General features: G+C 50.0%; 2 protein-coding genes across 3 annotated transcripts in view; both read right to left on the reverse strand.

Moving 5' to 3' along the window:
- Positions 1 to 19,935: 19,935 nt before the first annotated feature.
- Positions 19,936 to 53,711, reverse strand: MICALL2 (MICAL like 2). Of its 2 annotated transcripts, XM_054042738.1 has the most exons (17): positions 53,122 to 53,711; positions 44,317 to 44,365; positions 39,679 to 39,820; positions 37,174 to 37,361; positions 35,926 to 36,047; positions 34,605 to 35,258; positions 34,150 to 34,376; positions 33,020 to 33,095; positions 32,550 to 32,665; positions 30,320 to 30,448; positions 25,972 to 26,036; positions 25,442 to 25,565; positions 24,704 to 24,794; positions 24,182 to 24,255; positions 23,716 to 23,830; positions 21,971 to 22,017; positions 19,936 to 21,883 (listed from the first exon to the last, which is right to left on the reverse strand). In XM_054042738.1, the coding sequence occupies exons 1-17, from the start codon at positions 53,262 to 53,264 to the stop codon at positions 21,786 to 21,788; spliced, it is 2,460 nt and encodes an 819-aa protein (XP_053898713.1). In that variant the 5' UTR covers positions 53,265 to 53,711; the 3' UTR covers positions 19,936 to 21,785. The 2 variants fall into 2 exon arrangements, with proteins under 2 accessions (XP_053898713.1, XP_053898715.1); XM_054042740.1 differs by lacking the exon at positions 30,320 to 30,448.
- A 14,734-nt stretch (positions 53,712 to 68,445) lies between these two features.
- LOC128843939 (homeobox protein unc-4 homolog) overlaps positions 68,446 to 71,133 on the reverse strand; it is a 4,938-nt gene continuing 2,250 nt past the window's right edge. Inside the window, exon 3 of the mRNA XM_054041082.1 lies at positions 68,446 to 70,215. Within this exon, the coding sequence (XP_053897057.1) occupies positions 69,892 to 70,215 (324 nt within the window). The 3' untranslated portion in view covers positions 68,446 to 69,891. The remainder of the gene's footprint in view (positions 70,216 to 71,133) is intronic.

Genomic DNA, 71,133 nt, shown 5'->3' on the forward strand with positions numbered 1-71,133 from the left:
TCACATTCGCACTAGAGATTGGCAAAGCACCCAAACTCATCACTGCAGCTGCAGACCCAGCTGTTGAGCGATTTGGTGCAAAGAGGCTCCATTCACTTCTTCTGGGTTTGTTTAGTTGTATAAATGTCTCTCTCATGCGCACGTGCGTGCACACACACACACACACACACACACACAGTTTCCCCCAGGATCTGCCCAGATCTAGAAGAGGAAGAGTCAAAATACAGCAAGAAAAACTAGCCACCCCCTTCTTTCCTGGTCTCTGCTCCTCCTTCCAACTGAAGCAGGCACCTGGTTCTCCCAGGCCCCTTCCTCTCCTCCTCCAAGTCACTTCTCAAACTACTTGTCTCTGGGGGTGCCTTTAACCCGTAAAGCTTGCTTCAAAGTAGTGTGAGCAAAAGCAGTTACGATATTTATAAAAATTCACAATATGAACTGCGGCATCTTCTAGACAAGCGTTAAAGTCCTCTGCGCGGGCTCTTGGTTTCCATTGCAACTCACCTGCCTATTTAGATTGTAAGATCTTTGGGGCAGGGAACGTGGGCCCGATTCTGATCTCAGACTGGTATAAATCAGGAGCGACTACTAAAGACAACCGAGTTACCCGGGTACAAGAGAGTTCAGTTTCAAGCCCCTCGTTTTTATGCTTGCCTAGGCCCTCTCGGGTGCTTTACTGATAATAAGGAGGATTACGCCTGGGGACATTTACAGGATCATGATTCAATTATTTAAGACACACACTAGTGAATGGCAGGTTCTCAGAGTGCCAGCACACACCAGAGCAAGAGATTCTGATCCTGGGAGCTGGCTGACTGATGCTGCCTGGGGATTGCTGGAGCACAGCACATTCCAGTCCCATCCCTCCCGCACCTTCCACTGTGTCGGAGTTGGTGGGGGGCAGGGATCGGGGTGTAGATTTAGAACCAGCTGTGCCCACTCTGTGCTAGTGGGGATTCCAGATGCTTAGTTGCCCACCTAGGACTTTACCATCTGATGGTGCAGAGGGCCCAGAAGGGGACCTAGGATCCGGCCCAGCACTTTTAATATTAATAATTCAAGTCCCTTGACCATCAGCAGCCCTTCTTGCTACTTACAACCTGGCCGCTTTGGGCACTGCCCGAGCTGTGGTTCCACACGCTGCCCTCGCTGAATGCCAGAATTGTGTCATTGGCCCTCAGTGCTGGAGCTCTGCTTGACATCTCAATTGGAAGATTAGGAGGAAGACTGGTCACTTCCCAACTCTGTTGAATTCCATTCAAATAATTTGATTAATCGTCTCATCCCCACTCTGGGCAATTGGCAGCCTCAAAAATCAAAGCTTCTGCTACAAACATTGAAAAACCAGGAAGTTGCTATAAAGGCTCAGCCAAGCATGGACCAGGCACCAAAGCAGAAGCCTGGAATCTAGAGGCTGTTTGCCGGGAAGGGTCAATAGTCTTTATAAATACCTGTAAAGCTAGCAGCCAAAACCTCCTAGACACGTAACAAATTGCACGGGGGCTGTTTTCCTTCTCTAGCTGTCAGGAGTGGATTTTTTCTTTTCCTGCATTTCTATTTATCACAACTGAAAAAAACAAAAGGTGCAAAAGTGGGTTTATGTTTTTACTTTGCACAAAGCCATTGCAACCCTCCCAACGATAGTAAGGATCATAAAGTAGTGCTTTGTACTTCTATGGCCCCTTTCATCCACGCATCTCAGAGTGCTTTGCAAACATGGGTCACCATACTTCAGACGCACACTTCGTCTGACACGAGTTGTGTTTCATTGAAATCAATGGGACTATGTGTAACTATCTGCAGGCGTGCAGCCATTGGTTGAAGGTGTTTAGCCCCAGAATAACTGAGCACCTCAGAGAGTCATCTAATGTTCCCAATGCTCGTGATTTTATCATGAATCGCACAACGGTTGATGTTTTTCTTAAAAGTCCCTGGAGTCATAGGATTTACATGGGAAGCTCGGCTTTCATTAAAAAATGTTTCTAACCTTCATGGTTGCAGAGAAATGCCTGAAGACACGAACCCTAAAGTCTCAGGAACCAAAAGGAAAATAAAAAAAAACCTATTTTTTAAATTCTTATGATTTTAAAACCAATTTCATGATTTTTGGGGCCTGACTCATGATTTTTTTAACACTTGAGGTTGGCAATATTGTCTATCAAATATGCACGTATGGATAACAATCTGAGGATAGCAACTGTTATCTCCATTTTAGAGACGTGTCAACTGAGGAACAGAAAGTGACTTGCCTCAGGTCACACTATAAATCAGTAAAAGCGCAAAGAATTAATCCCATGTGTCACAATTCTCACTCCTTTGCTCTACCTCCTAAACAACAGTGCCTAGCAAAGTGTGTGGGAAGAGTTCTTCAGAGATGACACCAGGGATCAAAGATATGTGGTTTCTTTTGAACGAGGGGTTTTTTCGTGATGCAATCACATATATTGGCAATCTCCCTGGTGCACAATTCTCCAGCAGGAGAGACAAATGGGGATCGTCATTATTATTATTTGAATTATGGTAGCTTCTAAAGGCCCCACCAAGATCAGGGCCCCACAATCTTAAGTACTGTAGAAATACGTTAGAGAGAGCTCTCACGCCCAAACCCCACAATCTAAATAGACAATACAGAGGAAGGAAGGATCATCATCCCCACTGTATAGATAGGGGCCTGAACCACAGAGAGATTAAATGATTTGCCAAGAGTCACACAGGTAGACTGTAGCAGAGGTAGACTGACTTCAGCTCTGCAAATTCCCCATCCAGTGCCTTACTCACACAGCCATAATCTCTCGGTGCTAAAAGGCACTGAGCCAAGCGCTTGAGTGGGCTTTTTTAACGGTAACATTTGAGAACTAGCCATTCTGCTTCAGAAAGCGGCTCCACCAGATTGGCATGGGAGGCGGAGCCAGGGGCAGCATGCGTAGCTATTGTTACTCAGTGACCCCAGATCCCAGGCAATCCCTTTACTGAGGAAAGGTGTGTTTCAAACTCCCAAACCAGCACATCGTCTCCAAGATCTGAGCATGCCCAGTGGTGCTTCCTTGGCTAGGTGAGAGACACTGGCATTCCCACCCTGTTCCAAAAGGCAGCCAGCACACACCGAGTAGGGTAAAAACTCGGCACCCCTTCCTGGGGGTTGGCTGGGTTAACATGAGCCCACGGACTGACCGTCCTCAAGGTTCTTCCCCCTTAGCACGGCTCAGTCTCATACCCTCATTGCCTCATACACCTCCCTTCTAGCTGTCATTAAGACCTTCCTTCAGGGTGGAGATAACGAGCCACACCTGCCACCAGGAGACAGCAGGTGCCAATTAGCCAACCCTTCCCAGCAGGATTCCAGCACCCACCAACCTGGCGGGTCAGCAGCAGTGGGCATGGAACAGCTTCTGTATGAGGGGAGATTAATAAGACTGGGACTTTTCAGCTTGGAAATGAGACGGCTAAGGGGAGAGATGATAGAGGTCTATAAAATCATGACTGGTGTAGAGAAAGTAGATAAGGAAGTCTTGTTTACTACTTCTCATAACACAAGAACTAGGGGTCACCAAATGAAATTAATGGGCAGCAGGTTTAAAACAAACGGAAGTATTTCTTCACACAACGCACAGTCAACCTGTGGAACTCCTTGCCAGAGGATGTTGTGAAGGCCAAAACCATAACAGGGATCAAAAAAGAACTAGAAAAAATCAGGGAGGATAGGTCCATCAATGGCTATTAGCCAGGGTGGGCAGGGATGGTGTCTCTAGCCTCTGTTTGCCAGAAGCTTGGAATGAGCGACAAGGGATGGATCACTTGATGATTACCTGTTCTGTTCATTCCCTCTGGGGCACCTGGCACTGGCCACTGTCAGAAAACAGGATACTGGGTTAGATGGACCTTTGGTCTGACTCAGCAGGGTCGTTCTTATGTAAGTGCCCTGCTGCCCTGTAAGGCGATGGTTAGGAGAAAGTGTTTCCCTTGAAATGAGAATAGATTTCACGGTCCCTCTCCCTTCTCTGCAAGCACAATGCTCACTGGAACATGGGGGGCAGGGGCAGTTTTGTAGACCCCCTTGTTCAAATACTGCCGTCGCTGAGACAGCTTCCTTTCCAATGGAGGCAGATCTGCCCTCTTGCACCCCCAGGGTAGGAGCACAGCACGGGGGTAGTAGTGCTGCTCTAAGGAGGCCAGGCCTGGAGGGCTGGGCTCAGGGGCCGTTATGCACTCTATTGCACGCAGAACAGCGCTGCTACTCCAGAGACCTGCTTTCTATTCCCAGCTCTGCCCTGGACCCACCAGATGACTTTCAGTACATCGTGCGACCTCTCTGTGCCTCAGTTTCCTCTTCTGTAAGCGAGGGGCCTCTGTAAAGTGCTTGGTGAGCTAAGGATGAAAGCATACTATAGAGAAACAGTACATATTAGCAGCATGATTAACACAGAAGGAACATTGGTAGAGTCTCCAGCCATCCCTCACCCTCCCCTCAGCCCCCAATCTCTCCCAGTTATACTAATATCTCACTTCATTCCTTCCAACATCTTCATCCCAGCAGAGGCTGCAAAAGCCCTGCCTCCCCTGACCCCCTCCTCCTCCAACATGCACACAGACACATAAGAGAAGGCCCCAAGCGCTGAAAGGGAAGGAGACGGAAAGGAAGAGCATTAGGTGGAATGAGAGATAGCGAGAGCACAGCCATATCAGAGGACTCCAGGCAAGATAACACGATAAATAATCAATCAATCCGTGCAAAATCCTTAAGTGCTTGATGTATCCTCCTGCAAATTGAATCACTTCTCCTACCAGGAAGTTCTCTCTTGTAAATAAATGAGAGCAGAAATGGCCCATATTGAAAAATAATGTTGTTAAAACCACTGATTAAGTTTTACACAAGCATATGAGAGCAAACTAAAAGGTTTTAGCTTTTTAATTTAAGAAATGAGGAATATGATATAATTTCAATTTGTGATGAGATAAGATGTTCTCGATATTGTGGCTTCAATTGGATTACATCCTAATGTACTTTTATAAAGTGTCAGGCTAGCTGCAGATTAAGGTATGTGTGTAATATTCTTTATTAACAATTTAATGGACTTGCTTTCACTCTATCTGTCTTAATCAGTGTTTCCACTCCACCTGGGAGATCTAGTTAGTGCAGAACCTGAAACTCCGACCTGATGAAAGAGGAACTCAATGATCCGTCAGCGTCAAAAACAAGAGAGAACCACTGATAAAAGAGTGTGGAGGCCTATCTTTCTGCTCTTGTCAGCATTGCCAGTTCAAAAACTTCTCAATAGAACTTCTCGGAGCCTCCCAAGGAGATCCAAACCCAGGCTGCCACAGTGCCACTCCATGATGTTATGAAATGCCTGAAGGCCAAGGCCTTTGTGAACTACAAGGGACTCCCCAACCAAGCCTTTTCCAGTGCTAGATAGGGGCGGCTCCAGGCACCGGTGCTCCAAACGCGTGCCTGGGGTGGCAAGCCGCAGGGGGTGCCCTGCCGGCCCCTGCGAGGGCGGCGGTCAGGCAGCCTTCAGCGGCATGCCTGCGGGAGGTCCTCCGGTCCCGCGGCTTCGGCGGCAGATACACCAAAGCCATGGGACTGGCGGACCTCCCGCAGGCATGCCACCGAAGCCGCGGGACTGGTGGACCTCCTGCAGGCATGCTGCCAAATCCGCAGGACTGGGGACCTCCCGCAGGCATGCCGCTGAATCCGTGGGACTGGGGACCTCCCGCAGGCATGCCGCCGAAGGCTTTGCTTGGGGCGGCAAAAAAGCTAGAGCCGCCCCTGGTGTTAGAATATTACAGGGCCCCATGACAGCAACAGGAATCCCATGGTCCAACTTTCTCACCAGGAATTTCTAGCATTGCAGAGACTAGTGGGTAGTAAGTGGACTTCAAATCCGGATACTCGCTAGGGTTTTTTGTCTGCAGGGACACTGCAGCTGGGCTCCCTCAAGGCTTCTAGCATTTCAGGGAAGGAGGATGATCAGAAGATATGTGTTTGATTGCTAAAAGTATAGCCAATTGCACAACTAGTCTTGTGGTTCAATATTAAAAACGTTTAAGACACCAGATAACCAAGCTTAGCCCAGTTTATTGTCTTAAGACAAAGCTGTACAATACAGAAAGGAAAGAGTTAATACCATACCAATGGGAAGTGGTTCTCTCTCTTTTGCAGTGCCAGGTCACCTTGCAGAGAAGGCGTGCTTTGAAATACACCCCCAAAACTGCCTATATTTATATCAGAGCTGTTTACAAGCAAAAAGCACTCTGTACATCACCCAAGACTAAAATTTACCAGTCTTTTACCTTGGTTTTCTGGTACCAGGGTGTACCTTTCTGGATCTCTGGTTTGGATCCTACATTACCTGTGGAAGGTATCTCCCAACTTGTACCAGGACATTAGACAAATGTCCTCCCCATCTTTTCTCTGTCTTTGCTATTTGAATTACAAACTTTTCAGATCAGGGGCTGCCTGTGTTTGTACAGTGCCTGGCACTCTGGGGCCAGCAGGTACTACAGCAATAATAATAATGGCGGGCTATCTCCAGCAGGACTTTGGTACCACTGCTGAGCCACAGTGAAAAGAACAGGGACTTCCATTCTGAGTCTAGGCCACCCGCACTAACTCTTCATCTCTTCCTCTGTGAGGTATATGGGTTAGGGTAATAAGGCCTCCCGAAGTGTTAATGATCAGCAATGGGACAGTGAGGCTGTATCACTAGCTAGCTAACCAAAGGCACCTAGCGCCTTGGTGTCTCAGTGCCATTAGTTAATCAATGGGATAGTCTCTACCAGCATGGCCCCACCTTGTTCCCATATTAACAGGGTGCAGGTCCATTACTAAACATAGGAAACAGGAATGTTCCCAGGGAGAGGGAGCCGTAGAGAACCAGGGTGTAAAGAACATGCTCAGAGAGTTAGAGCTGGCCATAAACAAGAGAAAGAGGCAGATAAAACCATAGGCTTACCGTAGCCTTTCAAAACCCCTCTAGGCCAAGATGGGCCATACCTCCTGCTGTCACATCCCTTTGTCGTGCAGCCTTCCTATTCCCAGACCTGCTGCGTGTGGTATGGATGCCCGCCTGCTTCCAAGGTCATCACTCAGCACTGGAGAGAACATCGAGCTTTTCTATAGCTGCCCCTAATGCTGCTCTCCACCAGTCACCCAGGGCAGCCCCATTTCCCCATGTCCTTCCAAGTTACTACACCCACACCTACCCTTTACCTCCTGCTCCCCAGGCAGCCAGGGAGGATGGCTGTTATCTCCACTCCCCCACGTCTTTCTGGAACCTTCCGTAGCCCTCAGCTCAGCAAAGCACATGAGGAAATGTTTAAGTGCAATTGAAACCAATAGAACTTAGAGGCACGCTTAAGTGCTTTGCTGAATAGGGACAGACAGCAGCATCGGGGCCTATTAGCTATGCTGTGTATGTGTGACCGCCATCCCTCCCTAAGTTCTGGGTAGAACCCCCCTCTCCTGCAGTCCCTTCCGCAGCCCTCTGCCCCATCCGAGGCCTTTTCATGTTGCAAGGTCAGGGGAGAGGTGGGTGACTATTTCACACTCACCTTCCCCCAGCACTGGTTCAAACCCCCCTTCCCCCCCCCCGCTTTCACAGCTTTCCCAACGACTCCTGAAGCGGTGGCATGCATGCGCACAATGTGTCGATGCAAGAAGCCACGAGCCAGCAGCCTTGTAAATAATGTGCAATCAGGGGGAAAAAATATCCTCCTTAAATCCCCCTGTGACGCGGATTCCCTGCAACGCTACATTTCTGTGAGGGAAGCATCAGTTGGTCGTTGCTGCAGGTGCTCCTGCACGGGGGAGGAGCGCAAAAATGAAGTTGTTTGCGGCTTTTGATTCCGTCCCTGGAATTATTTACAGCTGCAGGCAATATTAAACTATGTAGAGCAAGTGTCCTCATTTACATGCTAATTCATTTATACCCTCTGGATTGATTTCTCCAATTCATTTTCAGCCCACTAACTCTTCTGATATGAATTATATTATCACCTCCAGAATGGCAGTGGGGAAAGTGACTGTAGGAAGCCATCCCAGCCCTTCTGATCCCAGATGGCCCTGGCTGTTCAGATGCCACATGGCCAACCACAGCCTTGGCTACTAGCTGGTAACACCCTCCTCCTCGAAAGGAAAACCAATGGGGCTGCTCAGAGAGTAAATACACCCAAATCTAAACATACACACCATGGGAAGTCATAAAACACACAGGACTCACCAACTGGTGGACCTAGGGTTGGTCTCTTCAACAGAGACCATTTCCTGGCTCTGCATAGGAGAAGGAGCTACCTAATTTCACAGAGCGAACTTGAGGTTGACCCACAGTCACTGACAGCGAAAATCCTGGGGCGAGTGAGAAATGGAACTAATTCTAACCTTCCCAAGGATCTTTTGCCCTGGGCTGGGCTTCTAGGGCTTGCTGGACATCACCCTTAGGGTGGGAGAAGGAAAGAGAAGTTTGCTGATGAGTGCTGGCTGGTGGAAAGAAAGTGATAGAGTCAGTGAAGCGGGAGGGGGATAAGACAGAGGAGAGAAATCAGCCCTATACTAGTCTGTAGATAGGGTGACCAGACGTCCCGATAAAATTGGGACTGTCCCGATTTTGAGCTGTTTGTCCCACATCCTGACCGATCTCTGGTCGGGACGCAATTTTTGTCCCAATATTTTGCGCCGCCGGGATCACTCGGCTTTTTTTTTTTTGCCCCCCACCGGTGTCCTGATATTTTCTTCATCTCATCTGGTCACCCTATTGTAGAAGGGAGGAAATGGAAGGCCTTTTCGTGTATCACAGTCATTGATAGATGCACATTAAAAGGCTCAGGCCCCTTGAACCAATATGAAATTTGTATTCAGAGATGAGGTTCTGAGGGAGCCCAAAGACAGTTTAGGTTAAGAGACAGAGTTCCACTTTGGGACCATTTGGTTTCTTCTTTTTATAATACATTTTCTTTAGGAACAATGGTACAACAAACAATATAGTAGATAACATTTCCAGGTTGGTGTCCTTTGGTTGTGGGTGTTGCCCCTTGACTTGCGGGGAAGATTGGCTCTGAACATAATGCATCAACATTTCTCTCCGCTATTGGACCCAGCAATGATCAGCCAGGGTTTTGAGATATGGAAGTGGTGACAGGATGGTCTGTTGGGTAAAATGAAGCACAATACCCTCTTCCTGTCTCACATTCAGTAACTATTACTTTGTGATCAAGAATATGTCCAGTCATGTAGAAGGTAAAATTCCACATGGTTTTTATGTCTTGAATGAGCTGTCGAAGGGGACACTTCTGCTCATATCATTCTGGAAAGTGCTTCACTAGCTCATAACGACTGGTTAAAATGGATGCAAACCCTGACTCCAGTAGCCGACAAAGTCAGCAGTTGGCAGCTCATCACTCCCAGTTACTCCACTAGAGACCATTAACTTGGGAGGGCAGAGAGACAATTTTCCTTGGTACCCTTTGTTTACCACTATTGTCTGACTCATGCCCCTGCCTGCCTAAGAGGAGTATTTGAAAGAAAAGCTCTCACCCCACCTCTCTGATGGTTTGGGGGAGGGAGGAAATTGTCCTAACTGGAACAATAGACTGTCCCTTCTAAATGCTACTTCAAAGCTCCTTAGACATGAAAATTGATAATTCAGTCAAGTACAGTTTCTTTAAACTTCATCATTTAGCTCTTGAAACTGGGCTATTGAATTCATATAGTTCTTTGATCAAGACCAGTTAATTAAGTTATTCCCTTGATATGACTCTTATCATTTTAGCTCCAGACCTACATCACACTCACGCAATTCACATATTAGCTTTGATATGCATCCTGTAAGCTTCCCAGACCATAATCACTGAGTTTTTATAGTTTCACAACTAGGCTACCCGGTTTCACCTATCACATGTCAAGGGCTATTACTTGTAGGTACTTACATGTTAAAGGACCATTCTGAGAACCAAATGTATGCCTTCTGTGACATCACTGAAGTAAACAGAATTACATCTGGGGTGAAATTGGCCCAATGGCTTCTTTCCATCAGAGTTTATCTTTAGTAACCCGTGCGGTTAAAAAAACGTCATTTTTTAAAATATCACCTGCTATATTGAATCATTTTATAAAGAGCGTGGAAAGGAAGCTAAATATTTATATCTCCCCATCACTTTCATGCCTGAATGTCACAACTTTATTGTGCCAAGACCGACTAGTGCTTTCCTAATATTGGGAGTAAAGTATAACTTCTAGGAAAAGAGGGCAAAACTAACGCTGAACTGTAAAATGAAAGTTGAGTCAAGGACAAACGTATGTGCTGTAGGCTCCATTACCCAGTCTATGAGGACAAGAAGGAGTCCGGTGGCACCTTAAAGACTAACAGATTTATTTGGGCATAAGCTTTCGTGGGTAAAATACCCACTTCTTCAGATGCATGGAGTGAAAATTACAGATGCAGGCATTATATACTGACACATGGAGAGAAGGGAGTTACCTCACAAGTGGAGAACCAGTGTTGACAGGGTCAATTCATTCAGGGTGGATGCGGTCCACTCCCAATAGCTGATGAGGAGGTGTCAATTCCAGGAGAGGGAACGTTGCTTTTGTAGGGAGCCAGCCACTCCCAGTCCCTATTCAAGCCCAAATTAATGGTGTTAAATTTGCAAATGAATTTTATAGTTCTGCCTGTGAATTTTAGTTTAGTCTATGAGGGATATTCAGCACATTTGTTTAACTATTTTGCCCTCCCCTTGTGAAATTCTCCTGGCACTGCCTGGTTCTTTACAAATATTCCTGATGCATCATTCTGGGACAGCACGGATACCAAAAGCCCTTGTTCTGGGAGGTCGTTGGTATCTGTGTTGTCCCAGAATGATGCAGTCAGGAATATTGGCAGCAAACGGGAAGGCACCATGAGGATTTCAGCGAGTGGCTGGGAAAGAATGTTTCGAAAAGTTAGTTACAGACTCTCTGTGCTAACTGCTCCCCACCCCACATCCCAGCCTTGTGAGTTCAGGGCATTTAGAGATTCAGTCTGTGCTTAACCCTGCTTTCATTTGTCATTCACCAAACAAAAAACCAACCCCATGGACATAATGAGAATAAGCGTGAAGCAGTAACAGTGCCTTGTCTCACAGACGGATACCTTTGAGATCCAGCAGCTATAAGTATTGAAATATAAATGCTGAGGAGATGATTGTTGGGATGCTTACATCAGAATTGCTTCTTCACACAGGACATTTTAAATAACCCAGGGGGAACATCAAAGAGCTCGATAGTTAGGTTCAGCTAACCACCCCGAAATACAGCTCGTGCTCTGAACTATGCTGTCCCCCTGGGTGTAAAAACCTGGGCTGGAAATCCCACGAGAACAAGAGAAGCTTTTTTGTGATATTTTGGCACTTTGGGGCATGGGAGACCAGAGGCATCTGTAACTATCACTCCATCTCCCTTCACCTTCAGATGCACTGATTAAGCACTTTACAACAGTTCCCCACCTCCAGCCACATCCTAGATCCTCTCCAGCCTGGCTTCTGCCACTGAAACCTCTCTGACTAAGGTTCTCCAGTGGCTTCTTTTCACTAAATCTCAGAGCCTGTGCTCCAATGCCTCACCTCATCCTCCTCTGCCTCAACACTGCCTTTGGCACCATTGCTTTCTCTCTGCAGCTTGACAACTTGACTTCCCTTGGCCTTTGTAATACTGCTTGCTCCTTGTTCTCCTACTTCTCTGGCCAGCCCACCAGTGTCCCCTTTTGGCAGGTCCTCTTCCTCCCCATTTCCATGGGGATCCCACAAGCTCTGTTTCAGGCTCTACACCCTTTCTCTGGAGGATGTCATCCACGCCCATTACTTCAGCAGCCCTCTTTATGCTGGTGATGCGCAAACCTATCACCTTCCAGACAATTCCACATCCCAATCTGTCCCTCTGATGTCTCCTCCTGAGTTTCTCACCATCAAATTGAAATGGCCAAACCTGAGCTCCTAATCTTTCTCCCAAGCTCATCCCACTCCTATCATCACCCTACTGTCATCCAGGCCTTGTAACCTGGGAGGTCATCTTTGTCTCTTCCTGCCCCCTCATATCCAAACTCTTACGTTTCTTCCCACACATCACTAAGGTCTGATTTTGTGTGTCCATCTCTCACCCAGACCTTCATCTCCCCGTTGATGTCTGCAACCTCCCCCTGCTGTCCATACAAAATGCAGCTGGCCAAGGTCCTAGCCCATTGATGCAACCATGTCACCCCTTCTCCAGCCCTTCTTTCTCTACTGGACCAAGTAGAACCTTCTTGTTTTCAAGTTCAAACTTCAAGGCCTCGTATAACTCTACCCCAGACCCATGCAGCTGATCTAGTTCCTCATCACGTCAGCCACACACTGCTAGCCTTGACCCCCCATTCATCTGCTTCACCCACTACCAGCTCTGTGCCTTCTTCACCATCGGTCCCTATGTGTGGATCACCCGGCCTGGTCTGGTCCCCAGAGCCGCTCCCCTCACCTCTTTCAAATCCCTCCTCAAGGCCCTCTTCTTCCACAAACCTGATGATTATTGGTCTTCTCATTCATTCTCCATTCATCTCCCAAATGAGATCTGAGCTCCATTTCTCTCCTGCCCTGTGCTCCGTCACACTGCGCATGGGTCTCATTGATCAGCCACATCACCTTAGGGCTGGGATCCCTGTCCTCCCTCCTCTGCCCTTCCCTGCCATCTTCTGATCCATCAGGTCCAAAATTAGTGTGTCAGCTCCTGGGTCAGGGATCCAGGAAAGGCGATTTAACCAGCCACCTCTCCTCAGCTCACCCCCTGCGCCTCCTGGCCCTGGAGCTGTTTCCCAGCACACGGTGATTGGTTAAGAACATCTCCGAAGCGAGGGTTTGATCTGCACCAGGTTGCAGGTTCCATGGAGCAGGGGACCTTTCCTTTAGCGTGTTATAAAGCACGGGTGGTGTCGATACAGAGGAGGAGGAGAAGACATAGGTGCCTAACTCCTGTAGGAGCCTCATTACCTTTGAGCATCTAAGCCTTGGGGCTTAATGATGAAGAAAGAGGGAAACACACAGCCCCAGCTTTTCAGCAGGCCCCTTCCCTCAGCCCTCCTTCAGCTCCTCAGCTCACTGACTCAGCCTGTCCCGGCTCACCCCCCTCGCACCCCAGCTGTCCACATCCAACCCCAAAGGGCAGCTACAGTGAAAAATGCAAAACCGCATCCCTTTGCTCTGCATAGACCAGCGCCTCCTCCTCCTCCCCTCCCCTGCCAGCAGCGCCCAACCAAGGTGATACGAGCCAAGCTGGAGTTTAATTTGAGCCTTTAATGCATATCTGGCTATAATTTGTGAGGCGCTTATTCCGACCACCGCTCCCTTCCCCGTGATGGGTGCCAGGCCCACACCGCAGTCCTGCTCTCAGCTCCAAAGGAAAAATGGTTTAATTTGTCACAGGCCAATTATAGCTTCTCATCTGTCCCTGAATGACTCCTGGTGGCTAGCGTCTAGGACAAAGGGTCCCTCTGTGGGGAGATTACACGTGGCTATTAACAAGAGGAAAAGTGTCCACTGTCTCACCTTGCTGGGGCTGCTGTCGCCAAAGAGCCAAGAAAAGGAAACGCTTGATGACTGACAGCTGGAGGGAGGGCTCCCGAAATCCCTCCTCTCACTTGGAAGAATAGCCACGACAAACTTGGTATTCAAATAATATTCATGCCTGGCAGATAAAGTCCCGGCTAGAAGGAGCCACAACATGGCTGTTAATAACCTTCCCTCGGTCGTTTGCTACCAGGCATGCTGTGACCCTGTGCATGAGTCCAGCCTGAGGGGGGGGGGGGGCTGTGTGGGTTAGGGAAGCTTGCCACGTAGGGTGTGACATGGACAGAGAGTAGGGTGTGTGTGTGGAGGGGTTTATGGGTGTGTTTCACCAAACTGTGGGGGCACCTGGCATTAGCCCCAGAGCTACCCCTTTAATTCAGCCCTATTCTCCCGAGGCCTATGCCAGGCCCCTGAGAAAATTCCACCTTCCCATAGAAAGGATGGTTGGGGTGATTCCCCAGGCAAAGAGCCCTTGGTAGAGTCAGTCTCCCTGACACCAGAATAGTCCTGAAGAGCAATGGCCTGGCATTTAGAATGGACCCAGCTCTCAGGTCCCGATCTCCCATCACAGGAACGTCCACAATGCTGGACTCTGGGTTTAGCCTTCAGGACCAAAGTGTTCCTGGCCAGCAACACCCTCAAAAGCGAAGCTGATTTGTCCAGGGATTCGGTGTGTGCATGTGTGTGCGTGAACGCAGAGGAGTCCCTCATCCTTCACCTGGCTTTCTGGGAGAGATCGCAGCCCAGGCCCGTGTTGATCCCAGCTGAGCAACAGGCCCCTGCCACCAGGATAAGAAGAGAGGGGACCTCCCTGTTGAGGTCCTGCCGCTGCTGGGTAACAGCCAGATAAACTGGAGTGCTCGGCTTCTCCATCTCAAGCTGATTCAGGGTGCAAGACAGCAGCCAGCGGGCTCCCTCCTTCCATGTGGCTTTGATCCCAGATCTTCACTGGAAGAACAGGGGGAAGATGAAAGTCAATTTCCCTTTGTGCTCATGGTGAATAATTCAGAGAATTCCCCTTGTTTACTCTGAACCGTTAATGATCCGTCAAAAATTACCTCTGAGATTGTAATTAAAGAAACCTACGGGGAGGGGTGGGGGAGAGGAGACAGACAGAGTGAGGGCTCCATCTCTAAGTCATGATTGGCTAGAATGGGCCGTCAACCCCACAACTCCCCTCCAGAACTCCTGGCCTGAGCCTACTGGAGGCACACACCAGTGCAGGGGCCCAGGGACACAGCAAATAAGGGGTGCAGAACAGCCCGACCGGCGCTCCCCTTTACATCTAGCTATGGAAAAATGAGTTGCTGCATGCTGGTTACATGTGAACCAACATGGCAACCCACCTCAGCAGGAGCCCACAGGAAACGAGTTCCAATCAACTCCTGAAAGAGCAGCAAAATTTCAAAAAGAAATAAAAATAAAATAACCTTTCCCCTCCACCCCACCCCCCCGCCCCCGTCATGACTCTGGGAGGAAATGTATGTGTGCATGTACACACATTCTCTCTCTCTCTGGAGTATTTCACACTCCCTCTCCCTTACAAGCCAATGCCTGAGCTCAGAGCTCTGTGCTTGATGGTAGGTATCCCAGAGCAGAGTTTGCAGGAAATTTCCCCTCAGCGTTCTAATGATTCACAAGGGAGAACTAAAGGGTAACTTGCTTTGCAGCAGATGATAGGAGGGGATGTTGGGTTATATCATTATTTAGGGGGTGAGCGCTGGGGGCAGGGAGTCGCGGGAGGGTAGGAATTCCCTACCTTGCACCAGCTGGCCTGAGGCTGTATCCTGCTCACTTGGAGGCTGTATCCACTCCCACGCCCAGTTCTATTGCAGACAGTAGAACTGCTCCCATCAGACAGGCCCGCAGGGTTCACCCCTGGGATTTTCTCAGCATAAGCTTCTAACTGGAATAAAGCGGTGTCCTTTTTTTCCACCTTCGCCTGTTTGGTTTTCCTTGGGCTGGAGCTCAGCCCTGGATTAATCAGAGCAGGGGACCTGCAAAGCCCTGAACTCAGGCAAGGTAGGAAGAGGAATCAGTCTGCAACTCTCCTGTTTTTAAAATGTAAAACTGCAGGCGGGCGCGTTAGCAGGGCCTGGCCAGTCACCGCTGGGGAGGATACACCCCTGAATCGCAGGAGTCGGTTTTAATGCGGCCTGACCTAGCTGAATCACTATCACAAACACAGGCAAAGTTTCCCCACCCCCCTTTGGCGGATGTAAAGTTAGTTCTAGCGCAGCAGAAGCGTGCCCGATACTGACCAGACCCGACAGGGCCCTGGCTCCGTACTGCACACAAACTAGGGCCCTGCTCCTGTGGACACTTCTATTGTGGAGCTCCAGGAGGCGGCGGAGGGGCTTGAAGGTAAAAAGGCACAAGAGTCTGCAGGATGAGCACAAGAGCTGGTAACTGGGTCCCCCCCCCACTGTTCTTTGAAAGCACGCAGTGTAGCTCTGACAAGATGCAGATAGCTCAGGCAGTGCCCCGGGGAACCAGCCTACGCCCCCACCCCTTTGTTATTGAAACTGACAAATAGAGGCTCCAGCATCTACAGTCTGGAAAGCAAAGAACATCTGTGCCCTGTGGAAGAGCTGCTCACACTCAGTGGGGTTCTCGCTCCAGGATTTCTATGGTGGTCATAGCACTTATGTACCATTTCACCATCCCGTCCTTTAGCCAGTTGCCTGGGTCCCGCTGAGCACAATCTAGATTGCTCTATGGTGCTGGGGACAGGACTAATGTGTTCATATCCCCCCCAGCAAACCCAGCGCAGGTGCAGAATGGCAGAATTCATCACCGCAGTCTAGTACCACCATTGCAGAGGCCACATCGCTTAAATAAATTAAAATTAATGGAGATATCTTATCTCCTAGAACTGGAAGGGACCTTGAAAGGTCATTGAGTCCAGCCCCTTGCCTTCACGAGCAGGACCAAGTACTGATTTTGCCCCAGATCCCCAAGTGGCCCCCTCAAGGATTGAGCTCACCACCCTGGGTTTAGCAGGCCAATGCTCAAACCACTGGCACCACTCACTCAAGCACAAGCTGGAATGAGATCCAGGTTCTCCAGAAGTGAGCGCAGCCTGCCCTGGCACCAGATTTAGGAGCTGAAACTAAATCCCTGTGGCTGGAGATCAGTCATGTCCATCGCGTGGGATTTGTAAGGGGAAGAATGGCCTGGGATAACGTTAGCAGAGAGTTACAGCTCAGCCAGCCAAACACTCCAGCCGTTGCCCCATCACTAGCCCCAGAGTAGAATGGACACGTGCCAGCAGTCCTACAGAAACTAGCTTTGGGACCAGCTGCTCGATGAGCTGGAATTCCATACAGCCAGCCTTTTCACTTGCTTCTGTAACTGCCACTGGGTAAAGATGGAGGACTGTGTGTCCCTCCTGCCACACCATACTTTGGAGAAACAGACAGGATGGTCTATTGTCTCCTGCCCTATTCAGCCTAGCCCTAGACCATCCAGCCAGGCATGTGGTGTAGATAGAGTAGGACCATTGCTAGAGTCTGAATCCAGCACATAGCGTTTGCCGGAGCAATGGCACATCAAGTCTGGAAGCCGGCCTCTGCTCTGGTACAGTATCCAGTCCAGGCAGCTTCGGGCAGGGGAATGAAAGGGCACTGCCTGCAGAGGCCAGAGCGAGAGATACTCCATGATGCTGGAGAGAAGCCATGAGCACAGGGAGGGTGGGGGAATCCTGGACACACCAGAATACTCTGACCTAAACACAAAACTCTCCAGCGTAGTGAGGAAACTGAGGCAGGGAAACAGGTACAGGTATATTTCCCTGAAAAGGTGACCTGTAAGCGCAGGGCTATAGGGGAACCTGAGGGGTCAGCACTCGTCCCAGGGGCTAGGGAGTTGAACCACAGGGTATCAGCACTCGGGGGGGGGCAGGGTGCTAGACAAAGTATTTTCACTCCAAAGTGTGCTTAGAGAGCCCAAGCCAGGGCCCGTGCCTGGACCCTGTCGAGAGTCTGCAGACTTAAAGCACCCAAGGTGGGCCCCAAACACAAGCGCCTGGAGAGAGTCCACCCAGGGGGAGCCCTATCTGGGCTGTGTGAGACAGAACATATGACAAATCACTGTAGGATCAGCAGCTATATCCTCCCCGTACTGTTGTATGGCTGCGAAACACGCACCCTACGCTGCTCAGACTGGGCAAAGCTGGAGACTTGCCACACAAAATGCCAGTCGTATATTGGGCATAAAGTGGAATGACTTCATCTGTCATGCAGATGTTTATAGTTGCTCCGGTCTACAGGTTACTGGGGCCATTGTCCGCAGACGGCGCCTTATGCTTTTCGGACAAGTCGCGAGAATGGCACCAGATGTTCCCGCGAACGCCGTTCTCCGGAGGCTCGTAACATCCAGGATAAAATTCCACCAAGCGAGGGGTGGAGGCGGCCCAGAGGCAGCCGCGCTATTACATGGGTGCATGAAGTCTGTTCCGACGTTGGACTCTTGGGCCGTCAATCCCTTGTGGCTGCGCAGGAACAGACTATATGGCGAACCACCACTACGGCTCACTGTTCGGCTAAGCGTTGAAGCAGCAGCCGCAGCACCCTTTTGTTTAATGACCAGGGGGGAGCGGGGGTCCTACTTCAGCTGCCTCATGTCTCCATTCTCCTCCCCAGCTCAACTATTGTCCGTTTTCAACATGGCAGAAGATTAACAGCGACTCAGGTCTGTGCTGTAGCAGGCGGTGGCGAAGGCAGGGATGGTCCAAGGGGGGCTGAAGGAGACAGTTGCCCAAGTCCCTGGACAATGAACTCCTTTGAAAATCCCAGCCTGACCTATTGATGAATTTTCTGGAGAAGGGGGCGTGAGCCGTAAAATGGCGATGCTTGCAGAGGCCCCAAAATTCTGTAGGTTAGTCAAGGCCAGAAAGGAGCAGGACGGACTTTGAAGGGATTCTGCATGTGTGCCCTCTCCCCATCCCAGGAGAGAGGGAAGGGCTTGGGGTTCTTATAATAGTGCCACAGGCAAGCCCCCTTATGGGGTTAAACTTTTCCAGGGCTGTAACGGGACCAAGGATTTTTGTCTTTAATTGATGATTTGCAGAAGGCAAAAGCTGACCACGAGCGATAGCTCAGTAGGAGTTGAGTAGGTAAGCCCATGCCAGCAGCTGGGGTATTTCTATCCTCCAGTATAGCTAAGTGTGAATGAAACCAATCCAATAAAAGATATTACCTCTCCCACCATCTCTCTCCAGCTCTCCTTCCTGTGGCTTGCACAGGCCTCAACCCTACCAAGACTTAGGCAGACGCTTAATTGTATGCGCTGTGAGCCTATTGGGAACTATTAAACACTGGCACTACTCAACCCTGTAAAGTACATGCCTAGTTCTTTGCAGGGTCAGAGCCAGTGTCTGTACTGTGGATTGTAGGATCTGGATAGTGGGACAAAAGTCACAGCTGTGGGCAGGCTGTTGGGATTCTTGTGCCTTACTGTGCTCGTAGAGCAGTCTCCTACCCCAAGGACCAGCCTAGTTTTTAATGAGTATTCACACAAGCAACTTTCATTCTCCAGGAAAGAGAATTACGGCACTTTTCTAGATTAACCCTTCAAGCCCCTGTGATTAGCTGACCCAGCAGATTCATTTTATCTCCGCTTCTATGGGAGCACAGGCTACAGGGCAAGAAACATGGCTAGAAATGGATCTACACGGTTACACTTACCAGATCTGCTTCGTTTGGTGTAACCATCATTTGGTTACAACAGACATAATACATCTCTGGTCAAACAAGTTGGATCCAATTTTGCCTCATGCTCCATCAGCCAAAGCACCAGCTACATTCTGATTTCCCAGAGCTTGGGTTTGGGGATAAGGGGAGAAGCAGCACGAGAACAGGTGTAGCTTTCAGTCTGGGGCTGGAGAAGAGGGAGATGGTGAGGAATGAAGGCTACAGAGATGTGCTCACCCCATTTATTAAAGAGCAGCAAAACACTCCAGCCCTGACGAAAGGAGTGAGTTATAAAGGCTGCGTTGGGCGATGTACAGATTCACTAAGTGGACTGGCTGATTCCTGAGGAGCAAGTGTCTCAGGCAATGCCTTCGCGCTCACTTGTTTCAGTGTGAATTCAATCGCTTCAGACACCGCAGCCCATGCAACAAAACAGCTCTTCTCCACCCCCTCCCTCCTGCTTAAAGTTACCCTAGTGCCTGTGAAAGGTGCTAGGGGGAGGGAACCCTCTCTGCACAAAACAGACAGAGGCAAGGGCTAATTCTCAATCCCTGCCAGCACACCGTACCCCCATCCTGGCAGGAGGGCCAAGTTTAATCGTCACAGGCTGTCCAGTCCTTGCTGATAAGGATGCAGTCCCATGTCCAGCAGCTCCAGCACATTCACATCACAGGGCTCCAGGTTTTCCTCTAAAAATTTTATTATTTATTGACTAGAAACGTATGCAAATAGAAAGTGAATGCCCACATGCCGGCGCTGACTATACAGACCCAGCACACACTGTACATACTGTACAGAAAAAGCATTAGTACTTCCTGAGCAAATCAGCTGTTCCCTGCCCTGGGCAAAGCAACTTGGGCAGAGGACCATACTGCCACCTGGCGGAGAAGGAGAACATTACACCAACATACTTCTAGGCACAGGTATCAGGCTGCAGACTTCCATCCTGAGAGTGAGGCGGTGACCACCTTCCAATGAGAAAATCTCTCTCATGCAGGAGCAGAGCATCCAGTGAGATCCTAAGGAGATCCATTGTGTTGGAGTAAGGGAATAAATGCAGGGAGATTCCACAGCTTGCAAGTGCTAGAGGGGATCAAAGTAAGATTTGTAACCCCTGCTCCCAGTCTTCATCCGCGGTGCCCAGCGCCGAGTGACAGAGCTGTAGGCCGTGTGCATGCACGTCGGATCAGACACATGGCTACAGTCCTTTTCTGTATGTGCAGGGAGGAGGGGTGAGGAGAGAGGCCTCGACTTGAGACTCCTTCAGCCCAGCAAAGAACTTCCCCATCCCAGCCTGAATGCATGAGATTCGGACCCCGGGGGACAGCTGGCTCACCATTAAAGGAGCCTCAGCAGACGACTGTTTCCCCCACTAAAAAAATGTGGTTGGGGGAAGGGTGGCCGGTTCACCCCCATCGTCCACTTGGGCTCCCGAGTTACCAGCTCATTGTAAGAGGTTCTGCTGCCACCTTCAGAGTGATGGGCCACAGGCAGTGAGAGCTCCACTTTCCAGCCCAGTCTCCAGGACAGCAAGTGCAGAGAGGGGCAGGGAGCATCATGTCATGGAGACCCCTGGCCCAGACAGACAAGCACCCTGTGGTTTGGAAAGCCGAAGTGCTGCTGAATGTCCCTGCAGCAGCCTCTCTCCTCAAAGCCCAGCGAGGTCCTTCCCATCCCTAACCGTCTCCCCACGCGAGCCAGGTCCCCAGCTCTGTGCCCATCCTCCCTTCCTAGTCTGTTCATGCTGGGGCCTGCAGCTCCCGATGCTGAGAGGTCCTCTGTCCCTGGTGGCCCACAGTGACTCCTGGCTCTGCAGTAAGACACCCGCGGCTGACCCGTGGCAGCTAACTCGGGATTGCGGGGGCTCTAAAATTGCCGTGTTGACGTTTAGGCTCAGCCTGGAGCCCGGGCTCTGGGACCCTCCCTCATCACGGGGTCTCAGAGCCTGGACTCCAGCCCAAGCCTGAACATCTACACTGGAGTTTTATAGCCCATGAGCCCGCATCAGCTGACACGGGCCAACGGCAGGTGTTTTATTGCAATGTAGACATACCCTCCGAGCTTCCAAATGTTCGTGGAGCAAACGTGTGCAGGGAGGGAGGCTGAGGAACAGCTCCCCCTTCACGTACCCATCCTGGGCAGGCGTGCAGCCCGTTGAGTGGCAGGGGGTGATCAGGGGGCATCAGAACTGGTGTGAGCAGAGCGCTAGCAGCTAGGGAACAGATCAGCTCTGCTCAGCGGAGTGGCAGCCAGGCCAGTGCTGGCTCAGTGCAAGGCACAGCGCAGAATTCAAGCAAGAGCTCCCAAGTTCCAGACTCCTGGCAGAGGCTGCAGTTCTCACTCAGCTGGGTGGGTAACACCTTGAGCTCCTTCTGGGAGGAGAGGGGAATCACACTGCCCCAGCAGAGCAAAAACATGCCCTGAATCCCCCTTTCTCAGGGCAGAGGAGCACTGTCTGACTCCAGAGAAGCAGCGCGGGGGAGGGACCAGCTCCTGGACTCCATGGCCCTCCACGCTGCCGTGCAGGGAACTTCACTGCTGCGCTTTCTTCTTGCTTTTCTGCTTCCATATTTTGGACCAGCGGAACTTGTTTTTCCTCTTGTTGGGCTCTGGGCTCTCAGGAGACGCATCTGCGGGAGAAGAGAGAGCACAGAGCATGAGTTCCCGGTCCTTACCGCAGCAGAGAGCTGGTCAGTTACAACAGAGAGAGCCCTTACCCAGCTTCCGGAGCATGTCTGCCAGGACCTGATCCTCCTCTAGCTCCCTGGGAAGGAAGAGGACTGTGTTAGAGAGGGGCACCAGGAACGCAGCGAGCCAGTACCCTGCGCTTCCAGCAGGACAGGGAAAACTCCACAGCAAGTCACCGAGGGCTGCTCCCTCTGTAAGTCAGGGGTGACACTCTCAGAGGAGTGCCCTCACGTGCCCCCAAGGGTATGCTCCGCACTGCCACCCAGCCTGACGGGGAGACACCCTTGTAGGCAGCAGTGAGCAGACAGAAACGGGCAGTTCTGTAATTGTCCGGGTCCCAGCGTGTCTGTGAGCTCTGGGTGGCAGAGGAAGCTGCTAACACACACCGGAGGGCTCCTTGGCCAAGCCAGGGAAGGGCCGGAGAGCAGACAGGGTCTCCAGTCTGCATGTGGAGCCCAGCACTTGGGCAGTAGGAGATGTGGCCGCAGAGGAGTGTACACAGAAATATTAAAGCCAGCAAGGGAAGCACCAGATTAACCTCTCAGCCCTTCCCCTGTGCAGGAGAGGGGTGCGCTCTAGGCAGAGAGCCACCCAGCATGCCAATGCTTCACAGCCAACCACCAGCCACAGGGGGGTGGAGAGGTGGTAGGGCTGGCATAAAGCAGCTCCTCCGCGCAGAGCAGGGCTCCAGTCAGCTCCAGCGTCTGCCCACAACCCAGCCTCCATCAGGCACCCACTAGAGGGGTGCTCAGAAGGCTCAAGGGAGATGCTCTTCCTCTGTCCTCCCCCAGAACAGCCCCTTCCCCAGAATATTCGGTTTCCTTCCAACTCCACCATGGCACTGCTCAAAACCACTCTGGACTTGCCCGAGCAAAAACATCCGGCAACAGCATTTTAACCTGTCGCTCTAAAGTTCCAGAGAAAGCCCCCTCTGCCCCAGCCAGCAGCCGGTTGGGGGCGGAGGCAAGGGTGTTTGAACCCCACTCGTCCCCCTGAGAAATCTTCTCCCTGACCAAAACCCTGCCCCCTCTGCAGCCCAGAGATGGAGGTGCCCCAGTTATTAACACACCCCACCCGCAGCCCTTTGAATCTGCACCAGCACAAAGGGTTGAGGATCCTGCAGCTCCCACTCAGGTGCTGCCCAGCCTGGGAGGGGGATGCAAGTGTGGCTGGGGGTTAGATCATCCAGGTTTGGTGCATTCTGGGGTGGAGGTCTCTGTAGAAGAGACTCGTGGCCCATTGTCCTATTGGTGAGGTGCCGGTGGCATAAATTACAGATCAACGTGAGACAACTGAGTGAGAGTTACAGGGTCTGGCACCACCGAGGGCTCCTGGGGAGCGTTGCCAAGTGAGACGTGGGGGCTTTTCTCAGTAGAGATGGGCACAAATCAAAATCTCAAACCCACCCTGCCGTGTCTCTCCCAAGCTCGGAGATAGTCCAGCTCTCAAGCTAAACTTTATAGCGTGGGCCACGCTCTTTGCTCACTATAGTAAATGGAGGATTCCCAACAGCTCAGCTCCCTATCCCATCCCCGCCAAATCCTTCCCCTGGCTCCACTGCTCCCATCCCTCGCTATCAATGGCTTCCTGCATCCATTCTGTTCACTGCCCCATGCCTTTCCCCTCCTGCGCCACACCGGAAAGGGGAACCACGCACCCTCAAACCCAACACTTTCGAACCTTCAGATCCTATTTGCCAGGGAACGAGGAGCGGTAGGATACAAGCAGCCTCCGTCTCGCCTTCCCTTCCCCCCACTGCCCCGGGGTCCTGTACCTGAGTCTGTCCTCGTCCAAGCATTCCACGATATCGTTTCTGTCATTGACGGTGTTCACGTATGAGTCCAGCAGCTCCTTCTCCCGCTTCTTCTCCATGTAGGTCTTCTTCTCCTCTGTGCAACACAAGGGGAATCGGTCACAGCAACGCTACTCTGGGTCTGTCTATGCAACGAGCGCTACAGCGCTACATTACTTGCAAGCTTGTTGTGCCAGACACCCTGCCTCTGTGCTACAAGCAAGACACAGGCCTACCTACAAAAGCAATAGGTTCCTCACAACCCCCCTAGTCCCTTCCCCCCGAGGCACTGCTCTCCCCCTTGGGCTGGGTTAGGTGGAGGGGAGGACAGGGGGCCATGACAGCCTTCTGCAGAGTAGAATCCCAGCAAGATGCAGAGATAAGGGCTCTGCAGAGACAGGGCTGCTCACGTGGGGGATGGCAGCCTTGCTGTGATGGCCTTGCTTACCTGTTATGCTCATTAGGCGCCGCAGCTCGCTCTCGATATTCCACTGCTTCTCCTCCAGCTTCTGCTGTTTCGATCTGTGAGATCCCAGAGAGGCAATAGGTGATTCTCCCGCCTCACCCCGAAGCAGGACACTCACACGTCGCTTTGGAGCTGGGAGCGGGAGGCTGCTCTCCAAACTACCCGGCAGGACTCAGGAGAGGGACCAGCCAGGGCGAGGGGGCTCCTGGGCTGCTCCAGGTCACTCAGATAAGCGCTCTCTCTCCTAACACCCAGATATGGGGCTAGAGGGGGCCCATCAACCTTCCCCACCTGTGAGCAAGCTATGGTCCTGATTGCTTCCACTGTAATGATGCCCCATCAGCTAGTACCCCCAGCTGCTGGCAGATATACCAGAGATTCCTTCACGCTTTCCACGTCCCTCCCCCTTGCCCAGTAAGTCTGACTCCCATTCTCAGCCCCCGGCGGGGGTCAGCTCACTGTCTACGGGCAGGGAAGACTGCCCGGCTTTCTGGTTGTACTCACTTGTACATCAGCTCGGACTCCAGTCTCAGCAGCAGCTGTTTCTCGTGGATCAATTTGAACCAATCCACCATGAGAGCATCCTCTGAATCATCTGCAGAGAAGACAAACAATACGTCCACTCACAATGCACTGACTACAAGAGCCATCAGTGACTGTCCACATAGGACAGCTCCAGATAACCCACACTAGTCAAAAGTAGCCTCAGATAGTTGGCTAGGTATTGTTTCCATCACAGATTGCTCCGGTTACTCAGGCTATGGACAGCGAGCATCACGGGCAGATGCAGGTAAACTGGCCAAGGACTCTCCTCATAGGCTGCCCACTTCACCTTCCATGCAATCTGCCCCTCTGTGCCAACCTGAACAAGCTTATCAAGTATTCGGACAACAGGGACAGTCCTGGGCAAAGTCCAAGACAGACAGTCCAGTCTGGATTCCCTAAGGCAGGTCAGGAGCAGCCTTTCAGTTCCTGAACTTCAGAGACCCTCGATCACTTGGCAATAGAGCAGCGAGTTCCTGGAACAGTGTGTCAGGAAATGGATAAAGCCATTTGGAAGTTCTTCATCCCCGGATTTTATCTGGCCTCACATCTAAGCCATCTCAAGGGTCCTACACATTGTGTGAACTCCTAGGATCAAAGCCACCAGCCCAAATGCATCTGTAGACGGGACACTGACCATGGGCCTCTAGACTCATCCCTCCCGACTCTAGTTGAGATGGTCCCTGTGGCCTCCCTTACCTTCCTCACAGTCACGCAGATGCTTCTCCATATCAACTCCCTTGAGCTCCAGCTCATCCAGCTGCTTTTCGATCTCTCGCACCTTCTCCTGGATTTCTTCCTCAGGGATGTAGTCTTCTTGGAGCTGAGGGATAAAGTCACAGGAGGCTAGAAACGAATACTACCTGCTTCCCACATGCCACCCATTAGCCTGGGTGATAACAAAAAGAGACGGGCTGGAATGGACCATCTCCCCCTAGGACCACATCCTGGAGGCACCAAAGTCAGAGAAGATGTGGAGCTGGTAATTCACAACACAATGGGCCACGCTAGGAAGTCACACAGATTGGCATGGCACAGCCATCACCAGCGGCAGCATCTACCAGTCGTGGTGCAGCCCCTCCCACTCATCTGTAACCCAGCCGATGCAAGAAGATCTCAGCCATAAGATCAGCAGTGAGGAGGAGGATGCCCCAGACTGAACAGAACCATAAGGGCGGTCTCTGGGAAAGGATCATTATGATAGCCTTGTTTTGCCACTCAAACCATACCTTGGTCGGGGATGCCACTTCATCGCTCACAAGGCTCTGGAAGATTTTTGGAGCTGGCGGTTTAACTAGAAATTAAAAACAAACAAACGCACACATGATATCATCTCTGTAGAGGAGCCACTAGGTGATTAGAGAGAGAGAGAGAGACAAGGTAGGTGAGATAATACCTTTTATTGGACTCACTTGTGTCTGTCCAATAAAAGATATTAACTCTGCTACCTTCTCGCTCTTATCCTGGGACCAACACAGCTATAGCAATGCTGCAAACAGCTATAGACGATCAGAGATGGGAGCAGATCCAATTCCATCCAACAGAGGGCAGCGACGACACACACACTTCAGCCAGGACAGTGCAACAAGCCGCTTCTTGCTATTGTCCATCCCCTACTGGGGTCATCCGTTTCTCAACACTGGAATCCACGAGCCCCCTATTAATTCCCTGCTCTCAGTCCGTCAACTCATCCTACACTGCAGCACGCTCCCTCGGTAGCCAGTAGACACCCAGTCATCTGGAGCTAAACCTGACGTGGTTCTAAAGGGGCCCAGGACAGCCCTGGCCCGGGACTTTATAAAAGCGCTGCTCTGGAATGAGTGCCAAGCTCAGTTCTAAGCAAAACCAAAACAAATTTTCCCTCAGCCTTGGAGTCCCCAGAATATTTATAGTGACAAAGAATTATCAAAGGGCTGGTCAGAAATATTGGACTCTTGCCACCGGGGGATCTCTGCCATGCACGTGCCACTGGGTAGCGATCAACGGCTCCATGTCTAGTTGGCAGCTGGTTTCAAGTGGAGTGCCCCAGGGGTCAGTCCTGGGGCCGGTTTTGTTCAATATCTTCATTAATGATCTGGAGGATGGCGTGGACTGCACTCTCAGCGAGTTTGCAGATGACACTAAACTGGGAGGAGTGGTAGATACACTGGAGGGTAGGGACAGGATACAGAAGGACCTAGACAAATTAGAGGATTGGGCCAAAAAAACCTGATGAGGTTCAACAAGGACAAGTGCAGAGTCCTGCACTTAGGATGGAAGAATCCCATGCACTGTTACAGACTAGGGACCGAATGGCTAGGAAGTAGTTCTGCAGAAAAGGACCTAGGGGTTATAGTGGATGAGAAGCTGGATATGAGTCAACAGTGTGCTCTTGTTGCCAAGAAGGCTAACGGCATTCTGGGCTGTATAAGTAGGGGCATAGCCAGCAGATCGAGGGACGTGATCGTTCCCCTCTATTCGACATTGGTGAGGCCTCATCTGGAGTACTGTGTCCAGTTTTGGGCCCCACACTACAAGAAGGATGTGGAAAAATTAGAAAGAGTCCAGCGGAGGGCAACAAAAATGATTAGGGGTCTGGAGCACATGACTTATGAGGAGAGGCTGAGGGAACTGGGATTGTTTAGTCTGCAGAAGAGAAGAATGAGGGGGGATTTGATAGCTGCTTTCAACTACCTGAAAGGGGGTTCCAAAGAGGATGGATCTAGACTGTTCTCAGTGGTACCTGATGACAGAACAAGGAGTAATGGTCTCAAGTTGCAGTTGGGGAGGTTTAGGTTGGATATTAGGAAAAACTTTTTCACTAGGAGGGTGGTGAAGCACTGGAATGGGTTACCTAGGGAGGTGGTGGAATCTCCTTCCTTAGAGGTTTTTAAGGTCAGGCTTGACAAAGCCCTGGCTGGGATGATTTAGTTGGAAATTGGTCCTGCTTTGAACAGGGGGTTGGACTAGATGACCTCCTGAGGTCCTTCCAACCCTGATATTCTATGATTCTATGATTCACTGTAGCCATCTTACTGGTGTTTAACAAAGAAAGTCAAGCTCAGATCAGTGCACGCACAAGGAGGGTGCAACAGAGACCAGGACGGGACAGATGGCCCAGTGGTATTAATCTGGTCGTCAGGAGACCTGGGTTCCATACATTGCATGACCTCGGACAAGTCATTTGGGTGTGTTTACACTGCAAGACACCCGCAGCAGCAAGGCTCAAAGCCTGGATCTACAGACTCAGGCCCTCTCCCTCCCCCCGCCCTCCCACCACTCCCCTCCCTGGGCTTCAGAGCCTAGGCACCAGCCAGAGCCTGAACATCTACACAGCTATTTGTAGCCAAGCCCAAGTCTATAGACCTGGCTCTGACACTCCTCCCCAATGGGGATTGAGGAGAGGGGGTTTGCATGGAACACGAGACCAGGAGGCTTGGACTCCTTAGAAATGTGTGTGCTGCTAAAAATCCACCCGTGGAGAGAAGACAGCTACCAAAACACCCGCCGGTCTGTAGGGAATTGCTACGGTCACAGTCAGCACAATGGAGTAGGAAAGGGTGCCCCGTACTGCTGGGAGCTCACGTCGTACGCTGATAGCTTGCTAGCCCAGTTTTGACTTGCCATGTCTCCCCCTGCATGTTCCAGGAAAGGGCATTAGTCATTCTAACTTGTTTGTGATTGATTAGTTGCCATCTCCGCCCTCACATGCCATGGTGCTGGGGAACATCTAAATACCTAACCAGACAGCGCCTGCAAAGACAGAGTGACCTATAAAAAGATGACCACGAGCGGGGGAGGAGTGCGAGATTGGCGAATGCACAAGGAGACTGACGGAAGAGACACAATAAAATAGCCTAGGGGAGCCCCCCCCCGAGGAGCAGCCACAGAGCCCATTACTGGAGCCCCAAACACACAGGCCTGAGACCACAAGCTAGGGAGGAGCTCGAGGGCAGCTCTCAGCCCAGCCTGACCCTCAGTGTCGTGGGTTTCCTGGTTCTACTGCTTCTTCGGAGTCAGGGTGGAAGGAGGCGGTAACTGGCCCTCTGCTGTCTCTGCACCACTGCTCACCCTGGAGCAGCATTCTGACACGGCCTCACATCAGGCGGTCTTCCCTTCTGGGCCTGGCTGGCCTGGCCCCGTGCACTGCCTGGCCCTCACCCCTTTATGAAGGTTCCTCCTGTGGGGAATGTCCTGCCCTGGGCAGCCTGACAGGGGCGCTCCACAAATGAGGTGACCTAGCTTAGCGAGAAAAACATCTCCCAAGCAGCCCCCTTTGTGCAGCCTCTGCAGCAATGCCTTTTAGGGGGAGAGCCCCACAAAATCACCTCTGCCTACAGGCGGCACAAGGTGCTTGGAGCCCGAGCCAGTGCATTGCAGCAGGGCGCAGGAAGACACAGCATCCGGTTAGCTCGGCTAGCTAATAGTACTGTACACGCTTGAGGCAAAACTTCCATCCCACGATCCCAAAGCACACTCATTCAGGGTCACAATCTGACTGTGATGCAAGGTTTATGTCCATGTTACAGACAGGGAGACTGAGGCAGAGGAAAGTTAAATGACTGCCCATAGAGAGTTAGTGGCAATGCTGGAAACAGAACCCAGGAATTCTGACTCGTAGCCCCGTGTTCTAATCATTAGAGAAAACATTACCTACAACAGAGGAGCTAGTATTCTCTAGTATCAACCACAGAATAGATACCTAGAATACTGGGATAGACAGACAAGATTAATGAAGGGGTAATAAAGTTAGCATTTGAGACCAGTCAGCTCTCTTTGAATTGAGCCATTTGGAAGTTCTAAAGGGACTCTTTGTCTAGCCTCTAGAAAGGAGGTTTAAACCTCTTCCCTAATTCATAGCTCAGGACAATGGAAAAGGAGCGTGGCAGGTGGTGGTACGGGAAAATGCCAGCTGCCTTTTTGAAAGGCCAGTACAGAAAGTGACCAGAGCAGAGGCCTGTAGACTGGCCTATGCCATCTCTGAGACGGGTCAGTGAGCTATTGAAAGGCAGCTATTCATCATCGGAGCCTCTGTAAGCAGCCTGCTCGGGTTATTGGGCTCAATGGGAGGGCTTTAGTGGCCTGTGATGCGCAGGTCAGACTAGATGATCTGGTCCTTTCTGGCTTTAAGCTCTGCGTCAGAAATCACCGTGTAGGCAAGTGGGAGGAATGGGTTTGGAAAGTGGGAGTAGTGGCCACCAAGGTGTGTCTGGACATGAAAGCTTAAACAGGTGAGACCGTCTACACTGAACAAGAACAGCATGTTAAACAGGTGCTAGCGGATATATGTTAAAATCCTAATGAAGACAGGGCAGTTGTAGTTTTAATGCAGGATAGCCAGCGAGGTCAACCCTGGAGCCGGGGTTTCCCTCAACCAGCTACCACATGCTAAAGGATTCGAACACGTTAGCTGGCTTGTGTTCCCTAACGCGTTAGAGACACAGCTTTTTTCCTAGCGAAGACAAGGCTAGGGAGGCAGGCTTGACAGCAGAGATCTCTGGATACAGCAGGGAATCAGTATCGCACCCCAAGCGCTGCCGACAGGCCACCCAGAGCATGGTTAGAGGAGAAAATGGCTTTCTTGAGAAGGGCTCTTACCTGGAGAAGACACCTGCTTTGACTGGCCTGACTCCTTCTCCTTGGCAGGCTCTCCCCGTTTTAGCCAGTCACTGAGAAGATCCTTGTCAGGGATCAGTTTCTTCTTCTGAGGCAGCGCAGCAGATGGAGCTACGTTAAAAGCACAGACCCGGTTCTGGGTGTGAAATGCACCAGGCTTCAACCCTCACCCAGCAAAATGAGCCAGTCACCGTCAATCCCCACCTCTAACCTCCAACTAAACCCTACCGGTAACCCCCTCCTCCACTCTTAGCTCTAATGCCATCCCAGATCAACAGCAATACTGGATACACTCCTCACAATCTGAAGAGCTACAGACCCCTGAACGACCCTCCATCTAGTTTCCAGGATAGATCCGGTTCTGCAATTGAACTTTTCTCCCCAATAGCTGGATCCCCACAAGGCGGTGTCAGCGTTGGGCTCCTATGCTATGCACACCCAGTGTTTGCTTCGGAATAACGGTAGATGTAATAATGTCCCAGACCCAGATGCTGCACTGACGGGCACGTCAACAAAACCACCAGACAAACGTAGCTCATTGCAAGGTCAGAAATGCCAGACCCACTCGGGTATTTGAACCTGGTACTGTAGGGTTCTTGCTTGAAAACAGCAAGAGATTCTATTAAACCCCAACGCCTAATCTCACCACCAGTTCCCATCCCCCAAAATGTTGAGCCATAAAAACCCACTTGAAACCTCAGCCTTCGTTCACTTCAGCCCCAATACTGAACTCTGATCCGGCAAGACCAGGGAAAGAACCCAGTCTGGGAGTTAGACCCATGTTCAAAAGATTCAAAATCTGACATTTTCTATGTCCCAGGCCCTGCCTGTTACTTACAGTGCTTTGCACTTTATATATTTATTTATTTTACGAAAAAGCTCTGGACAGGCTTGTACAGCCTGCGCTGAAGCCTGTACCACCTTGTTTGCGCTGCTATGTTTAAGCCATGCTAGCTAGACGAAAGCTAGTGTGGGTACAATCACATCTTCAATTGCAATCAAGACAAACCCACGGGGTCACTGGCAGCAAGCGTTCCTTCTTCTACCCCACCCCAGCGCACACTTCAAAACAACAGGACACATTTGTCAACAACATTTGAATACCCGCCCCCAACTAAGAAGCCAGATCTCTTGGCACGTGCAAAGGGTGGGGGCGGAGATGGCAACTAATCCGTCACAAACCAATTCGGATGACTAATGCCCGTTCCTGGAACATGCAGGGGGAGACATGGCAAGTCAAAACTGTCCATGCCGATGGTGTAGGGAATGGGCTAGCGGGCTATCAGCGGACGACGTGAGCTCCCAGCAGTACGGGGCACCCTTTCCTACTCCATTGTGCTGACTGTGACGATAGCTAGGAGAGCTAGTCTCATCCACCAGCCACAGAATGGTGCCTGCCATTCAATTCCCTACAGACGGGCAGGTGTTTTGGTAGCAGTCTTCTCTCCACGGGTGGTTTTTTAGCAGCACACACATTTCTAAGGAGTCCGTGCCTCCTGGTCTCATGTGTTCCATGCATCCCTCCATTTTTCCAATCCCAGGGTCAGCATGATGGGGAAGGGGAGAAAAAAGTAACAGTGCAGCAGGGAAAAGAAAGTGATGGATCCTGGCTCTTGAGGAATGAAGGGTACATCCCAGCAGAGTCCCAGAGAGTCTTCTTCAGAGCACGAGAGGGTTTACAGTAAACTCCTGCCATGCCCCAGCTCCATGCACTATCGTCTCTCACTAGCACCACGGCTGCAGATAGTCAGGACATTACAACCCCGGACGCTAGAGCCAACGTGAATGTGACTCCAAAGCAAAGGGCATAACCCCCACGAAAACGGATTAAAACCCACCACCCACAGCAAAGCCGCACCAGAGAAGCCATGGGACCATGAAGGGAGGACGACAGTGGCCAAGTGGCCTCATCATCCCACGCATACAATTATACAACTAGACAGTAGCCAAAACCTTGCCTCCTACCCAGCTAGGAGTGAGAGAGATTACATGAAGACTGGCTCCTCTTCCTCAGTCGAGGCTGGTCCTGCCAAGTGACGATTGGGACCCACCCAGCCTGGAGTGGAGGAGGGAAAACCCAGGACTGAATTCTTCCCTTGTATTTCTGGTATCCCACACTCTGGCTGTGTCTCCAACCCATCATGCCACTGCCCTGGACGGCTGGAGAAATGGTGGTCAAAACTCCCTCCATACTAGGTTTATCCCATCTTACCAGTGTCCTTATTTGCTGGTGTGACAATGGATGAAGCCGACTTCTCCTCCCCCCGTGCTGGGCTCGTCACCTTGGAGCTGTCCATCGGTTTCTTAAGACCACCCTGGTTGGAGTCTCTGCAAGGGAGAAAGATACAACTTAGAAAGTCAGATATCTGCTGGGATTCGATCCTCAGCAAACCTCCTGACTCCATTGTCTGTCATCTTCCAACAGAATCAGGGTTTGGGTCCCTCAAAGCAGTAAAACGAAAGATTCACCCATTCCAGGTGCAGTGAGTTGGAAGAAGCTCTCCTTCCCCTCAGCCCTGCCCGTAGAAGCAAAAGCCAAGCAGCTCTTCCCACTGATTCCCTCACTCAGTCACAGTAAGGATTTATATACAGAAGGGTTTAACGTCAGAGTTCAGCGGAGCTAAGACATTCACACACCCTCATACGCTCACCACTGAAAACTGATAGCTCTGGGACACTCACTTGTTGGCCACTGGCTTCAATTTGGATCGCCAGGCTGCTGGGTTCTCAGACTTATCTTCAGTGGTGTTCACTCCTCCTATTGGAAGAGAAACAGCAAGTAAAGAAACCTTCAATTGACCCAACCAGCTGGTCTGCTACAATCCAGATCCCTCCCTTTGCAGACCCAGAATAAGGGAATTCCAAGCTCCTTGTGGATTTTAGGACATTATAACCCTGAGCTGCCTGCTGTGATGAGATGAGACCAGGACAAGACCACATAGTTGGAGATTAACTTGATGCTCTTGTTCCTACTCCGTTTACGCCAGCTGCCCGGGCCCCACAGGTGAGAAATAACCCGTACAGCATATAGCACCTTTGATCCCAAAGCACTTCAAAACCTATACAGAAACCTCTTCATCCATGCAGAAATGCAGCCACACAGGAGATTAACTGGGCAGCCGTTTAACAGTCTACAGTAATGCAACACCAACCACTTAAAGCAGGATGTGAAAAATATGGTATCCCACTTGAAATTTCAGGGGAAACGATACGTAGGTGGCATATAATTACTCAGGGAGAGGGTCAAAATACAGGTAACTCTTCCAAAGAGAGACATACAATCATAAGGGGTCAGGATGTCGATTTTATGTTTCATCCAGAGGATGACACCTGCAGCAGGACTGGGCTTAAGACACCATGCTGAGTTGCTGGTTCACTACTGACTCGGAGGACCAAGTGCCACCTTCTAGACCCCAAAATCATCACAGGGGTTCCTGGGAGGTCTCCTGTGCCCAACTAACTTGTGAGATCTGACAAAATCACAAGCCTGTGTAGTAGGACAGCTGGAACACTTCAAACCCCAAGACATGACTCCTCAATGAGAGAGACTTCTCCACAGGCCTGCCTTGGAGGGACATCACAGCTACTGTTCTCTTGGGACAGATGGATCCATGTTGTGCTAGCTGTCCCAGAGCTCAGACACTTGAGTGTGCATTGGTGACTGGTAGAGATGAAAGCGCTTGGTTGTCCATTTATTGTCTAGATCTCAGAGAGCAGAGCCCTGGAGCCACATTTCTGGTACGAGGTGAAATTCACAACATGTGTGTAACACATAACCTAGCCCCCAGAACCGCATAACAAGTCGCTCTCACCTCTGGTGTCCTTCCAGTCAGGCTTACGCCCTGTATCAGCAGGTCTGAGGGTGGCCGGGTCCTTCTCTCCATTCTGTGTGGCAGCCCAAACGCCTAACTTTTCCCCTGGACTTTTGGGTGAAGATACTGGTCTCCATGCAGCATGCTCTGGTTTTTTTGCATGCCCTGGTTTGTTGGCCTGTATTTTGTGATCAGGACTGTCCCTGGGGGAGATGGTGGAAGAAAAGCTGCCAAAGCAAACAGGAAGAATCTCGTGAGCCTTTACAGAGAAAGTCATCTTTACTGGCCTCCATTCCAAAGATCCTCTGAAGGTCCTAATAACAGACTGTCTCCTATGTGCCCCGCACAGTCGATGGAAAGGAGGATGGAAAGAGACCTGTTCTAGCTACTCCCATTGCTTCTCCCAGCCTCCCCTCCTTCACAAGAATAGATGATTGAAAGACAGAGGTTCTTACCTGCTGGGCGGTGGGGAGCTACTGGAACTGACCCCCCCTGGTCTGTTTGTAGTGGCATTTGATGCAGGAAGAGCCTGTGTGAGATGTTGACGTGCTTTATCTTTCTCAGTGCCGCCTGAGTTTGCCCCAGAAAAGCGTATGCCAGAGATATTATTACTAGCTGCCTGAGAGGGAAGAGAAGGAAGGACTTGATCTTTAGTAGCCGGTGATTTGTCAGTCAAAGACCCTGAAGTACCCTCACTGGACTCAAAGAACTTCTTTCGGGCTTGCTGCGTTTTTGCTCCTGATGCTGTCCAAGAAGGTGAAGTGGTACCTTCACGGTAATCTGATTTATTCCCAGTTGATGACGACCATGGAGCATTTGGGCTTTTGGGACCAGAGCTGGAACTGCTGCCAGCAGGTGACCTGGATGGCATGATGAAACTGGGGGGATCGGAGGTGGAATTGGTGCCTTTGTTTAACTGACTTGATTTCACCAACACCTTCTGGGGATCTCCTGAGGTCGTGGAGGTACTGGTAGGTTTGTTCTCTATACTACGCGGTCCGGAATTCCAGAGACTGGCTGGCTGTTGGTGGCTGGTACAGATGTAAGTACCAGGTTCGGTCCCGGTTTTGTAGGCCCCAGACAGTAGAGTGTTGGAACACTGTTTGCACCTATGGACAGTCGCAAAAAAACCCAAACTATTAGGAAACGTTCTCCAGAGAGTTGGGTGCCACCGAGGTGAACTCAGCAGTCAACTGCAGGGACAACATTACAGCCAACACAGGGGAGACATGGACACACAGTATTGGGAAGGGCCATCAGTGCAAGGAGCTCCACGTAAAAACCAGACTGCTGCCGAAGGGAGCAGTGTGCATGCCAGGCTGCCCCCGGGTGCCACGCTGAAATACACACCCATAAACACCAATAAGAGTGACCCACTCCGATCACCGCCTGTCTGAGAGGTGCTGATGACAGTGAGCCGGTGCAATGGGCTTCCCCTAGACATGGATGGTTTTACCACGTCAGTGTCATAACCTAGGCCCCGAAAGGAGGCTGCCAGTAACATCTGAACAAGGAGCAGTGTACGTTCCCTAATGCTGCAAGTCAGGCATACCCCACCAAGCCGGCTCTGAAGAGCCTTTTTATTGTCCAAGAAGCAGCCATCCTAGTCTCCAGAAGTTCACTGTAGGTGAAACACAGTAAGTCACCGAGGTTAACAGGCAGCTGGGCAAAGGGAAAAACTACACAGCAGCTGTTCAAGGCTCTTCTGTCCAGAAAGAGGCCAGGCTGACCCTCTAGTGGGCATGAACCCCTGCCTCCCCTCCCCTGGAACTCTACCTGAAGCAGTTCCTATGGTAGAGCTTCCCATCGACCAAGTGTCGCTGAACCAAGTGCACGTGACTCCCACAGATGGCACAGCTGCTGCCACGAAGATTACCACTGTCTGTCAGGACCCTTTTCTGGGGGGAGAGAAAACAACAGCAGCAGTGACAGCCATCAGCCCAGTACGAAGCCGAAAACATACCAGACGGTCTTGTCTAAACCGGAACATTCAACAGCAGCAACCAAATTGGACAAAAATGATCTGGGGGGGGGGGCGGCACTGGACGGTTCAGGCAATGGGACAAGGAGCCTTTTAGCACAAGGTCCCTGGAACAAATCCAGCCCAGATTGACAGCAGCCAGAAGCCACTGCCATCTGAACACTGTTTGGTGGCAAATATAAAACGATGTAAGTGCTCTCAATTATGTTCCTAGAGGTGCTAATGCCATTTAACAAACCCACCACCACAACCAGGACTAATCAGGATCCTTGCTGACAATCGCACCAGCAACACCAAGGACCGGGTGCATCCTGGGGAACTTGGTTATTGCATGTTTTGCTTCTTCTGTTAAAAGATAAGAGGAGGTGAATTCTCTCTCTCTCTCTTCAGTGTAATAAATCTCTGTGTCTCTAGCACACCTGTTGCAATGCTGCATGCAATGTTAGCATGATTGGGGTCTATACCACCACATTCTAGTGTTTGGCATTATTTTGGCAAGCCTCTAGTATCCCCCCAAGTTTGCTCTTGTATAGACTGTAGCATTTGTCACTACCACGGACTCTTGGTACAAATTAATGTATTAGGACATATAGCATTACCCTAAAGGCAGAAACACATCAGTGTTAAGATATTTTATGCTCCCCCTTCTTGCCACCAGGCAGCACACAGACCTCCTTGGGCTAATCCAGGTCAAATAAGTCTGGTGTTGATCCCGAATGGGGAGAGAGTCATCACCACAAAGAGCATCTAACTCAGGGCACAGAGCCTGGCTCTATCAGTTGGGTGGCATAGCCCCTAGACAAGCAAGGAGAGACCTAAGTCCAATTGCCATCTGATTGAACGCGAGCTTGTTGGTAACCATACAGACGCTCTCTCGCCAGCGGTAAGTAGGGCCTCTGGGTTTAATCCCATAATGGGAGAGTTTGTGGATCATAAACAGTGGGTCAGGATTCAATCCCCAGCTGGCCAAGGCCTCCCAGACTGTCATGAGTGTCTCCAACTCCTACCAGATGGTTCAGAGTAAGGGAATCCTGTTTCCTTACCGATGTCACTGGAGAATTTTCCTTTGGCAGATCCTGCCTTGGACGTGCTGGATTTTTCTTGGCTGCAGGTGGTGGGTGTGCTGTTGAACTTACAGGGGGCGGCTTGATGGGTTCCGAAATGGCCTTTTTCCCAAGTGGCTCCTCGCTCGATTCCGAAGTGGGACGCTTGATTCCAGACAGGCCTCCAACTGGAAGAAAGGACAAGGGAGCATAAGCCAGAAACACAGGCCTGGAAGTGATCTGTCTTACAGTAATGTCTGAAGGTCCCCAGCAGGCCACACTAGGTACTATACAAACACAAACAAGGAAACCTGGGCTTCTCCACAAGCTTGCACCTGAATTCGGGGCAAGATGCAACAAGTGAGTGAACAGAGGAGAAGGAGGTGCGTCCGGCAGTGGTAGCTGCTGATCCTCTCCTTCTTGGAAGAGGCTGGGACTTTCTTAAAGGGCCATTTCTCTTGGGAAATTTGATGGAAGGAATGTAAAAAACACCTCTCCCCCAGGCTGGGGAAGTTAGTGGCCTTCAGCATATCTATCTTGGGTACTTATAGAACCCCTGTTACCAAAATATCTGAGTGCCTCACGATCTTTAATGCATTTCCCCTGTGAGATAGGGCAGTGCTGTTATCCCCATTGTACAGATGGGGAACTGAGGCCCAGAGAGGCTGAGTCACCTGCCCATGGTCACACAGGAAGCCTGTGGCAGAGCGGAGACTTGAACCGGGGTCTCATAAGTCCTAGGGTAGGCCCCTAATCATTAGCCCAGCCTTCCTCATAAAGTCAACAGGCTTTTCCATGAGAGTGTGAACAGAACTGGGAGGCACCATGGGAGCCCCTAAGCAGGCTCAAATAGGATTTAATACTCAAAGACTTGGGACGCCTTCGATAGATATGAGCGCAATTTCCTCTCTTCCTTGTTTGGGGGTGGGAAGGACTTCCTAAGATTGCAATAAGCAGGGAGGGGAAAAGAGAACAGCCAAATGCCCCCAGAACTCCAATCAGGAACAGGGAACAACTGCATGACAGCCCTTGGGAAGGGCAGGGAAAGAATCTCCCTAAATTAGCTTTCCAGTATGGTTATGACAGAGCCTGACTCCAAGTGGCAGGGCTGCTCAGCCATTTAGTCCATCCTGTGGAGTTTCCCTCCACACCCCCACCCCTTTTCAAACCAGAGAGTTCTGCATGTAGAACTCAGCAAAGAATTATTCTAGCTGCAAATTTGGTTTTAACAGCCACGTGAAGGAACCCCCATCTGAAAAAAAGATTCCTGAGTGAGCTGTAAATACGCCACGAGAAAGAACGGGGCAAGAGAGGGGGAAAGCGATTCATGGAGCAGTATGAAAGTGGCCTCCCGCAGAGGAGACTCCGGCAAGCTATCCAAAAAAAGGGACCAGCAGGGCCACAGCGAAAGTCTAGATTCAGACTTCCCACTCCCAGAACCCAGTGCAAGCAAAGGGAACTTCAGTCCTGCTCTAATGTCAATGCGCAACCTCAGTACATATCAGCCATTCCTTGGTCTTGGGACTGCAAAGAATGACTGGCGTCAGTAAGGAATATGCAATAAACAAGACGTAGAAGTCAAGAGGTCACTGCCGCTGGACTTCAGAGTCTGCTGCATGTCAGAGGGCACATTCCTCGCAGGCCTGTGGGTTTGGACACACACACTTACCCCAGTGTTCTCAGTGCAACTGAAACATTTTGTAGGACGCTGGAGGGTACAAAAATGTGGTGTGTTTAAAGATGTGGTAGGCAAGTTCCTCTGGGGCTGGGAGGAGAGACCCCCAACCTGGCACAAAGCCCACCAGAGTCTGGCTGTCGTTCACTTTTTGACATGGATTTAAAAACACAAGACAAAGAACGAAGTGGAGGGCAGAGAGGAAAAGGGGCGAGAGAACTTTCGGCTATTTGAAAAAACAAACAAGCCTGGTTTTATAATCGGGATCCACATTCTCCGGCTGGAACTCTACCTGCCTAGCTATTCACGCCCCAAATGTCACCTCTCCAAAACGTCCTTTGGAGAACCCATGAGTTTGGCTTGTTGTATTCTTTCATTTGTAATAGTTTAAAGCCAGATACAAACCAGATCTATCATAATGTGCATGTAAATCCTGATGGATGGTATTTCATACACACTCAGTTACGGGAGTATAATATTCTCCGAAGCCCTTGGGCCGAGTCTACGCTTAAAAGTTTTACCGTGGAACTGTGTCAGCCAGGGGTGGGATTTTTTACTGACATAGCTAACTTGGCAAACGCCCTAGTGTAGATGCAATGATGCCAGTATAACTGTGCTCTTGCAGGAACCTTTTGCCTAGGAGTGTCAACACTAAATTTCCGTCTCTAAGTTGAATATAAGCCAGTTTCCTGTGTGCCCGGGGACGGTGGGGTGCATGCACACAGTAGATTGTAAAAGCTTTTCTGATTTGCTTAAAGGTGGACGGCTTCCCCACTGCAGAATGGTGGGCCTGGGTGGGAGGACCAGCTGGAATTCCATGGGCTACTTACTTGGTGACCGTCCATGGAAATAGTTATAATACTGGGAGACGTAGGTGAGGATACTCAGCCTGTCTGGCACCCTCAGCGCCACCATATCCTCAGCATCCAGCAAGGCAGGAATGCCCAGCTGTTCTTCAGCCACTCGAAATGCCTGCAGCGGGAACAGAAGGGAAAGGTCTGTGCTAGCCCAGTGACGGAAGCGGGCAGCCATCCATTAGGAGAAACAGACTTAAGGTAAGGCAGCAATGCAGCACATAGGCCCCTCTTGCTCTCCAGGGAACAGCTGGGCTAATTCAGCTCCTACATCTTACAGCTGTTACAGGAACTCAGACAGTCATGACTTCCAGCCACAAGATTGGGAAATTCAGGCTGACGGCCCAAAATCCAGCCAGACAGGCTGGTCCCAGCTCATTCCATTGGAACTCAGCTGGGTTTCCCCTGCTCTTCCTTGGGACTGTTTCATTCTCTGTATATCTGCATGTGCCCATTTGTAGATAGAGGGGTTGTGCCCCCGCTGAGCCGGATGTTATGGTCCAGACCTACAGGCCTGGCTTGCAGGTTTCAGTTCCACTCTTAATGCTCCCGTTAGTGGGGTTTTGGTAGGTAGTGATACTTGGGTCTTGTCTACATTGCAAGTTAGCGCACAGCAAGCCGGCGTGTTGGAGATTCACACCCTGGCTTGCCACGCACTAACTCGCCACATCAACAAGCCCTTGGTGTTTATACACCGCTTCTCACTCCAAAACCTTTACAAACATTAAGCTTCACAATCCCCCCCGCAAGGTGAACATCGTTCCCTATCTGACCGACAGGCAAGCTACGGCAGTAAAATGAAGCTACTTGGCCAAGGCCGCAGAGGGATCAGAGGCAAAATTATAATCAAAGACTTCCTGGCTCCCAAGCCACTGCTCAAATCATGCATTTCTAATTCGCTTTAACTACTTCGGTGCTGCCTAACATACCAGGTACTCGGGGCAAACATTTGCTCTCCAGTGCTGCCCTGTGTACTGGTGCTAGGGGGACGGAAGTAAGGTAAAGAAATACTGAGCGACTTTCTTCCAACACCGAACAAAAGACTTAATTGACCCGAGGAAAAGAGCGATATCCCTGCAGCTACTGTCTGTCTCTGCTTCCCCACAGAGCTTTTGCCAAGGACCTTCTCCATCCCTTCTTCTGCCTGGCTTACAGAGAGAGCTCACGGACCCTCTCTGTTGGAACATCCCCTTCATAATGCCAACAACCCAATGAGATATTGGCATTTCAAAGCGCCAGACACAGGGCTACAGCAGAAACAAAGGATGAAAGTCTTAAACACAGAGTCTAACTCTACAAGAGCCCTTCCTGTCTGGCACAATAATATAATGGATCTGACCTACAAGCCAACTGTTCCTGTTTAGGAGAGAAACGACTTTTTAACGAGCCAATTGACCTTTTTTCATTGGGTCTTTCCAAAAAATCTTTAACTGGGTGGACATAATACATGCTTATAGCCAAGTAGCTGTGGCAGCGTCACCCTGGCTAGCAGCCCAGCCTGGTACATGGTTGTCTTCCTGTAACCAGGTAGTAATACAGTTAATATGCTGTTTGGCCTGGCCTCCACTAGCCCTGTCTGTGTAACTGGTTTGGCCAGTCCTACTTACTCCAGGTCTTGGTGCAGCGGGACATGCCTGAGGATATCGCCCCACATGCTCCTAATGACCCTGTGCGTGCAGGTCCTCTAGACACACTGTCCTCTAGCTGGGGCTGTTTGGGGTAATTGCCTAGCTTGTCCAAAGACACACTGATACAGATAGGCCGTGCGATAGGTGCTGCTGGTGCACGCTCGTGCCGGGAAACAAAAAGATGCTGTGGGGACACCGCAGTGTTTGTTGGAACTAGATCAGCTCAGAGCGTTACAAAGAGATACACAAAGACAGCTGTACTTTGTGGAGATGGGGCCTAAGAGGCAAGAAGGGCCTTCTGCTGTGTCGTCACTGCCTGCAGCACGGGGCGGGGGGGGTTCCTTGGCCCTCTCCCTTCCTAATACTGAGATCGAACAAGATCACAATCCAAGGTGAGTTGCCACTATTCCAACTAACTGCCTGGAAAATGAGGGGTTTAATAATATTTATATAGCACTTTTCACCAGTAGATCTCAAAGTGCTTTAAAGAGGAGAGAAGTATCATTTTAGAGATGGGGAAACTGAGGCCCAGAGAGGTGACGTGACTTGCCCAAGGTCACCCAGCAGGCCAGTGGCAGATCCAGGAATAGGTCTCCTGAGTCCCAGTCTAGTGCGTGCTCTCTCCCCACTAGGCCACACTGCCTCCCAGTAGTAGTGAAGGAAAATGAACAAACATCTTCCCCTTATTTATATACTTCACTTCTAGTAACAAAAACAACCCAACAGATCATTTTTGGCATCTGGTGGAAGCCACATTCTTCCTTGCCTCAAGACCTTGGAGAGTTTCAGCCTGCAACAGATTTTTTCAGTTTTGTAATAAAGCCCCTGAAAAGAAGACTGTGACCAGCGAGGCAGCAGCAAGATCTGAACAATAACAGAGTCAACAGCTGTGGGAGAAGTTAGTCCCATACGTGTCCCAAGACAGTCACAAGCTCAAAGAGAGCCAGTCTGGTGGTGGAGAGGGGCATGGGCTGCCCACCCCCTCAGTGTCCTATTAGCACAGGGACAAGGTACCTTATACCAGCAGGGGAAGGAGGGAGGAGAGCCTGAAAAATAAAGGACATGAAGAAAGACAGGGAGGGGGAGACAGACATGGGGGAGAAGAGACAATATGGACCCAGTGAGCATACAGACATTTTCATTAATAAAACCAGCTGAGGCAGCCTGAACAGTTCATTTCACAGAAAGACAGACAGACAACAGCCAAGTTGCTCCGTGGAAAGGAAGCCATTGGCCATGCACAGGAAGCGAACAGCCCTCCAGAACTTCAGAGCACCCTTGCTCAGCCCCAGTCCCATCTGTAAACGCAGCTTGATGGGAATACTAAATGGGGAGGAGCGACTTCGTCAGCCTGGCACCGCTATAAGCCGGCGGCTGGTGCCCAGGAAACCCTGCGAAGGTACTGCACGGCACCCTCACAGAAACAAGAGAATTACCTGACCTCCCCTGCGGGACACATCCTAACGTACAGGAGTGGAGACGGAGAGGAACAGAGGGTGATGGTTTGATGGAGGGAGATACAGGGTGTGAAGGGCTGAGATGGTGGAATCGAAAGACTCAGAGATGACTTCCAACCCCACGTGAGCCCAGAGTTTTAAGGAGAGGCCCCCTCATCACAGGCACAATGCTGCTGCTAAATCATAATTTAAACACCCTTACTAATTCCTCCGCCCCATGGAAACCTTCGCCCCATGCTGCCACGCTCCCTCATGATCCTGAGTGTGTGTGTCTCTCTCTCTCTCTCACACACACACACACACACACACACACACACACACACACACAGAGCTTGTCCCCAACCCAGCAGCTCATATCACACCTGGATGTGGGAGAAACCTGGAGTAAAGGTGGTCAAGGACATCAGGAGACAATTCCCAGGGGAGTAGGGTCAGCGATACACTATGGGGGGATCACTGACCACCACCTCTGCTGGCCTGGCTGCAGGGCCAGGCGTCACCCGAAAAGGAGGTAGCTGTTTGGACTCAGAAGAGAACAAGAGATGTGTTTGTTCACATCCCAGACTCACTCCAAGCAGCAGCAAAGCGAGCATGGGCCAGTGCCAGCCCTGAAGCGAACAGCAGCTGTATCCGCAGCCCATCTTTTATGGAGGAAGGCAGGAAAAAAATTCCTTTCTTCAAGGGCTCATCCCACGCTTGGCTTGTGGAGCTAGCGCAGGGAGTGGGTGGGTGAGCTGAGCTCTATCCCTTCCTGGAGGAAGGCAGGAAACCGCAGCCCCAGCCTGACCTGGTCCCAAGCTGGAGCAGCAAATCCAGCAGGGACAAAGACTCTAGAACTGCGCCACTTTCTCTCAGCACTTAACTCTGCAGGAGGAGGGGCGGGGGGAGCAGGAACACATGCTGCCATTCCACCACCAGCCAGGCCTCTCTCTCTCTCTCTCTCTAGCATTCAAGCGTCTGCCTTCTCTACTCCTTGCAATAGTATCTATGAGCACTTCAAATGCGGAGAGCTGACCACCACACGGCCTTTCCAAAGTGCCTTTCGGCTCTGCTGGCTCCATAAAAGAAATCCCCTTCGCTGAGCAGCCAGTGAGGATGGAGCAATCCATAGGCTGTTCCATGGCACAAGCTGCCCCGCTTTTCATTGCGAGCTGGCGGAGCGCTCCGTGCTGTACAAGACACAGAAGATGACAAAGCCCCTGTCTGGAGACCCCCGTCTGAACAGAGGTGACAGTGCACAGCCAGTTAAGAAAGCTGAACGGCCTTACGGTGCTTTACGATAGCAGGGGAAGCTGGAAAACTATTGCTAGCGTCACCAGAGCAGATGCATGTAGAAGACGCCAGCGGGTTTGAGCGTGCTGTATAAACATGCTCCGTTCACTGAGTTACCACTGGTTAACTGTGATCCGCTCCAGGCATGGACAAATCGTGCACCATGCAGAGCACACCACACCACAGGGGAACTGGGCTGCCCCGGGCACAGAACACCATGATTAACAGCAGAAAGCAGAACTGCAAATCCCACTTACCAAAGCGTTGTTCTCATAAATGTTTTCCTTACTCAGGACGTTGAAGTCTCTGAAACACAGAAGATGAGAAAGGAGTTTAGCTTGGCGCTGGTAATCCAGAGCCCGCTGCTGCCGTTCCAGCTCTCCGAGACCCTCGCAGCCTGGCTCTCTGGGAGGAGAGTGGCAGCTTCCTTCCCACTTTGACTGCCACCAAACATACACCAGAAATTCCCTCGGAGGCCAGGTCTACACTACAGATTTATATCGGGGTCGCCACATTTGCTCATGGGTGAGAAAAATCCACACCCCTGAGCGACGTTGTTATACCAACCTAACCCCCAGCGTAGACAGCGCTATGCTGACAGGATGGCGTCTCCCATTGATATAATCCACCTATGCCAACGGGGGTAGCATCTGCACTAAAGACAAGCCCTGAGACTCCTGTCGGTAAAGGCACTGCCGTACCTTTGGGGTCAAAGGTATGAGCTCAGCATAGGAGACTTCACCAGCACAGCTGGGACTTTCCTGCCATCTGAGACTGGAGCACCGTTTCAGCTCCCCATCTTCCAGTGCTGGCCTCCTCACCCTCAGAGTGGGCTATGCCACATCTGCTAAACATACTGCACAGATTCATGGCTTCTGCAGTGCGGGAGAGGTGAAGGCTTTTACCTCCTGCCCTCATGAAATCCTTGCTCCTTCCCCACACCCCCAGGGATCGTTGTTGTCAGACAGAGCACACTTCCAACATCAGAAGAACCTTGGCTCCGGTGCTCTCTTCCTCCAGCAGCCTTGGCAGCAAGAGTCATCCCCTCCTCCAGGAAAGCTGTGACTATCATGCACTTCTAGGAGACATCCACCTCCTGTGATCTGAGGGAGCAGCAGGTCCAAGTTCTGGATTCAAATCCTGCTCCCCAGTCCCACCCCTTCTCAGCTGTTACATGCTGTACCAGACTCAGGCCTGAGCAAGAAATATTTTCACCTGCTGTACAACACGCAGATCAAGCAAGCAGAAATCATTTTAGAAATCGAGTTCACTTTCTACCAATGATGCTGTTGCTCTTCTCAACCTGGACAGTGGCACCAAACTAGCCAGTGCCATTTTTATTACTAATCAGTTTCTCTCCAGTTATCACCAGGCTACAGTTTTGGGGTTGGAAACTGCAGTAGAATGTTTATAGCATGAAGAGGAACTTCTCATTAATTACAAGATAAAGAATTATTCACATGACGTTTTGCAAAAATGTGGGCCAAAAACTTGGGTTTTCTTATGTTCTTAAACAGCCCCCCCTTAATATATACCAATTCACCCCCCAAACTCAGGCAACCATTTCTATTTAAAGGGAATAAAGGACAATTATATGAAAAATCCAGGATAAAGCTGTCACACACAGTTCTATTCATAGCAAAAATGCATGAGTTTATATTACACACAGGATCGTTTGCATGACTGCTACTGAAAATATGGGACAAAGTGTGTCCTTTATATACACCTCTACCCCGACATAAACCGACCCAATATAACACGAATTTGGATATAATGCGGTAAAGCAGCGCTCCAGGGAGGCAGGGCTGCGCACTCTGGCAGATCAAAGCAAGTTCAATATAACGCGGTTTCACCTATAACAAGGTAAGATTTTTTGGCTCCCGAGGACTGTGTTATATCGGGGTAGAGGTGTACTTAATACAAGACACGAACATTAAAATACATGAAGGACAATCACCCTGCTCCAAACTTACAGTGAGATTTGTCCTTCACTAACAGAGGGGTTTTACAAATGCCAGTTGCTGATCTCAGATTTCAAACAGATCAGAGTGTGTTGTCTTTTAAATAATTTCCTTTCATTCAAGGCACAAACGGCTACCTCTTCTCTATTTCTCCCATCTGTATCCAGAGTCCCACCTTCCATGAAGAACTGAGAGTTCACCCATGGGAACTGGTGAGCTGGGCAGATGGGGAATGAGCTGGGACTTGATGGCGAAATCCCACGCCCCCAAGAAGTGCATAAAGACAAGGAGCAACCCAGAATCCTCCACTCGCCAGGCTGGAGAATGGAGAAAGACTTGCCAAACCATCCCATTCATTCTTTGTCCGAGTGGGCTCCTGGGTGGGGATTTTCCTGCCTTACAATAGTGGCTTAAAAGGAGTATTTTTTTTTTATTATTCTGCATTATTAAGGAAGCTGACTGCATCATTGAGACAACAATTAAAATCATCCTGCTTCACCTCAGACAAACCATATGGGTCCCTCCTACCCCCAGCCCAGGGAGCCAGTCAGTTACAAGCCCTTCTCTCACTCACATCCCAAGCGAGAGCTTGGATCACGCCAGTCAGTACAACTAACATGCAAAATGCCTATGAAAACAACAGGCAGTTCTGTGCCATGCACAGCCAACTCTCCCCTCACTGCAGGCTGTTTGCTGCTCATGCCCCCACGAACTGCAAAGATGAACATCCAAATCTGTTAGACTGTGGAATGATCTGCCAAAGGGACGCATCGCTTGAGACATTTAAAGCCAGGCTGGACAAAGCACTTAAGAATATACTGTAGAGAAAAACCCCAGCACAGGCAGGAGTTGGACAAGATAACCTAGCAATTGTTTTACATCTCCAGCTTCTCTGATTTCAAGGAAGCTTGACATAGTGCTGAGGAGAGAGAGAGCAGCAGCTCAAGGAACGTGCCCTCTCACAGCAAGTCCATAAGACTGCACTGAGCAATGGAAAGGCACCACAGAGCCAGGGCAAGTCCAGTCTTTGCTCTGTAGCTTTCAACCTGCCAAGGCACAGATGTGGGAAATGCAGAAAAAAATATCCGTGCCAGAGGTTTAAAATAACGCCGGACCCATTGATTTGGCATCAGTCACATTCCCCATCACCTCCGTCTCACGAGGCTGCATTTCTGAATTCCATTTACACCAGTGAAAGTGGAGCCAACATCAAGGCTACGTGGGATGGCGCCTGGAGGGAAGAATCTGGGTTTCTCTCTGCTGAAGGATAATTGAGAAATCTGCTTGCAGTTCTCTCTGAAGAGAATGTACACAGCCAGGTTGTTTGGCGATTGTTCCACCTAGAGATCCTCTTCGTGCCATGTACCCCAAACGCCGTTTCCCTCATTGGCTAGTCATCTTAATGGCTAGTCTTATTAACAAGATTACATCAAATTTTTTCCCTAGGGAGTTGATCTTGTTCATGCTCTTTCTAGTCTGTAGTATCAGTTGCTCTCTGGATCAATTTATCTATAATCCTACAGGAACAACATTAATACAAAGGGAGAACTAAACCAGAGCCCAAGATTTCCCCACTGAGAAGGCAAAGGGGGACTCAGTTCATTGGGAAGTGAAGAGATGCATTTACCAGACCCTGGTGGAAGGCTCGGGGCAGTGGGGAAGAATGGACTTTGTTCGCTCAGGAAAGTGCTGTTTTGAGCCCCTGAACAAAGTTTTCATTCAGCTGGCTGGGATGGCCTGTTCCCAAGGAGCTTGACAGCACGTCGCTACTCCAGCCCTACCATCTGCACAGAGCTGCAGCGTTTGTCACAGGTGTTTCCACAGGGAAAATCCTGTCTGCTCCTGGAAGCCAGCCATAAGTTGCAACAGCACAATGGGATTCCGCAGCTGCTCACCCTGTGACTGAGACCAGGAAGCAACCCAAAGGCTGCCCGTGGAGAAAGATCCAGACAATGCCCCCATGTCTCTACATGAGGTTCCCTAGGAACAGTGAAACCTTCCCAGTGCAAAGGTAGTAAAGGCCGTATGACAGCACAGACCTCACATAGGAGAAACCTGACCTGTACCTGCACAAATGGGACCATCTCTTTGCAGCCAGCTCTTCCACGTATGACATGCTTGTCCTGGCTACAGCGAGGGCAGCCCTAGGTTTATGCCCATGCACAGGGGCCCATGCACGCACACACACACACACTGGACCCATCAACCACCAAGCTACTGGCAGACCAGCTCAAAGGCCATGGATATGGTCATGGAGAATCGGTTACAGATAAAAAGACGTGGGTGCAGCCCAACAAGTCTTACTTTGCCTAGAGCTCGGTGCGGCTTTGGGTCAGCCCTAAGCAGTAGCACCTAAAATGCAACTAACGAACAAAGCGCAACCTGAACGGTGCTGAAGTGCAGCCCGTCCTCTAGTTTGCTATGTATAGAGAGACAAGTGTGGGTGAGGTAATATCTTCTCTTGGAGCAGCCCAGTGAAACTGCTTCTGCGAGGACAGAGGCGGTTAGCCTCTCTAGTCTAGTGGCTCCAAGAATGCTCTGGTTCAGTGGTCCCCAATGCGGTGCCCACCGGGGCATCTATGTGCGCCTGCGTACTGGCCGGCGGACAAGCATCTGCCAAAATGCCGCCGACAAGCAGCATCCAGAGGCGTCGCCGCTGAAATGCCACCGATTTACGGTGGCATTTCGGTGGCGACGCCTCTGGATGACGCTGCTTGTCGGTGGCATTTCAGCGGCGACACCTATTGACGTTGTCGCTTCTCGGAGGCATTTCGGCGGATGCTCGTCCGCCGGCCACGGTCCACGGTAGCTCGTCGTCTGGCGCCTACCAGACAAAAAAGGTTGGGGACCACTGCTCTGGTTTGTTGATTTTCCAGGTAACAAGGAAAGCAAAGCAAGCAAATTTTATGACTCTGCATTCATATGCAAATTTGCTGCTGCAATCTGATTGGGCTCCCTTTGCCCTACCCACTCCATTCCTGTCTGCCTCCAAGCCTTGCTGTCCCCTACAGAGCAATCTTGCCTGGCTGCTCTCATTCCAGCTAGCTGATAACGACCATGCTAAGGTCTCCTAGAGAATAAGAGCAGACAGCTACTGTTCACAGCTCACCAGTTCCAGCCATCCACCTCTACCCAGCCTGCCAGGGGATTTCATACCCCCTCTAAATTCCTATATGCTGACCTATTAACAGTCAGCAACCTAGGAAAGAATATCACCCATGGGCAGCGGGGAAGAGGGAAGGAAAGAAGACAGAGCTTAATCAAAACCTTTCCACCAAAACGTCCCTAAAACATCTGGAACTAATACCAGAGAGAGCGAACGACAGAGCACAGTTTCTCTGCTTTTCCAGACTCACTGATCGGTACAGACTCAAAACCCACTAACAGGGCTAGCAACATCACCCCCCCCACCCAAGCTGATGCCAAGGTGAGAACACTGCAGAGTTCACATCTCGGATCCCCCCGCTGGGAAGCGTCACCTTCTTCTGAGAAGAATAAATTAATGCTCTGTATTCGTTGCCCACCCACCATGGACACAAACCTTCCTGGAGCGGTGTATGCACTATGGATGCGGGATGTTAAGAAATCTTAATCTATTGGAGTGAAAGGGGAATTTAATTCCAAATTCATTCAGTCCTGGGTTTCTTCCCTAACAGAGTCCAACGTGCACTAGCCTCCTAGAGCACGTGGGGAATGCAGTTCTAGTTGTATGCAGGCTGCCCTGTGCACAGGGCGCATAGAATCTCTTGCCACTGTTGCCTGACCTCAGCTAAATTTGGAAGAAGTTATCCTTCCCTTCACATGTTTTCTGGCCGGAAAAAGGAAGAGGTAAAAGACATGATACCAGCCTCCCCCCTGACCTATGGACTGCAAACCCCAGAATAGAAAACCTTTAACAACATTGCAGTTTGCTGACTGCCTGAAGTCTCCTGCTACTCCCCATGCCTCCCGGAGCAAGAAACACGCTCTGGATAGCATGCCCCCAGAGCTAAGATCTCATCTGCCTAAGCCAAGAGAAGAATGTTGCAAAACAATCCCTGCAGATTTCCAGATCAACACTCAATCCCTGATTTATAGACACAAATTAGCTCTGTCGCAAGGATACCGAGCTCACAGATTCGCAGGAATTTAAAAGAAAATCCAAGCTACTGGAGCTTCCCATGGCCTCCTGCAACTTCCAACAGCAAGCGTGTAAAGGTATCATCTCTACGCAGCAGAACCTCAACCTCCCAATCGTACACTAGCTGCTTTGTTGTGTGACTCTGCTATTGTTAACATGAACTGGGAGACCAGACCCAAAGGCCTTGTCATAATTTCACCTGCACGTGTCCGTCTGAGCACGGCTGCACCTGAAAGGATCTGGGGCAGAATTCAACAACAAAAAAACAGGGAGAAATCACAACAAGTGTTTGCAGCTCTAGCGAAGAGAGAGATTTATTTAAAGTGTGTCTATCCCCTGCTCTAGACATGCAACCTAAGCATTATACCCACCCACTGGACTGGCCAACCGGGACATTTCCCTGGAGCTCAGGTAGCCAAGCCCCTGCCCAAGCGTCCATGTTTGATACGGCGTGACACACATTCAATACAAGGCCAGCCAGGAGGTGAGTGTCCGGAAGTCACACAACACACTGCCCCAGGCATTTACTGTGTTACTGACTCTGGATGAAAGGCAAGCAGGGGAACATTTAGAGTCCTGCAGAGAACCTCCAAGAAAGTAAACATGATGACGTGGCAAGAAGCAAACAGAGCAAGGCAATGGCACCTGATCAAATAAGGGAGGAGAAACGAGTTTCAGAAAGACTGCCCTGGACTGGGTGGCTGCTCCTGCCGATCAAACAAGCCATTCATTCATGGGTGACAGCCTCTTTAAAGCAAGGAAGCAAAGTTCAAGGAAACCCACAGCCACAGGAGAGAGGTAAGAGGGGATAGACGGCCACTTTCTTAGGTTTAAGCAAGAAGTGAGACACCTGTAAGAGAGGTGTCACAGGACCCTCTGTTGCTTTCTGTAAGAGAGGCTGCCCCACAGAAAACTGAACAGACCACACAGGACAGCCTAGGCAGGAGGGCACAGTCCAAGGAATTGGAGAAGAGCCCCAGAATAGAAGAGACAACCTAATTCCTTGCCAGACTGACATGTCCTACCACAGGGGACCCAAGTACTCCAATCAACCGGACAGAGCAATTCTCTCCCTACCCCCCTGCTTTGTTCTCACACTTCTTGTGTTACTAGCCTTCAAGCTAAAGTTACACAGTGAAAAGAACCCAGAACGCAACTTCAGGGGCGGCATTCAACACTTCCTTTCAGAACGCAGCTCTTGAGTCAGACACCACCAGCAGCAGGGCAAGGCAAGACCTAAAACCTATGGGACAGGCTGACCAGCCTGGCCTCCTGGAGATGCCCTTTGTGCATAATGAGGTCACTAGGAGTTGAAGGCTCCCATTCCCTCACGCCATTGGGCTCTAAATCGTGGTGACAAGCAGGCAGCTACTGAGTGCTGACTGTGGGTTGACAAAGAGCTCTTCTAAAAGCAGCCACTCAGTCTGTGTTTCCATGGAAGAGGCAGTGGGATGGGGGAGGGAGAAGAGGCAGTCAATGGAACGAGTAGTTTCCTTCCAGCCTGGCTCCTTTAAGCTCCCCAGCATGGAACCCTGCCTGGAAATTCCCGGGTTTTTGTTGTTGTTGTTTTATTTAACTAGCGTTTATTGGCTAGCTAATAATTGATGAAATTGCCATTTGGCACAGCATGGAAAGTGGAGCCTAAACAAACATTCACTGCAAAGAAGGAAACATTTCCCAACTGGCGTTTCAACGGGTTTAGCAACAGAAGGGACATATTTTAACTGTTTATAGCCCAGCCCCAGCCTTTCCCCGCTGGCGGAGGAGAAGAAAGGAGTGTGAATGGGGAGAAACAAGCCATTGGCTTGGAGGTTTTCTGCTTGCAGGACAGCACAACTAATTCAGTGAAAGGACTGCCAAAGCAGGACACCATCTAACCAGGGCGGGAAGGGAGGGGAGACCCAGTGCCATCATTACACTTGAGCATTGTAGACAGACAAGGTGGGGGAGGTGATCTCTTTTATTGGACCAACTTCTGTTGGTGAGAGAGACCAGCTTCACGTCTGAAGACAAGCTCTCTGTAAGCTCGAAAGCTTGTCTCCCTCACCAACAGAAAATATCACCTCCCCCGCCTTGTCTCCCTCGTAGCCTGGGACCAACAGGGCATACAGTAATGCAGCAAGCACTCAGCAAGCCCCCAGCCACACAGGCCCCCCGAACACGAGGCAGCAGGCCCAACTGGACAAGACCAGGCGCTGCCATTAACTAGACACAAACTCCCGCACGAGGCAAAACTTGGCATTTAGTTTATCACACACCTGGACTGAGCTAAAATAGCTGCTAGCACCAGAGAGCACCTCAAGGAGCTGAAAGAGAGGGCATTCAGGACAACGCAACCACCCTGTAAAGGCCACAATGCTCAAGCGCAGCCTGAGTCCCAGTTAATGCTTCGGGACACTACATTCTGACTCTTCCCCCGTTGCCATGGTCCTCGGGACCCAGACTCACCGGTCTCCCTTGCCCCCGTGCAATAGGGCAGGACAGAGAATTAACTCTCAGCCTGATTTCTTCCAACATCCCAGGTGGCACTCAGGTGGGTACCATGCACTGAAGTTCCACGTGAAAGGCCATGATACCTAGCATAGAAATACATCCCTGCCGCTCCCTGTCCAACACTCCAGCCAACCAAACCCCCTGTGCAACAGAAGAGAGATCCAGTACTGAGTGTCGAGAAACATAATTGTTCATGGGAAGCCTGAAGCGGCTATTGAGTCATTCAGTGCATGGTCCTGCCAGGATTTTCTGTGGGGTTTTTTCCAAGTCAAGTTTTAAATGACTCTTAGTTGCTTTAAGATGAGCAACAATTTCTATAACCTCAGTTCCATGACTCCTTAGTGTTTCTGGCCTAATAATTAACAAGCAGGCCACCAGATTTACATGGGAGACAGAATTTGGATCTAATGCAGGAGAACTCATAATGCAAGATACTAGAAGGAACCGACACACAGGAGCGGGAGCACCTGAAGCTCCCGGTTACTCACATGAGGTCTGGTTTGTGCCGATGAAGGATGGCACAGAATGCCAGGCCGTCCCGGAAAGAGGTGGTCATGTTGGTGATGCTGACATCCCGGTAGCCTTCACACTGCTGCTTGCACCACAGCTGCAAGTTTTTGATGGCTGCCATTCTGTGCAGGGGGGTCCGTCAGAGACAGGGGTTAGGCAAGTACAGGAGAAGCAAGGCAGATCCCGGCAGCGATGCTCCCAGTGGAAAATCTGACATCCAGAGCAGCACTTGGCAATGCCAGGAACTGAAGAGCCCCAAACTCCACCAGCTTGGTTCCCTTATAGACCCAGATCCTCCAGCTGCTGCAAAGTGCTTTTGCTACCAACCTCCCAGGCCGCTTCTGCAGGCAAGAAAAGGAATGCTGCAACCAGCCCCCGCCACTGCTGGAGATGCTGGCACAAGCCCTCCCCCGTCACTGCTGGGGGTGTGTGTAGACAAGGCTAGTTCCTGCCCCTCTCACGTCACTGCTTGGGGGTGCAGGCGATGCTGGTGCAAGACCCCCCGTCACTGCTGGGAGGTGCAGGCGATGCTGGTGCAAGACCCCCGTCACTGCTGGGAGGTGCAGGCGATGCTGGTGCAAGACCTTCCCCCGGTCACTGCTAGGGGGTGCACGTGATACTGGTGCAAGACCCCCCGGTCACTGCTGGGAGGTGGAGGCGATGCTGGTGCAAGACCCCCCGGTCACTGCTGGAGGGGGATGCAGGCGACGCTGGTACAAAACTCCCTCCCCCCTTCACTGCTGGGGGGTGCCGACGAAGCTGGCCCCAGCCCGGCTGTGTCTAACGGAGGGAGCCCACAGCAGCCCCAGAGGGTATCAGGGGCGTCCCGACTCCCAGCCCCGGACGCGGGGAGCCGCCGCCGCCGAGTCCCGCTCGCCGCCCAAGGCGCAGCTCGTCCTGGAGCCCCGCTCCGGTGCCCGCGGCTCGCTGCCCTCCCCTGCCAGCGGGTCCCGGCTGCAGCCTGCTGGGTGTGCGGGCAGGAGCCGCGCCGCGGCCGGATCTGTGGGGAAGAGGCGGGGAGAGCGCAGGGGAGGGGCGGGAGGAGGGATCAGGGAACCGGGCGCCCCCCCACACCAGGAGAGAGACCCCTTCCCTGGGGCAGGGATCCGGCCCCGCTCCGCCGCGGGTGAGCAGGGTCCCGGGGCACGTACCCGCGCCGGGGGGAAGCTCCGGCCCAGCGCCCTAGTACCGTGTGGCCGGCAGAAGCCTCCAGCTCCCCGATCCCACTCTCCGGCAGAAGCGCCTTGCGGGCGGGGCGGGGCGGGAGAAGCCCCAGTGCCCTGACCCCCCCCCCAGAAGTGGCTGCAGGGGGGGAGCAAACAGGGGTAGTGCCCCAGTAAGGGTCTGAAAGGAGCTGAACGGGGGCAGGACCGCAAACAAGGGTGGGGAAGGGTCCCCCACGAGCCCCACTTGCTCTGGCCCAGGGCCCCAGGAAACCTTAATCCATCTGTGCAGGCCAAGCCCTGCTGGCGGCGGGGGGGGAGGGCTCTGCTCCTTTGCTGCCGTGGGAGACACCCAGAGAGCGCTAGGTGCGGGCCCTTGCCCAAGCCAGGTGGAGACTATGGAGCTGCAGAACCAGCCCCTGGGGAGCCAGGTGAACCGACCTAGCCAGGGGAAGGTGCTTTCCTCTGGCTCATAACCCTGGGAGTGGAAAGGTCAGGGAGATAGCTCAGGCGATCCTGGAGCTAGCACGCCTGCTGTGCTGGGCTTTTTCTAGCCTGGTTTGGGTCAAATGTAGAACATCCTCTGGGGTAGAGATAACAGGACTCAGGGAGATTTCCACCTCCTCTCTCCCCTCATATGTGAGTGCAGAGGACAGCTCTGTTTCAAAGCTGCTAGGGGCAATTGTGCATCTAGACAGAGGTGGGGAATCATTCAGATGATGGTTCAGAATCATTGAGTCTTCTCCTTGTCCTGTCCTCATGCTGCTTCCCACCACCTCCCTGCACATGTGATTGCCAGAAAATTGGTGCTTAAGCAGCTGGCATCACAGGAGATGCACCATATTTTGAAGCTTTCTTCCATAGTCACAGGCATTAGGGCCAGTGATGTAGCCCCACTTGATTATCCAGTCTCCAACTCTGGGGCAGAGTTGATGAAGGCAATGCCATATAGTCTACAGCTGATGTGCACCAGGTGGTAGGCAGCAGATCGACTAGTGGGAGCTGGAGCACATAGACTACGGGGTTATCATCTACTCATTTGCCATAATTGAATCCTTGTCTGTTTGGAGGACAATGTTAGGGGTTAAAGGTGGCAAGACAAGTTAGCTGAGTGAAGAAACATCTTGAAGCCATTTTCCTCATCTGTCCCCTGTTCATACATAAATGTATGGGCAGATGGGTTATTGTATCTCCCATCTCCTGATTTTTCAGCAGACTGACACCTGTTCACTCCATGCATGTTTCCACTGAAAAGGCATGTCACAGTTCCATATAAGCATGCGCACCCTGAGCAGCCCCCCTGCAGAAACCTGACGTGTGTGCATCAGAAAGGAGCCTCAACCAAAGCTGCAAATCTGAACACTTCCTCCCTTCAGAAATGGTTGGCTTAAACTTAATTTTTCTCCAGCCCATCTCTAGGGTGTATGTGTATCATTTCCTTAGCACGCTGAAATTCATGTACATATTTGCTGAGTTACCAGGGTGGCGTTGCTAGTTCAGCAGGTAGAGGCAGCCTGCATGTCTAGTTGAAGAGCAAACACTCTCTTCCAAACACTACCTGCCCGTCCTTGCTCTCTGGGTTTGTTCATCCTACAAAACTCTAGTAAAACGGAAGCTGCTGGTGGTACTGGGTGATGCAGGATCAGGGCAGGAAATCTAGGGAAGAGGATGTAGCAAACAGAAGCAATTTATATTAGAGCTGGGAAGCTACTGCTTCCATTGCACCCTCCAATTGGATTTAGGGGGTAGGGTCTAGAATAGATAGCGGAGGAGCTGATGGAATGCTGTAAAAACATGCCCTGATAAACAGCTCTAGGGTCCATTCATTGTTACCCTGCCCTGTGTGTTGTCATTTCCGCCAGTGCAGAGTGGATGTAAAGTGACTTCTTCTATCTCCTTTGCACGGGTTTAAATAAATGAGTACACAAAGCTCAGCAAACTGGGCCTGGAGGTCTCAAACCAGCCATCCAAATGGAGAATGAGGCATACGCAAGACAGCAGCTCCAGCCCCATCGTAAGGAACATTGTATGTCTCTCTCATGCTTCCCCACAACTGAATAAGCAGAGCCTTCTCTGCTAACACAGAGCCTAGATCAGGCCCAGGGAGCTCCAATGAAAGGAGGGTGTGGGGATAGAAGGGGTTTGCTGCTTCCCAGACACAGCTACACACAAGTGCAGCGGACAGCGAATCGGAGCACAGAAGAGAAGGAGCTGCTGGAGGAAGCAATTCCCAGGAATCTTGGATCCAGAACGTAAAGGCTAGTGCCTGAAAGAGAATTTGACAAGGGGTCGTTGCATCTGAATTTAGGCCATTTTTTACACTCAGTCAGCAGTTAGTGACTTGAGCCCCCTTCCCCAAAGGTACTGAGATCCCAAAGTCCCAGTTTTGGCTCCACTGTTATCCACAAAACTCCCTTCATCCCCATCAGTATCTAAATGCTCTTGTCACCTAAGTTTTCAGGGTAAAAGTTCTCTAGCTGCCTATGTTTCTGCCTTTGGGCACGCACCCTACTGCCTCACTCTAGGCGTCCAGATGCCTAATTCCTGCTTCAGCCTCAGAGCGATTCACAAACTGGGGGAAGACAAGCATTTGGCTGCCTGTGTCACATGTGGGACCCAACTGGCTGGATGTGCTCAGAGGCCACCTACCTGATTGGGTCCCATTCAAATACTGGTCAGAGGAGGAAGAGGTGGTGGTGCCACCCTATAGCTGTTAGCCCCAACCACTGGACTACAGAGCCATTTTCTCAGTGCCTCTTCCCCTGAAGATAAATACTGGGCCAGAGAGACAGAACGGCTCTACAGCCCAATGTTGGGACACACCCCTGGAAGGTGGGCAATCCTGGTTCTGGTCTGGTCCCCCTGCTCCAATCCCTCTTTCATTATATATCCATGGAGAACAACTTCAACAGGAGAGACAGGAGGGACCCTCCTACATTAGAATATCCCCTGACTCCGTAGTTAGAGCACCCTCCTGAGACAGGGCAGGTCCCTGTTCCAATCCTTTCTCCTCCTCTGGCTAAGGGGGGAATTGAATCCAGGTCTCTCAAATCCCAGGAATGTGTTCTATAAGCAACGGGCTAAAAATTATAACGACCACTTCCTACTCCGTCCATTTTATGGGTCACAAGGCAGGTGCCTAAATCATTCCACAAGAAAGGAGTTTGACTCCAGCTTGTGTCCTAGGAGCTTGACTCCAGCAGACGAGTTCTTCTTTGTGGATCTTCAAGCAGAGAAAGGCACCTCCCTGCCGTCCACACTTAGGCGCCTCGGTGAGAAGACAGGGCTCAGTACATTCCACTGCCTTGGCCTCTCCCGGTGGCTAGTTTAGGCATCTCCCTGCATAGCATGCTGGCTTTGGTGGAGCACATTCTCATGCACCTCTCTCTCCTACTTCATTGTAGAGATGCCTAGGCACCTAATTCAGGTTTTTAGGAGCGCTGTGGTGGTCCTGTGATTTTCTACATGTGTAAAAGTTAGACCCCACACTGCTCGGCCTTGCAATACCCAAGTCCCTTTGTGAATCTGGGCCTTGGTCAGACGCAGAAGGGCACATCTTCAGCTGAGCCTCTACCCCAGTGAGTTACACCGGGGTAGGCAGGAGGAAGGGATCATGACCATTAGCATCAATTAACATTATCAACTTAAAAGAAACAGCTGGAAAAGCAAGGAACTCACAAGAAACGGATTGGTACAGTTGACAAAGCAGCAAAGGACACACAATAATGCTTTCTTCTAAGAGCTGCCTATAAATTAGATATAAAGAATTAATACATCCAATATATTAATGGCATTTCTATGACATGATATGGATAATATACATTAATATATAAATACCTTACAAATAATTCACAGTGTGTTTCCATTTCATCAACCATCACCAGCCAATGTATTTACTTTATGGGAAGGATTATACATTTCATTATAAACGGCTTGCTGGGCATGTCAGCAACTTTTACATCTCCCTTCCCTTTATTATTAATGGCTTCCTGAACAGTAACAGCACAAAGATGCACACAATGCAGCATCAATATTTGATGTGGCATCTATAGTCTCCCATTTATCATTTATAACAGGCTACAAAAACATTATAAAACATTTATTACACGTTTATAGATCATTTTATACTAAACCAAAGTTGTGTTATAAATACATTATTAATCCTGTGTGCCATTTATAGGAATCCCTTGTAATAAGGCCTTAGCATATGTTGCTCTACAACAAAAGCAATCAATAGAAAGTTGGTGCTGATAGGAAACATTGCACCCTCTGAGCCAGCTTTCTAGTGCTGTGTGGCTTCAGCAAAGGAGCAGAAGGCAAACATCTGTTTCTGCTCAGGTTATGCTAGAAATGAATCAACCCTTGATGAGGTCAGTCAGAAGAAATGCAGCATAAAACCTGAATTGTTTCACCCCAATGGACAGGTGTGTGGCAAACGAAGGTGCAGTTTCTGGGCAAATGTTCACAGAAACGTCCACGGCAGAGAATTCTGGCCCAGTCAAAACTAGATTAACCAAACCAATTCTTAACCTCCATTTTCTTGCAAATCTGCAAAAGGCAATGGTCTCATTACTGTGGACATCAGGGCATCATACTCATTCCTCTTCAGGGAGTTTAGGAAGTGCAGGTTCTGCCGAAATGAGGAGGAGGGAGGCGACAGATTTAAAAAATTCACTTGTGGGATTTCTTTTTTTTTTTTTTAATTCAGTGAAAACAGGGTTTTGTGGAGGTAAGCATTCCCCTGCAGTGTTTGCTGTACAACTATTGCAGCATTAGGAATGTGAAAATGATAGCGGCTCTGAATTTAGCCCTGCGACCCCACGACCAGTTGAGCCCAAACATCTACCCTGCAATTATATAGCCCCACAGCCCAAGTCAGCTGATGCAGGTGTTTAACTGCAGTGTAGACATCCCCTTCATCACCTGGTCTAAGCTCCTCTATCACACAGGCCCTTAAATCTCACCCAGTTACCCCAGTGCTGAGCCCAATAATTTGTGTTTGACTAAAGCATATAATCTTCTGTAAAGTCATTCAGTCCTGATCTGAAGATTTCACGAGATGGAAAATCCACCGCTTCCCTTGGTAGTTGGTTCTAGGCTGTGTACGCTGAGCAAAATTCAGGTTGGAGACACTCATTGGTACACTATAGGCATTTGGTTCCCATTACAGGGTAAAAGGTGATGGTAATGACATATCAGAGATATATTATTACTAACGACTCAATAATATTGTGTAACATTTCAAAATACAAGCAACAACTACTTTGCTCTGAGTCTTATTTTTCTCCATGTGCTCTTTCGGTCTAAGTTCCATTTTCCTGGATTTAATGCCAGACCTTTGTAAATTTCATTTGTCCCTGCTATGAAAGTCCAGTAGTGCCTGAATGCGATGGAGTTCATTCCACAAGCACAATAAACACCTGCCGAGATTCTTTCCTAACACATGCCCATACACAGTTTGGAAGACTTGGAAACATTGCTGGCTGGCTGGCTGATCAGCAGCAGCCAGCCACAAGCACAAAGTTATATATCTGCTGTTATTATTGACCAAAAATGCTTCATTTTTAACTCATCATCTCCTTAGTTCTAAATAACAGCATGATCTGGCGAGCATGTGCCAAGCATACCCTGACTGTACCCCGCTGCTACTGACATCAGCTCCAGGCACTACTGTCTGCTGTCACTTCTTAAACTCATCCCAGTTTCCATACACTTTATCGCAGGATCGCCTACTCTCCTGCTTTTATCATTAGTCTTGCAATATTTGGTGCTTTTTTAAAAGCCCTAGGTCTGGAATCCTGTGATTACCTGAGAACCTCAGCTTTCATCACAAAACGTACATTTCTAGTCCTCTTTGTTGTGGATGAAACCTTGGAAATGTGACCTGAGTGCATCCTAAAGGCACTAAAACACAAGGCTACTAAAAAGAACCCCATTTTTTTAAAAAAAATCATGATTTTTATGCCCATCTCATGATTCCATGAGGGTCCTGATTCCTTATTTTTGAACACTCAGGGTTAGCAATATCGATATCTCAAAATATTTCAAGACCTTTGGAGCCAGGGTGAAGATTACAATTTGCTGACATGGGTAATAGGAAGCTATCTCCAGGACAGGAAAATCTTATCCTACCCATGTTGTGAAATTACTTGGCATTTAACAAAACTTTGTCTTCTCTCCATTGGTTTATACATATGGCTGTTATTTCTCCCAACACTATCAGGGCATGTTTTTCTTATGCTTTCAAAATTAATGACTTAGTTTAGATTAAGGACTCAAAACAGGAAGGAAGTATCCATGAAAGATCAGAGCGTGTGCGTCTCTTTCCTCTGTAACATGCTGAATCATCTGTGCCGTACCAAAAGGCAGCCAGGCTGATTCCTTAGATATTTAAAAGGCCCAGGTCAGAGAAAACAAAGAACAATTTCATAGCTCCACATGCCACTCAAAAATGCTTTCAAACTGCACCAAACCAATCACCCAGGATTGAGGCCAGTTTGTGGTTTTACCTGTAAGTGCCTGGAGAAAAATATAAAATTCAAGTTCAAACATGACTTCACATTTAAGGAAGCTGAAAGTGAAATAAGCTACAGCCACAGGATGCACTTGTGTCAACCTGCAAATCCCTACGCTGGGTGCATTGGGGACGCTTCTCAAGAGGAAATACATCCCCCAACCTTGGAGTAAGGAATCGAGCATCAGGAGAAAGTGACATCCAGTTATCCCGGTACATAAAGTGATTTCCCATCCAAATAAATAAATAAAAGGATCTCATATGTGGGGGTGGGTCTCTGATCCTCACACCCCCAGAGCTCCCTCTGCCCCTCATGGTGAATGGGTCTGTCTCCACTCCTCTAATACCATTGCCTCTTTTCCCACACACGGAGTCAAGAAACTTCAACTGTTGCAGACGAGACAGTCACCTATTCCGATTCTCTAGGATAGGAGAGTTCTAAAGTATCAGGTGTCCTGCAAATGAGATAAGCAAGACATTAAAAGGATCCAGAAATATATGGTGGGGCTGCCACAGGATTATGCTGGGTCATGACTCAATGCAACAAGTTTGACAAACAGGACAATTTATTTTAGAAGGTGACAAGCCCAGACCAAAGGCATTAAGGTCCCTCACCGACGGATCAGACTTAAACAGTGATCTTTGCACCGTCATAAACAGAAATAACACTCCAGTTACATGATCATTCAGAGATCTTACCACTGCGTATCACTGAAACCGAAAACGAAGCTTGGGTTTTCAAACAGACAGTGATCTTTACACCGTCATAAACAGAAATAACACTCCAGTTACATGATCATTCAGAGATCTTACCACTGCGTATCACTGAAACCGAAAATGAAGCTTGGGTTTTCAAACCAGAACATGCTGGGTTGGGTGCGGTACCCCCTCCTTATCATGGATCACCATGGGAACACGCCCTTCCCAGTTTTACTCTTTCCTTCAAACTTGTTTGCCATTGCCATCCTTTGATTTTTTCACCTGTTATCAGTGGAGCAGAGATTAAAGTCTGGTGAACTGAGCTGATCATGTTTGTCAGTGATTAGATAGCACTTTCCCTCTTCAAGCCATACTGCAGACATTAACAAATTAACCCTCACAAGCCCAGGCCATGTGGGTAAATGGGTGTTATCCTTGATTTACATACTGGAAAAACTAACTATGGCTACACTAGAGAGCTTACAGCAGCACAGTTGTGCCACTGTAAGACCTCTAGTGTAGCTGCTCTAAGTCAATTAATTAATCCATCCCCCAACAAGCAGCAGCAGCTATCTCAGCAGGACAAACCCTTCTGCAGACATAGTGCTGACCACACCAGCGCTTAGGTCAGTGTAACTTATGTCGCTCCGGAGGGTGGCTTATTCACATCCCTGAGCGACATAAGTTATACCGACATAAATGTTAGCCTGAGGCAGAAGTTAACTGACACAGCATTTCAGGTTATGGCTTATATGCAACCTATAATCTTATATGCAACCTATAATCCGCCAACCCCCTCTTTTTGTCCTATGACTGCAGAGGTATTAACAGGCGACTCGATCTTGAATGGTCCCTTAGATATGTACTAACTACTTATGCTAAACAATCTGTTTCACCCTGCATTTAGCAGTGACGGTAGCAGTACCTTTCCCAGAAAAGCTCTGTGTGGTTCAAAAGCTTGTCTCGCTCACCAACAGAAGTTGGTCCAATAAAAGATATCACCTCCCGCATCTTGTCTCTCTCCCAGCACGTCAGCAGCAGAGTTAGAAATCAGGATTTCGTGGTCTCCAGTCTGTGGCTGCTTAGGAGACCATCATGTAGTCGGCACAGTACCAGCTTTAGCTATTTTTTCCACATTCTTTTCTCTACAAACCTCCAAGTTGGAAGCCAAAGTATGAAACGAATTATTTCTAAACCTAGCCCTGTGCCAGTAGCACAGGTGCCAGGAAGAGCAGACTGGCAACCTCTAGAAGAACTAGCAAAACTCACCTCTTTACAAATATCACGTGCCCCTGATGCATTAATCTGGCAGCATTGACACCAGCTTTAGAATGAATTATCCATTTTGCTTTTCCAGCTGGGAACTCTGCGTTGTGGAAATAGACTGGGGAAGGAAAATGAGCCAAGTGCAGAGATATTCAAGTTAAATTTCATTTACTGGATATTCGATTGTCAACATTTCAAGGCAGGAACTGCCGTTATCATGGGTCCTGTCCAATGCAAAGCATGATTTTAGAAAGACAAGGTGGGTGAGGTATTATTTTTTTATTGGACCAGCTCCTGTTGGTGAAAGAGAGAAGCTTTTGAGATTCATAGAGCTCTTCTTCTGGCCTTCTTCAGCTCCCTGGAGCTCGAAAGCTTGTCTCTTCCACCAACAGAAGTTTGGTCCAATAAAAGATTTCACCCCCCCACACACCTTGTCTCTCCCTATCCTGGGACCAACCTGGCTACAACAACATTGCAAACAAGCATGATTTTGACATTTTTATTCAGATTTAAATATCCAGGCGTCATCTAGATGATTAATGGAAAAATATATCACATCAAAACATCAGCAAATCCAAGCCAAAAATAGCCAGACCACAGAATCACAATGCAATGATGACTAATCATAGATTCGTGAATGTTTAAGACCAGAAGGGCCCATTACAATCCTCCAGTCTGACCTCCTGCCAGGTCATAAGATGTCACCAAGTGGTTCCTGCATCCAGCCCATAACTCTGTCAAGCTAGAGTCTATCGTTTAGAAAGACAAGTATAACAGAAAGCCCTGGAGTTGAGGTCTGCTCAGTAAGACTTTTTCTATTGACCTCTTTCAGTTTATTGCATTTAATAGATGGACAAATCCCCACCACATACAACTAGCAAGAGATCAGAGCCAGTACCTTGTATCAGCCCTAGCTCTAAATTACATTTCCAGAACTTTCTAGGGAAGTCCTGTCTTTCCTGGCAGGGAAAAACCCAAGGGACATCTATCAACTTATCTGGCCCCGTTATCTCTGAGCACCCTGTAAGGTATTTATCCTCAGGACCCCCTGGTGGGGTGGGGAAATGCTATTATCTCCATTGTACAGATGGAGATCAGAGGCACAGATGCACTTAGGCCCAGATCCTCAATGGTATCTAGGGCACCTAAATGGGAGCTATACACCTAAGGATCTGAGCCTCAGGCCTAGGGTAGTTAGGAGTCCGGTCAAAAGGGGACCTGATGGTGTCCAGTCAGATCTACTGACCAGACACCCGAAGTCCGGTTACTGCGGGCAGGGAGGCACCAAGTCATCACCCTTGCCAGCCCCTACTCAGACAGGGCCACCTCCTACCTGCGTCGGGTAGATGCAGCTTCCAGCTCCGGCTTTGCAGGCAAGTCCCTCCCAACCTGGATAGAGGTGGGGGAAGAGAGGGGAAGAGCAGCAAGCAATGAGGGGAGGGGAAAAGAGAAGCGAACGGGGACAGGGCCTCAGGGGAAGGGGCAGGGCAGAGGTGAGAACAGGGTGACCAGACAGCAAGTGTGAAAAACCAGGACAAGGGATGGGGGGTAATAGGCACCTATATAAGACAAAGCCTGGAATATCGGTACTGTCCCTATAAAATTGGGACATCTAGTCACCCTAGGTGGGAAGGAGAGGTTCTGGCACTCCAGCTGGAATGTCCGGTTTTTAAATATTACAAAGTTGGCAACCCTACTCAGGCCTTGTCTTCACTATGAAAGAAAGGCGTGTTCATAACCCATGGTAAAATCCTGGATACTTAGGCACTTAAATACCTTTTAAAATCAGGTCCCCAGCCTTTACATCAACCAGCTAACTCATGTGGAAACTACCAACCTCCTGGTCTTCACTAAGCGCTCACCTCAGCTTAGAGAAGGCCCAGTGTCACACGGGGGAAGCCTGTGGTGGAGCAGTAGCCTGAATGCCATTGCCCCAAGTCCTAGGCTAGTGGCCATATCCTCTCTCTCAGTCTCCAAAAAGGAAAAATGACATTTTACCAACATGTGCAGACAGCTCCTTTGCAAGTCAAAGGGAAACAGTCTGAGTCCTTGCACTGAGAGCAGAAATTCACATAGCTCAGGACACGTCTATACTTCAAACGCTGCATCAGCACCACTGTACGGCTGCAGCTGCACCGCTGTAGCACTTAATGAAGACGCTCTAAGCCGACGGGAGAGCGCTTTCCCCATCAGCATAGTTAACCCACCACCCCAAGAGCTTTTCCGCCTATGCAGGGGGTTAGGTCAGTATAACGATGTCCCTCGGGGGATGGATTTTTCACACCCCTGAGTTATACCAATATAGGTCTGTAGTGTAGACCAGACCTCGGTGTGCCCTACCCAATCTCAACCCTGCTCTGTGGATGGCATCATTAGAGGTTTATCTCCCCTTTAAAGGCATTTCCAATAAACCCCGGAGAGCAAAATCATCATCACTTTAGATTTTAAAACTATTGATGTAAAAAAGGGCAATTTTATTACTTTTATGAAATGTTTTTCATTATTTGCATAATTGTTAAATGCTAATAAGACAATTAGCAATTATTATAGCTTAATAATGAGCCAGCAATAACTGGCCTATTGTATTTTAATGAAATTCTTAATTGTTGCTGGGGGTCCCGAGGTTCTTTTGTCCAATCTCTTTTTCCATTAGAGACGCTGTTCACATGACCAAGGCGAGGATAAAGGGGAGACGAGAGTGGCTACTGTGTTCTTATAAAAAGGGAGAAAATGAAACCTTTGGACTTAGCTGCTTTAGGATCAACTTAACTCTTTCCCATCCCCTAAAATCCATCTTCCTGTTTTCACTTTCAAAGGGCGTCATCCTAGGAAAACGTTGCTGTCAGGTGACGCAGGTGGAAAATATGTTGAGGAGGGACTTGGGCTGGTTCATGTGCCCAATACTGGCAAAAGTATTTACAGTGGTAGCCCACAGTGAATAGATGTGATTCACTGTGCCAGCCAAGCTGCCTTGAGCTTTGATATCATCACACTAGGCTATGGCAGGCGGTGAACAGACCCTTGGGAATAGTTCTCTCTCTCTATATATATATATATATATATATGGGGCAGATAGGAAATGAAAGAGAGGGGTCTCTCATCCCCTTTCCATGCACACAAGTCTCCTTTTTTCTTCCTTAGGGTTAGAATGAAAATGTTGGTGCCTTTATACATGAAATCCCAGGTTGCTGGCGGTTACCAGTACCAGGTTCCGAGAGCAGCCTTTACTTTCCACTTCATCACATCACATCTGTAGCCTGTATCACCGATAACACTGTGTTCTAGTTCCCCTATCAGAACGTATGCTTCAGAGACAGCCGCATTCTGAATTACAAAGACACAGACACAGCTCATGAGTTAGTCATTCCCCATCCACGGTTCCCCTACAGCTCATTATCTGCAGTCCCTCCTAGGCTAAAGTCCACTTGCTTGTGCAGCAACAAGTTTTGGAAACTAGTCCCCTAAGCTGCCAATCCTAGGCTAAAGTCCACTTGCTGTGAAGAGACAAACCTCAAATACACACCTCAGAGAGTGAGCACAAGAGACACCCCTTGCCAGATACACATGCCAAGAGCGACGCACAAACATCACACGTGTCACCCCAACATACACAATGCTGAGAATGACACAGCACACAACACGTATACTCTACAAAATATACAATATCAGTATTGCCAACCCCAAGGGTTAAAAAACTGAGAGTCAAGTCCCCCCCTCCCAAAAAAAGAGAGAATTTTTAAATAAATAAATAAATTTGAGGTTTGTTGTGCTTATCTCTTGGTGTTTGAGCCTTTCGGGGTCGTGTTTTCAAGCTTTTCTCCACAGGCTAGAGACTTAATTTTTAAAAAAAGAAAAACTGAGAATCTCATGTAATAACATGACTCCAGGAGATGGGGCTTTAAGAAAAGCATCAAGTACCACACAACTTGCAATCAAATCGCAGGAGCTGGCAACACTTCTCATGTAATCCCATGAGCCTAGGAGCTGGAGCTTTAGGAAAAACAGCAAATATTATGAGATTTGCAATAAAATCATGAGAGTTGGCAACACTACAAAATGTAACACCGCCCCCCCCCCAGTAGTATATACTCTTCTCCTGTGCCTATAGAGCTTTCTATGGAACAAGCTTGTATGGGAAAGAGAATGACTCCGAGCACAGCTTTCAAAGGAGCCTCAACCCAGTCTCTACTTTTGCACGTCATCACCAACGTGAACATTTTGGTTGTGTACTCGCTCTCACACACACAATCAGCAGAATTTCCATTTGTAAAACCCATCTGCGCCGGATGAGTATGCACAAGTGGGATTTGCCTGCCCTTGCCCTCACACATGCAAGTGACTGCCTGGGCACAAAGGGAGGTCAGAATTTGAATATTTGGCCAATGGACAACTAATCAGACGGAAACACCCTTCAAACGGTCGGTCCAGAGACAATGGAGCCGATGGGATCTCCCCTGCAGTTTTACAGCAGCAAACGTAGCTGGCCTGAGTGCGAAGAAGCAAATACACCAGAACAGCCACATAGTAGCACTGTATCAGAGGGGTAGCCGTGTTAGTCTGAATCTGTAAAAAGCAACAGAGGGAAAGAGAGATAGGAGATGAAAGAAAAGGACTGAAACTGAAGCAGTGGTTCCTATTATTTATTAGCTGTATGGAGATAGTGGCCCCCGCCCCAAACCCCATCGTGCTAGGCACTGTACAAACACATAACCAAGAGACAATCCCCGCCCGGCCGATTGTCCAACAGCAGCCTTTGGACTGGGAATCTAAGCACTGGGAAGAGATTCATACAGGCCGGGCCATAATAGCAGTAAAACCTGGTGTGGATCTTTCCCCCAGCACACAGATTTCCCCCATACTTTCAGGCCCTGAAAGGAGAAGCTTGCTCATATGCTTACATGTGTGTGCCTGCCTGCAAACATACGAGTACATGCATGCTGACAGACACTCCCCTATACATGCACACACAGGCATTTATATGTGCACAGATAATGAGCTCGGTTATCATTCAGCCACCTGGCTCTTGGGCTGCAGGCACCGAATGCCACTCATATACAGCATGTGTAAAATCAGCACATGTATCCTGCAACTAGTGTTACTGGCTGCTCTGTTGTCATTGCTCAGCTCAAAACTTTCCTTTCTCCCACCAACTCTGCCTTTGGAAACACATTTCTTCACTTCTGCGCGCTGGGCAACTTGAGACGGGAACACATGATTCTTAGCCCACGTCTGACTCATATTCCTGGCTTAGTGTCTTTGCTCTCTGATCAGTGGGGGACAGAGAGGGAGTTTCCACAATACACCCTGTGACTCTAGAACAGTTCTATGAACTAGTTTCTTTTCTAGGACTTATTTGATCATCATCCAACAGGAAGAAAAAGCAAATCACTTTAAATGCAGCAGTATCTCTAATAATCCAATACTTCTGCTCCGCATCCGACACCAGAAAGCTGGTGGTAGAGGGAAGAGTGCCAGCTCATTGAGTCTGGTTGAGCATGCATTGTGCGTCCTCTTTCATCTTTCTTTACTTTCCCTGCCCTTTTCCATTCATCACAGGATTGTGAGTATTAGAGATGCAAAGGCTTCTAGGGGGTGAAACGGTCATCTGGTCCTCACAGCCAACGCAGAATTGGCCCTCACAGTACAGTCTGTCTCCTCTGTCTGTGGCTACGTGGAGCATTTTGACCAGACTGATGGGAAAGAATTGATGGGAACAAAGGGGCTCACCTTCCCCCCACCCGCTAGCCCTATGCTAGGACCAATGACATTGGCTCAGCCATATCGCAGAGAAGTTAGACTTTTGTTTCCCTTCCTCACCCTCAGAAGATGCTTCAGATTCTCCCCCCAACCCTTTGCAGACAATGGGCTGATAGGGTTTGATCCAGCACCTCACAGGGTTTGACTAGAAACAAATGTCCAGCCGCTGGTGAATTTAGGAATCGTGGCCTCCTCCAGCGCACACAGCCCAGGCACCTTCTAAGGAGCTGTAACATCTGCAGAACCTCATGGCCCTCTAGTGGTCATGGGAGGTATAGCGTGGAGGGAATAGCCAGGAAGCCACAAAGCACAGAGTTGAACAATGGAGAAGGATCCCTAGCTCTAGGGTGACCAGATAGCAAGTGTGAAAAATCGGGACACCTTTTTTCAGGGGGAGGTTTGGTTGCGTATACAAGACAAAGCCCCTAATAATGGGACAGGCCTGATAATATGAGGATATCTGGTTACCCTCCCTGGCTCTGGATAGCGGGTGAGAACTCCACACAGTCCCAAAAGCCATGCTATAGTATGAAGATCAGGAGTCTGCCTGCTTCATACTTCTGCACTGTCACACAGCTCAGGGGCCCAGTTCTAATGCCTAGGGGCTCCAAGGCCCCAGCTAAGCCAATCATACAGGATTGCCCTGGAGTCCCCTGGAATTAATCTTTAATTAAAGATTATGTCATGTGATGAAACCTCCAAGAATACGTCCAATCAAAATTGGCAACCATCCCAAACACAGGCTCATTGGACCAGAGCCTATGACAAAAATAGCCTAATTTGAAGAAGACAACCCAGAGTAGAGCGGCGACATCCCCTGCTAAGGATGCGCTCATGCATGTGTTCTAGTGAAGGGATCCTGAGAAATAAGCCTGGAGCCGAGGATGGGTCTGTCCCTGCTCAAATATGGAAGGATTGTAACCAGGGTATCTTAGAACCAAAGTCTCTGACAGGCTGTTGTCCTCGTTGAGTGCAGGTGCTTGGAAGTGTAATGCAGACGCCAATCAGAGAAAAGGAATTCAGGCCACAGCTACTAAACAGGGAGGCACCAAGGGTGCTCAGAGATGGACAAGGCTGGACAACGGCCTTCAGTGGGCTTGGGAAGCCCCTATAATGCCTCTGATGTTCCCTGCTCCATTCACGGTGACTATAGCCCCCTGAAGAAATGGTTACAGTCTTTGTTTGGGAGCGAAGGTCCAAGGCCCAGAGGCTGGAGAGGTACGGGAAGGGGGGACTGATGTCAGGGTCAGTTTCAGGCACTATTTGTGTGTGCCCAGAGCCCTGCTGGGTCTGGTTCTGAGTCAGGCTGCTCCTGAACTGCAGGGGGTGGGGGGAGGTCAATTTCAGCCTCATGCTCTTGTGCCTTGACCCACAAGCTGGGGGTCCTGTAGGACTAAATTTCCTTTGGCCTTAGCTCCCCCGGTGGCCTCAGCTCCCCTATACAGGGGAGGTCCAGGAGGAGACTGCCCTTTGGGGCCAGTGCTTAGCCAGTGTTCCGGGTCTCCTTCCAGTGTTCCAACTCTAGAGCTCTTACTTGAACCTTCGATTTCCTGGTGGGCTTGGGGCTTCTTGTGTCCTGAGGCAGACGAGTCCCTAGTGAGGGCTCGGTCCAGAGCTCGACCCTGCAGTTTCAGTTGTCTCCTCAGCTTTGCTCTGCGGTTCTGGAACCAAACCTAGGGAGACCCAAAGGAAAACAGGCATTAACAAACCATCCTTTTGCCTGCCTGCACGCTCACGTGCTGCTGGCAAACTGGAAAACATGGGGGTTTATAAAGCATCCGTCCTGCATCTGTCCCCCCAGGCTCCTCTGGGGGAGCTGTAGTTCCAGGAATCCAGAAAGATGCAGGGCCGGCTTTAGGCCAATTCCACCAATTCCCCCGAATCGGGCCCCGCGCCTAAGAGGGCCCCGCGCCCAGTGGCAGGGCCGCTGGGGTGGGGGCAAGTGGCCAAGAATCCCTTCCTGGGCTAGAGGCTCCTTTTTAATTTTTACTCAGCCGGCAGCTCTCCGGGTCTTCAGCGGCACTTCTGCGGCGGGTCCTTCACTCACTCTGGGTCTTCGGCAGCACTTCGGCAGCAGGTCTTTCAGTGCCACCAAAGACCCGGAGCGAGTGAAGGACAAACCGCCGAAGACTATGAGTGCCGCCCAGTGAGAACAAGCCCCACATGTTTTTTTAAGTGTTTTTTCTTTTTTTTCAGTCATCCCTGCCGGGGTCCCGTCAAAACTGATCGAATCGGGCCCTGCACTTCCTAAAGCCGGCTCTGGAAAGATGGTTACATAAGTGAAGGTTTTAAACCACAATAGACATTTCAGGTCATGTCATGTGGAAAAAAATCTCATTGCAGAAGGAAGGAAGTCTCCCACCCACCCACCCACCTACCTACCTAGAGGGAGAATTCTAATCCCCCTTACACCCTCCACTGGGGAACCAGACACTTTCACATGGGCTCCCAGCACACCACTCCCTCCCTCGTGAGCTGGGGCTGCAGAGAAACCGAGGGACAAGAGCAGCTCTCTCACTCTGAGCCTGACAATGGGTCTCAAGCCTCATGTCCCCACCCCAGACCCACCAGAAATGGGAGGGATCCACCAC

This window comes from Malaclemys terrapin, chromosome 10 (genome assembly GCF_027887155.1).
Source record: "Malaclemys terrapin pileata isolate rMalTer1 chromosome 10, rMalTer1.hap1, whole genome shotgun sequence".
NCBI classification, from domain to species: Eukaryota; Metazoa; Chordata; order Testudines; family Emydidae; genus Malaclemys; species Malaclemys terrapin.

Bases quoted from the DNA above. Each gene is read 5' to 3' on its own strand.
- MICALL2 (XM_054042738.1), bottom strand. From the start codon at position 53,264: ATGGCAGCCATCAAAAACTTGCAGCTGTGGTGCAAGCAGCAGTGTGAA. The intron at 35,259-35,925 runs GTAGAGTTCCAG...GACTGTCCATAG, and splicing joins TACCATAGGAACTGCTTCAG to GTGCAAACAGTGTTCCAACA. The intron at 24,256-24,703 runs GTGAGTACAACC...GGGATCTCACAG, and splicing joins GAGTCCGAGCTGATGTACAA to ATCGAAACAGCAGAAGCTGG.